We start from the raw sequence: 64,473 nt of genomic DNA on the forward strand, positions 1-64,473 counted from the left end.
GGGAGGGAGCACGGGGGGGGGGGGCTGAGGGCTGGTCCTGGCTGGCAGATGAACAGCTCAAGGGACAGGGCAGAGTCACCTGCAACCCCCAGGGGTTCTCTGAAAGGGCCTGCAAGTACTTGCCTGCCACAGTTCCCAGAGGGTGGGACCCAGTTCTCGAGGATTTCTTTAGCGGTTCTGGCAGGAATTCGGATACTCCACAGAGACACTGCCTCCCACCCTCACCCCTTTGTCTGTCAGGCTGTTGAAACACTGGGTGCCAGAGAACTGGCATTTCCCCAAGAGTCTGACGATGAGGGAGGAAAGGACTGAAGCCTGGTGCCAGGCAGAGGGGGAGTTTGTCTCTAAGAGAGATTTCACACAGTTCTGATAAACTGTTGGGCCACCTCGAAAGAGACTGGAGCCGAGACAAGGATGGTCAGAGATGAGCTGGACCACACCCCAATCAGGGCCACTTAGTTCCCGTCCTCCACTTCAACCTAAACCTCCCACCAGTATTCCAGAGACAGGCTTGGTCACCGGGCCTCTTTATTTGTTCCTCTTCCAGTGTGGCCTCGGGGATTAAATCTCCTTTAGCTGCTTTTCACTCTGCCTTGCCTTGGCAACTGAGGATGGTAGCTGAGCCTGTCTTTTTGGGCTGCTGAGGCTAATAACACACTTAAGTAAGGAAGTCCCAGACATACAAGGGCTCCACCCTCAGAGGGAGAGTCAGCCCGCCCAGCGTGGGAAGCTGACTTTCCTGGCCTCAAACAGCCTGTTCCTGAATTTCTGCCCGATGCTGAAGAGCAGAGAAAGACAAGCTTTTGTAGGGGAAACCGACAAACCAACCCTCAGTCTCTAGGAGCCAGTGTCTGTCACCAGTGTGAAAAAAAAATCGCAGGTGGCCTTTCCCCTCCCCCAGCAACAGGCCCCACGGCTCTGGCAGCAGCCACCTCTTAGGGTGTCAAAACTGGGCCAGATGCGCCTAGAAACAGGAGATGCTGTACCAGCTGGCTCTGCTCAGAGATGCCCGAGCCAGAGACGATGCTGAAGGGGGGTCGTCTGCTCCAGTGGCTCCGGGAGCACACATGGGGGACAGCTGGCCCTCTGAGCCACAAGGCAGAGCAGGCAGCGTGGGCACAGCTCTGCCCCCGACCACTTCAGAGGCCCCAGGACCCAGAGCTGGAGAAGGCTTGTGACAGCCAGGCCCTGGGTATCATCGCCCTAATAAGCGAGGCTCGGCCACCTGCCCTCAGAAAGCCAAGCAGACAGACACGTAATAATGAGCAGTGGGTTTGGGGAGCTGGGCTGGTCGGAAGAATGCCTGCTTTGCAAGCCTGAAGATCTGCGTGTCAAGGCAGTAGTGAAGGCCGCCTGGCAGGAAAGGCAGCGGTTGGAGGGACGCTCACCTCCAGGAGGGAGAGTCCACGCGCTCCTAATAGCTTATCAGACCACCCGACAGAGTGAGACTGGCATCCAGAAGACAGCGGCTCGGTGCTGGGCAGACCACACCTCGACATGGGCACTTACATGAGCATGTCCTTGGCCGTCTAGCTAAACTCTGATCTTCAAGTCCACGAGGTTGGGCTTGGGGCACACGGGGCTTGCTGTGTCTCTTTGTCCCTCTTCCCAACCTTCAATAAATCTTCTTTTTCTACTTTCTTTAATTTGTTTCTTTCAGCTGGCTTCTTGAGGAGGGGCGGCCAGCTCTAACTTGGGGGCGCAGGCTTTGACCCTCAAGTAGGATAACAAACACAGATATTGACAGAAGATATCTGGTTCCCTATTCTGTCCTCCACATTTTCACACATCCACCCCCATACACACGTCACGTACACACTAGTGAAAAGCGGAGATTTTCATGGTGGCCACAGTGGAGGGAGCCCGTGGTCTGGGTCCTGACATGAGGTTTCAGTTCAGGTGGCTTATTCTTCGTTGGTTTTTGCAGACCTGGGCACTGAGGGTTGGGCAAATTCTCTACACTGAGCTGCGTTCCCGGAAGTCTTTGTTTCTAACTTTGATAGAAGGCCTCGGTGAGTTGCTCAGGCTGGCCTCGAGTTAGTGATCCTCCTGCCTCAGTTTCCTGAGTAGCTGGCACCACCAGGCCAGGCTCCCTCCAGCCCTCTTGTCTGGGGGAGATCCAAGCCACAGAATGTGCTAACAAATAGACATGGAGTCTGGGGCTAGGTGGCGGAAGCAGGAAGCGTGGGATGCCTGTTATTGACCTCATCATAGGACGCGTCCCTCCATCGGCTGGTGTCCTCCTCCTAGCTGAGGCCAAGCCACCACAGACGGGCAGCTTCTCCACCAGGCTAGGGCAGGCCTGCTTGCACTCTGGTTACACATCACAGTCCCACTCCTACCCCAAGACAGCTCCTCCCACACTTCCAACATGTGGGCCTGCTGGATTGGCATTGTAGGCATGAGGTGGGGTTTTTATTCTACTCTCAGGCTAGCAGCTAGAGCCTAGCAGAGCCAGGTGAGTCAGGGGACCCTCTTGGACGGCCTGACCTTGTCATGCTGGCCGTGGACTTCACACACTACTGAAGCACACTGAAGCCTGCTGTGGCTTGTAAAACCTTGACTCTTCCCTCCCTGCCCTGGTTTTTGTCACCCTCGCCTCCCTGAGATAAACGGAAACAGTGATATCTCCCTAATGTATCCATTTCCATTGCTTCAAAACACTTTACAGAGCAGCCCAGAGTCCCACAGCTAGAAACAAGCCACCATTGAGTTTGCTCTCTGGGGGTCAGGGCCTGAGGCCCCCCATTGACTCTCCATGTCTCCAGAGTGGCTCATGTGTCCAGTCAGCAGGCATGGGACATAAGAGCAAAGGCTGTCTGCCTCTCCTGTTCCCCAGCAGGAGAGCCAACTCAGTGAGCGCGTTCTCACGGCGGGATCCAGGGAGAATAAGGTCACCTCAGTCCTCCACTGCGTCCCACTGGCTGGTGCCAGAGCCCAACGGGACTGCGCTAAGATGGCTGGAAGCTCCAGGAACTGGCGGGCCCAGAGGCGCCGCTGTGCACTCCTGAGCCACCTGGGCATGCTGGAGAGGACAGGTTCCAGGGGCCCCTGGCATAGCCTTCACATCCGCCATGTTCCAGTTCTAAGGCCGGCGACCATGTCCGACTCACAGTGTCCCCAGTTAACCCCTGTCAGTCATGTAGTTTTCAACCAGGCTGTTTGGCAACTGGCCACTCATTTCCCGCCTGTGGCCCAAGGTAAGTTCTTTTCTTAGAGATTCTGAACAACGCAAGCTCAAGACTAGGGAGGCGCTGGGCTGAGGGGTTGCATTTACTCTGGAAGCTGAGGAGAAAAAGCAACGACTTGGATGCAAACAGACCAGGGTTCTAATGTCTTTCTGCCACTCCAGCCAGGCCTCAGGCCTATGGCCCTGCTCATTTATCTCAGGCAACTCCTTATTTTATTAATTCCATTTTATCGTTTTTGTTTTTAAATTTTTTTATCTTATGGGTTTATATGTTTTGCTGGCATGTGTGTCTACATGCAACCAACATGCATGCAGTTGCATTGCCCAAGAAGGCCAGAAAAAGGCATCAGATTCTCTGACACTGGAGTTCCCGACAGTTGTTTGCTATCATGTGAGTGCTGGGAATTGAACCTGGGTTTTCTGAAAGAGCAGCCAATGTTCTTAACTGCTGAGCCACCTCTTCAACCCCCAACATTTATCATATTTCAGATGTCTCTATCCTTCTGGGTCTGATGATGTCAGCTACTTGGGAGACTGAAGTAAGATGATTCAAAGTTCAAGATCATCCTGAGCTACAAGGCTAGCCTGGACAACCATCTCAAAATAGAAACTGAAAAGAGGGCTGTGAATATATGTCAATGACATGCTATGTGGGACACAAACACACACACACACACACACGAGAGAGAGAGAGAGAGAGAGAGAGAGAGAGAGAAAGACAGACAGAGACAGAGAGACAGAGATAGAGTCAGAGACACACAGAGAGACAGAGAGAGAGGGCAGGAGGAAGGGAGGGCAGGAGGGAGGAAAACATGACAAAATGTGACCGAGGTTAATCTAAACAAGGGGACCTGGGTGCTGTGTTCACTGTGGCTCTTTGGGGTCTTTTAAGCCCTCTGAGGGGTTGTGGCCTGGCCGTGGACCCTTTTCCAGCACAAGGCTCCTCGAGGCCCAGTTCCATTTGAGTTCTCACTTCATGCTATTGTCTGTGAAAGCTTTGCTTCTCAGTGGTTTCCCTGAATTGGTTGGAGCCCCATGTCTGCCTGCCTGAAGGTTTCACAGCGACTTTCTGTAATGAACCAGATCTCTGTCCCAGTTTACCCAATTATATAGGATTGCCATTTCTCCCCTGTGTGATGGCCATGGACTGGCTGTCCTTGTCCGATCATTGTTCTCACTTCCCTTGGCCAAGTCTGGCTCACTGTGAACTCTTTCCTCCAAAAGATAGAGACCTGAGCAAGCAGGCCCCCCCGGGCCTTTCCTTAGGGAGCTTGGCCTAGCTTCCTTGGGCGTAGCTGCTTCGGTTCTCTCTTACCTGCCCTCCTCCAAGACCAGGTCCCCTCCCTGCTCCATTTTGTTAGGCATTTGAGAATCTAAACTGTCCCGCCTAAGTAGAAAAGATGTGAACAGTCTTTTGGTTTCATTTGGTGGTTTGTTCAGGGTTTCTCTGTGCAGCCCTGGCTGTCCTGGACTCTTTGTAGACCAGGCTGGCCTCGAACTCACAGGGATCTGCCTGCCTCTGCCTCCTGAGTGCTGGGGTTAAAGGCGTGCGCCACCAAGCCAGGCTGAGTAATCATTGCTTAGTGTTCCAGAACGCTGAAAATCTGGTGACCCCTCCTCCTCCTCAGTTCTGTACACCAACTCACACAAAGCTTGCAAACTGCAGTGAGATGTAACTTACAGAAAAGTAACGAAAGGCCACAGGATGTGTTTGCAGATAAAGGCACCCACTGCCAAGACTGATGAGGTGAGCTCCGTCCCAAGGACCCACATGGCCGGAGAGAGCTGCCTGTCACAAGTCCTCTGACCCCCACACATGTACCACGACACACGCGTGCCCACAAGGTGCACACGTCCACATCCACACAACATAAATGTACCCGCCAATCAATAGATGTAATTTTAATGTTTATTTACTCCATGTGTGAGTCTTCTGCCTGAGTCTGCGTGCCCTGTGCGTGCCTGGGGCCCACAATGGCCTCAGGAAGGCGTCAGCTCCTGTGGAGCTGGAGTTACAGATGGTTGTGAGATGCTGTGTGGGTGCTGGGGGCTGACCCCTGGTCCTCCACAAGAGCAGCACGTGCTCTTAGCCACTCCGGGCCCATACATAAATGTGCTTTTTACAAGAGAGAAGCAACATATCTGATATCATAAAATTGGGGAGCTAGACCCAAGAAGTCAGACCTCAGTGTTCCAGCTCAGGGGGCTGGGGCATTGGCAGCCCCACCCAGGTCCTCAAGCTGGAGCCCCATGGCCAGCACTCCATTTATCTTCCCAGGATGCTAGCCTTTGAACCACCCAGACTCCAGTCTCACCACCTCTCTTCTCCTGCGCCCGGATTTCCAGCTTTGAGCAGCTGGCTGGTCGTCAGCCTGGCGATATTCCTTCCTGCTCAGGAATTCCCAGCCTTGCAGAGCACAGAAGGGAACAACAGTCAGCGTTTGTCTAGTCACATTCTCGTCTGGATAGTTAAGATGTAAAGAGGGAAGCACGACAGACCAGGAGACAAACAGCCTGTGCTTTTCCCTTGGCTGGAGGGAGATGCCAGCTCTACACTCTTGGTAAAGGGACCTGGGATCCTTCCCACAGAGCAGCAGGAAGAAGGCTGGGCCTCATTCTACACTGGCACAGTTTAGTTTAGTTTAGGCTCTAGGACATGATTTCATTTGTCTTAGTGAAAGGCTTTTTCTCGAAACGCACATTTCATTTTCCATTATTTAACAGACACATGGTGCCCTCGCGTCCTTCTGAGTGAGTCCATTCAGTGTGCTTGCGTAGCCTGAGTCACGTGTGCACGTAACTCTCTGCGTGGTTCTTTCGACCCAGTGCTAATAAACATTCAAAAGCAGCATGTGTCTGGGTTGGGTTTGGTTCAGGGAAACTTTTAGTTTGGAGAATGAAAACCTCATGGATGAGGGTCCAGGAGGGAGGCCATGCATGCACAGCTGTGTGCTCCCACTTTGTCATCAACATCATCAGGGGATAGACTCACACATATGTATGTGTAGACTCACACACTCAGGAGCACACCCATACACACACATGCCATGGAAGGGCGGACCGCGGCTGGGGGTTAAGGGAGAGAAAAATCTAGGAGACTCCTCGGGGAGCAGGCTTTGTTGTGGGGACCGTGCAGTCCGGTACCTCCTGAAGAGGGCATTGAGCTTCCTGCCTGCCTTCAAGGAAGGAAAAGTTTTGTTAACAGCCCAGGGGTAGAGCGGGCTGGATGGTCAGGACTTGGAAAATTACTGAGGAAATACCAGCCGAAAGGGAGGGGCTGGGTAAAGCGAAGCAGCAGGATGGGGTGGATGTCCTCTAGGGGGCAGTAGAGGAGGGACTTGATCTGATAGAGGGGCAAATGCCTCTGTGGAAGAGCTCCTGCCGAACAGACTGGGTAGCTCGGAGGCCCCCGTGTCAGAGGCCTTGCTTTGGAAAGGATTCGGGAGAGCCGCTTCTCAGCCTCCTCTCCCTGCCGCCATGCTGCCCGGCCGAGGCTCCACCATCACGCGGCCAGGAGGGTCCGGGGACCCATGGAGGGTGCTCGCTCCTTCCCATCCACCTCCTGTCCATGTGCTGGTCTTGCAAACACTGCCTGAATTCTTCTTCTTCTACAGCCCTGCCACAGCTGTAGCCGAGGCCAGCACATAGCTTTCTCAGCCCTCACATCGCAGGCCCAGCGGCGTCTCCTTCAGAGTCGCTGAGGCCTGCAGCTCCCGCTGGAACAGTGCCGGAGGGGCTCTTCTTCCCAGCAATGATTGCGTCCTCTCTTTGCTCATCACCTGGCTGCAGCCCTTTGTTCACTGATCGCACTTTCAGATCCTAAGAGCAGAAGAGGCCACTGAGACTCAGCTTTCCAAACTCCGTGTGGCCGACAGCCTCACAGATAGCTTCACAGACAGCCTCACAGATAGCCTCACAGCCCTGTGGGGCCTGCAACGGGAGAGAAGCCCTGGAAGTGAGAAGGAGGATCCACTCTCATTTCTGACCTGACAGTGTGCAGCGGACAGCAAGAAAGACAGTAGAGCATTTGTGCAGAGGCAGGCCTGGTCTGGGCTCCGGAAGTCCAGCGAAGGCAGCGTGTTTGACGTCTCCATTTGTCTGGACACAGCGGGAAGTGTGCCATAATGAGCACCAGTGTGTCTCAGGACAGAAACAAGCTTGGACAGAGAATGTAGTAGGTCTAATAATGGTCTCCAAAGGCGTTCAGGCTCTCATCAGAGAGCACTGAAGATGTTGTATTGCCCAAAGAGAAACTTAAAGTTATAGGACTTTCAGGCAAGAGATGCAGTTCAGTTGGTAGGGAGCTCTCGACTGAGTACACAGGGTCCTGGGTTCAAGTCCCACGCCATGGAAGCCAAGCTCAGGAATGCTTGTCTGTCACCCCGGCACTCAGAAGTTGGAGGTGAGAGGACCAGATTCTAGGGTCACTATCAGGCATGTAGCAAGTTCAGATTGGCTACATAAGACTGTCCCAAAAGAGAGATGGGGGTGCTGGAGAAGACACAGTTCTGTTCCCAGGACCCACACAGTGGTTCACAAATACTTGTAACTCCGGTTCTTGGGGATCTGATACCCTCATCTGGTCTTACAGCCTTCTGTATTCACATGGTGCACATATGTGCATGCCTGCGCGTGTGCCCACGCACACACACACACACACACACACACACACACACACACGGGAGCACACCCATACACATACAATTTAAAAGTATAAATTTTTTTTTAAAGATCAGCAACCTTAACACTAGCATGTTATATTGGATTTTTCTGTGTGGGCTCAGCAGTGGGAAATGAACCCTAAACTAAAAACTGTGGAGGTCCCAGGGGGCAAAACCTAAAGTCTAAGAAGAGTGACCTTACTGATTTCCAATAGCCTGTGTCCCCGAAGAGCTAAAGAATAGTTATGAGAATGCAAAAATATTTAGCAACCAAGCTAAGATTCACAATCAATAAGCAGGAAGAGAGGGAAATCAATCATTTAAACTGAGCCAGTCCATGGATTAAGAGACAAAGATAGAAACAGGGTTCTGTAATGTCCAAAGTGCTCACAAAGCCAGAGCGGGGATGGAACAGAGACAGGGAAAAGGCAGAAAACCCAGGCAGGACCTGGGGAGATGGAAAGCACACTGGCTTGGGTGAGAAAATGCACAGGATGGATGAGAAGCAGACAGAGGAAAAAAAAAAAAAAAAAAGAAAACACAGAAAAAAATTAAATAATAGTGAAAGAATCAGACTAACTTTGTAACCTATGTTTCTTTAATTGCCTTATAACTTATGTTTTCAAGTTTTAGGCCCATAACATTAAAGCCTCTTAGTGCTTCTCCAGAGAGCCGAGGAATGTAAAAGTTCCTGACATTAGCCATCTGTGAGGGCAGAGATAAGGAAGAGAACAAGCAGAGATCTCTACTAAATGCAGAGAAAATCACCGGCTGGCGCCTGTGATATGAGCTCTGTTTGGAAACTGGGCCAAATGGCCCTTCTCCAGAATAGCTCCTGACCTTTGATCCAAAGCCTGTAACCCCCACTCCTTAGAACAGACATGGGATGAGTTAATCTCTCCCATCTTTAACTGTGGCTATATCTCATATGGCAGGAAATTCCAAACTGACTTGAAGATCAGATATTTACGACAGGGCTGACCGGATCTAAGGGTGCCCAGAATCAACCAATCATTTTAAAAGTTAAATACCTCATCCAATCATGAATTGCCAAGAAGGCAACCCCTAGAATTCCCCACACCTTGCCTGGTCTTTTAAAAACCTAAGGTCTTTGTCTCCCGGGGCCACTCCTTGCTGACCAGCAGGGGTGACCCCATTGCGTAATGGTCAAGATGAACCTCTTGTGATTTTGCATCGATGGATGATCAGTTTCCTGAGTTCTCTTCATACCTTCTTATATTTAGGCTCTTGCTGGGCCTAACAATAGAACACTGAAAAAAATGCCTTGGCTCAGCAGTTAAGAGCACATGTTTCTTTACAGAGAACCCGGGTTCGATTCCCAGCACCCACACTGTGGCTCACAGCCAACTGTAACCACAGTCCCAGGGGATTTGTAAATCCTGTGCACACCAAGCCCATGCATGATGCACGTACATACATGCAGGCAGAGCACTCATAGACATAAAATAATAAGACAAATCTTTAAAGAAGTGAAAGGCATACAGGGAGGTGGCTCAGCTGGTCCACGAGCTCGTTCTTTCAGACCAGCCAGGTTCCGTTCCCAGCACCCACGTGGTTGTTGCCAGCCTCCTGTGACTCCATTTCGGGGATCCAGCACCCTCTTCTGACCTCTGCTGGCTTTGTCCACAGTATATCTGTGTAAGTTCAGGCCAAACACACACACTGAAATTAAAATCACATACAAGCTATCAAATGCTTTCAACCTAGAATTGTCCACAGATGCAGAAGTGGAGAAGTAAGAAGTGCGTGAAAGAAGTAACCGGTTTTGAACTTTGATAAGAGCTGTAAAGTTAAAAGAAGAAATCAGGAGCTTTAATGGACGCCAAGTACAGAGACCACAGTGCTCGTCTCCTCTGGTGAGGGGGAGGTGTTCAAGGACATCCCGCCCCAAGAAAACAATGCACACCAAGGAAGGAAAGTAAAGATGACAACAGATTTCTCATGGAAAAGATTGTGAACTGTAAGAAAAGGAGCAACACCTTTAATAGACTGAAAGGACAAAAGAAATCTAGAAGTAACAGAGGTCTCAGAGAGCACGGGAACACGGCCTCCAAAGCTGTTTTTGTTTCTGTTTCTGCTGTGCTGTCTTGTGTTTGCTCCCAGAGGCTCCAGGGCCTGCCTGGTTGTTCCCTCTCATTGAAAGGAACAAAACTCCTCACAGCACAGCCCTGCAGACAAAGAGGCCAGCTTTGTCCCCAGAGTGCTCCAGGGCACCTTAGGTACCCTGGAGGTCTTTTGAGCTCTCTCCTCCACTTCCTTTTTTTTTTCCCCCTTCTGAAAGGCCCAGGGGCTGGGAGCATGCCCAGTCACACCGGTGGCCAGCACAGCCCACTGCTGCTTCACAGTTGTGGTGGTGGGAGCCGCCACCCTGGAGCTGGCAGGCATGCTTGGCTCTCAACACAATGATGCTCTGTTTTCACCAAAGATTCAGGGCCCTGAACTGGGCTGGCACCAGTGAACTTGGTACCCCTGCCCAAGTCACATGCCCTGTTTTTCAGCCTCCCGATGGACCGATGGACCACAAGGCTCTGAGGTGGCAGGCTTGGGGGGACTTGGAGACAGCCCCAAGTTTTGAATGCCAGGGGCTGGATTTGTATATTACACCAGATAGAGTCCAGAAGACTCCATGTAAGGACCTACAGAATCATAGGGGATTTATTGTAAGGGCCTATAGAGACAGTGTTTCACGCGCATGATCTTAGGCCTGAGAACAGCGCTTCAGAGAGGGTCAGGCCTGGAGACCACTCTGTGGAACAGAAGTTGGTGGCAGGTGATTGTGAGTCAGCACTTGTGAGTACGGAGACTTTGACAAGAGCAGTTTGTGCTTTCAACCACTGGGTCATTTCTCCAAGAAATGAGAATTCTTTTAAAGTAGTGCTGGCAGGAAGGATGGCTCATGGGTTAAGAGTAACACTACTAGCCAGGCCTGGAGGACATGCCTTTAATCCCAGCACTGTGGAGGTAAAGGCAGGAGGATCTCTATGAATTTGAGGCATGACCTCCCCCACCCCCCAAAAAAGAATTCATAACTGCCTGTCATTTATTCCAGCTCCAGGGAATCCAATGCCCTCTTCCAGATGCTTCTGGCATCTGCATTCGTGTGATTCTTACACACAGACCCATCATTAAAAATAAGTATTTTAAAAACTAACCTTAAAAGGCTGGGAGACAGCTTAGTGGATAAAGCGCCTGCCTCGTAAGCCATGTTTAAAAAAACAAATGCGGTGGCGTGGACTCACTTTTTAGCCCAGGCCTGGGGAGGTGGAGACAGACAGACAGATCCCTGAGACTCACTGGCATGGCCAGCCTAGCCCACCCGGTTAGTTCCAGGCCAGTGAAAGCTCCTACAGGAAAGAGCCCAGACTGCTCTGGCAGGGAATCCACGTTCAGGGTTAGCACCTTGCCACGCAGCCCTCAAAGCCAGGGACTTCAGCTATAGGGATCTGGCATCCTCTTCTGGCTTCTGGAGGCAACTACAGTTATGTGCTCCTACACACAACATGTTGGAGGTTGGCCTGAGGCATGGAACTAGCCCTCCAGATCCTGGCACACCTATCTTTGTTGTGCACACCTACCTGATTGGCTAATTAAGCAGCCTATTCCTGGGCAGGGAAGAATGGGGTAGGTGTGGCTAAGGTTCCTGGGCTTTGGGGCTGAAGACAGAATCACGGGAAACAGACAGGCGGGAAGAGAGAGGAAGGAGGACACCATGATGGGTTATCATAGAGAAGAAACCACGTGGGCCAAAAGAAAGAACTTCAGTAATGGCGGGGGAGAGGCCCAGATAAAAAATACAAGCAAGTACCATGGGATTATGGGTGGAAGGTTGACCAGATGAGGAGGATGAAGGCAGATGGCATTGGATGGGGGCTGGGAGATGATGGTGAGGATGCTGAGACAATGTGAGGAAAATATCTGCCTAGCCCAAGGTAAATAAGGCAACTATAAACCTAACAGGTGTCCCTGTCTTGTTATTTGTGATAGTGGTTAGATAATGACGCCATGATAATCTTAGGACTAATAATTATAACATTATATAGCCCAACACTCATTTTCTTTTTGCTACAACAAATATATCTAAAAATCAAGGTGGATAGTGCCTGAGGAATGGACACCTGAGGTTGAGGGGAGGTTGTCCTCCAACACACACACACACACACACACACACACACACACACACACACACACTCAGGGAGAGAGGGACCGTCAGTCACCTGTAGACTTTAGAACAGCATTTTAGACACACAGCACCAGCATGCTCTAGTTATTCCATCCAAGATGAACATCTTTACCAACCTCCCTTGAATGAAAAAGTAAAGAAAAACAGGTTTTTAAAACATTTTTACTATTTATTTATTTATTTATTTATTTATTTTTTGCATGTGTCTTGATAGCCTGGCTGGAGCACACTGAGGCAGGATTCGGGGAACGAGAGCATCGAATGATCTTGGTGGAGGCAGGGACGACGGGAGGAGAGTAGTCTGGGCACAGACACAGGCGGCACCGTTGGTTCTGGTGAAGAACGATCACAGAACCAGAGAGCACAGCCAGATTCTGGATTCTTCTAGGTCACGGCGGGGAGGGGAGGAGGCGGTGTGAGGCCGGGAGAGAGCAGCAGGCAGGATGCTGAGGTTCGCGGTCCAGACGCCGGGTGTCAGGGGGGCAGAAGCATCTCATCCGAGCAGCCTCAGATGTTCATGGTCAGGCTGATGAACTGGAAGCAGAGGGACATGAGGGCGTGCCCTCCCAGGCCGGTGTGGCACGGGAGCGCCCTCAGCTTGCTTACGTCACAAGAAGTCTGCTGGCCACCTTGCCTACAAATTTGGGCTTCTGTCTCAACATGAAACCATTTTTTTTTTTAAAAAAAAAAATATAAACCCATTTTTGGGCGTGTTGCATATGTCATTATCTTGTGTAAGTGTGCGTGTGCGCGAGTGTGCAGGGCAGGGTGCTGTCAGCCATCCTCCCCACCTTATGTTTTGAGCCCGGCTGTTTCCTGAACCCTCAGCTCACTAACTGCTGATGGGTGAGCTTCAGCCTCAGCCCGCAGTGCTGGGGATTAATGGATGCGTGCACCGAACCGGGCTTGATGTGGGGGGTGTCTGAACTGGGGCCTCAGGCTTGCACAGTGGGCAGATCTCCCAAGCCAGATAAACTGTTTCCAAAGGCTAAATGAACGTCCCCCAGGGCAGGTGGGACAGGGAATGAAAACGTGTTCTCTCCCTGTCGAGGGGAGAGACAGCCTCGCAGAGACACTGCGCACAGGGTGGTGAGGGCTGGGCTCGCTTTTCGGCAACCCTCTTTTTTGAGGAAGGTGACCCTCTTTCCAAGGAAGGTGGCCCTCTTTCTGAGAAAGGTGACCCTCTTTCTGAGGAAGGTGGCCCTGCGCAGTGGTGGAGCTGAGGGGAGGGAAGCAAGCTGCTGGCTTGGCTCTTCATGAGCCCGGCAGGAGCATCGGGAAGCTTCGTTCTCCCCTTCTGCCCTCCAGGCCTGCTCACGCTCACGGGGATGCTCTGCTTCCCCCATACCCCCTTTCTGGGGCGCAGCATGAGCAGACACCGGGGCAAGAAGATGTCACAGCTCCGAGGACTACAGCGCTGATTGTCCTGCTGCCAAGTGCACAGAACCGGCCGCCGTTACCTCCTGTGATTGCCCACTGTGAGTGCCTGCCCTGCCTGGGGCCAAGGGCTTTGGTGTGCTTGCACTCTGCTGGGCCCCGGCCAGGGTCTGCTTGCTCGTACCTCATTTATGTTGAGATGCATGAGGTCCTCACCCTTCATTCGGAGACACTGGAACACCCCTGGCGGGAGGGAGGAAGCATGGCAGTGAGGACAGGGCCCGGGCAGGCATGGGGCTCTGTGGACCCCTGGGAAGTCCGAGGGTAGCTGCCCCCTCTAGTGGGGATCAGGGTCCCCGTCTGGCATGGTGGAGGGCATTGGATGGGCTTCACATCCTGGCCTAAGTGACCTGAGAACGGCCCAGCTTCTTCACCCCAGGCTCCTGCCTCCAGGAGACAGAGCCAAACCGTGACGAGCCAGGGGAGGAGGGCTGCCCAGAGCAGGAGAGAGGAGGCCGACCACGGGCACAGGTGTCCACACTGGCAGCCCTGATGCACCTGCCCAAGTCCTAGATCTGCCATGTTTTCTGCACTTTGGTTCCTCTATACTCACAGGTGGGAACTGGACACTCTAAGCGGGGCACTCTGTGGCCCCAGGGGACCAAGGGCACTCTTGGGACCCTTAAATGCTCACGGCTCCCCTGCACACACTCAGCTCCCCTGCACACTCACGGCTCGCATTCTCTAGCCGAACCAGGCAGTTGAGGTAGTCATCAAAGTCCAGCTGGAGTCCGTCGTCTGCGTACCTGAGGACGAGCAGCTGCAGGAGGTGGCTGTCCAGCTGAAAGCCTGCGGGGAGACAGGAGACCAGGGCCTGCCATGGCGGAGCCCCAGGGGAGCCCACACCTCGGGGTTCACGGAAGCCAAGCAGCCAGCGTCCACAGCCCGAGTGCATGTGCTCACTTGGATGTCTACTCGAGAGTGTGGTGGAGGCCAGGGTCAAGGCAGCTGCCACTCCTCAGTAACCCCCTTGTTTTCCAAAACAAGGCCTCCCACTGGTCTGGAACTCGCCACGTAGGCCAGGCTGGCTGGCTAGCCAACTCCAGGAATCCTCCTGTCTCCACCTCCCAGTGCTGGGATTACAGGTACGTGCTACCACACCTAAACCCGGGTCCTTGTGCTAAAGTGCCCAGAGCTTCCTTTGCACCTTGAAGAGCTGCCCTCAGTGGGGGGGCTGTGCAGGGGCTCGAGCCTTACACCACATCGGAGAGAGGCTCTGTGCACACTGGAGGCCGGTGCAGCCCTGGAGATGGCCTGCCCACCCCAGGACATGGCTCCCATCCTCCGGCCTCATCTTCCTCATTCATCGGACACTTTGGGTGAGTCAGGATGTCTGACTCTGGGTCTGACTTTTATTGCTCTGCTCCCTGATGCATGGTTCAGGTCGTATTCTTTCCCCGAGTTAGCTCTGGGCGTGTGCCTGTCCACGTGTTCATGGCAGCATTTGGAGGTCCCCAGGGATCTCCTCACTTATTCTTCCAGGTGCCACAGAGGTGGAGGCTGGTCAGGCTGGCACTGTGCCTGGCCTCAGCCACTCCCAAACCCTGGCATCTGCATTCATGAGGCCAAAGCAGCGGCATAAGCCTCCCTCCCCCATATCAACTTAGGAGCTCAGAGCTTGGTCCTGGAGCTCCCCGATCAAGCTACTCCACCCTGGAAATGGGGCCACAAGACCCTAATAAAATCAGGCACCGTCTCATGTTTGTGACACATTTCGTTCTTCACTGGGCTATGCCTCCTGCAGACATGGGAAATCACGGGCGTGGTGGGCATCTCATAGCCACAGGCAGCCAGTTCCGGTTTTTCTTGTTGATTCTCTTCCCCACATCTTCTCCACCCCATTTCCCTTTGCACCTCCCCTGTCCCACCCAGACCCCTTCCCCCACTCCTGGGTGTCTGACCTCCCACCCAGCCTCATCTCCTCTTCTTCCTCTCTCATGGTCCTTCCAGCTTCTCAGGTGGGTGCCCCCACTTGCACGCAAAAAGGAACATGGCAGCTCGAGTACGCATCTGACGTGGTCCTTACCAGCAGCCTTCAGGGCGCTCCGAAGTTCATAGGAAGACATGGTGCCGGACCTGTCCACATCAAACTGGAGAAACAGGTCCTGGGGCCAGGGAGCAGAGTGGAGTCAGAGCCAGGGCCCAGTGACTGTTGGCAGCTGCCCACGATGACAGCAGCCTTCCAGATAGGCAAGGTTGGAGCAAGCCCTTCTCTTCTTTTCTCCCTCCTTCCTTCCCTCCCTCCTCCCTCCCTCCCTCCCTCCTTCCTTCCTTCTCTTTGACAGGGTCTGATGTAGCCCAGGCTAGCTTCCAACTCTCCCTGTAGCAGAAGGTGACCTTAAACTTCTGATCCTTTTGTCCCCACAAGGATCAGAATCCTTGGTCCTCGAGTGTGGTGGTTACAGACATATACCATCTTGCCTAGTTTCAGGCTGGGGATCAGACCCGGAGTTTCAGGCGTCCTGGGCAAACACCCTATCAACTTAGCTATACCCCAGCCCATGTGATGCTGAGGAGTTAGGGTCTCACGCTCTGGGCTCCCTTCCAGCCACAGGTCCTCCTTCGTCTCCTTTCCTTTTGGGTGGATGCACTGTGGTGCCCCTGCCAGCGTCAGGGTGCGCTGTGAGTCCTTGACATGAATCCACACACACACACACACCTCAAAACGCCACATTTAGCTTGTAGTTCTGGTCTCTGCCCCACTCTGCTGGGGGTCTGAGTGAGATCACATACCATCCAGTGCTTCAGCTTGTCCCAGAAAACCCGGAACTCTTCAAACTCCAGCTTTCCATTGCCACTAGTCTGGACATACGAGCTCAGGGCCTTTCAACTCAGGATTTTGTGGGAACCCAGCTCTGGGACCACAGGAGGAGGTCAGGGCTGTGTGCCCTGAGTAATAGATTTGGGGCCCTGGGGCAGTAACCTCAGTGACAGAAACAGGAACCTCTGAAGAAGGGAAATGGCAGATAAGATGGGGAGGGCGCCTGAATATTCACAACACGGGAAAGCAGACCCTTTTCCCTAGGGGGGAGCCCAGATCCATTCAGAAGCCCTCTCCTCACCGCGCTGTCCTGGCCCCCTTGTTCTGACCCAGCCCTAGCTAGGCTAACAAGGTCTCCCACTTTTCATGACTGTGGTGCCTATCCCAGGAGAGTGAGCACTCCCGACAGTGCTGCTCAGAGGGACCCCAGCAGCTGCTGGAAAGGATACGTCCATCAGAGAGATGATGTTCCTGCAGGACAGCAGGCTCAGCTTTTTGAACTTGAAGGCTGTTTCTGCAATTGCACGGGAGCCGTGTGGTCAGTGGCCCTGAGACAAGTCCATTCCCTTTTCCTAGGGTTCCAGTGCTGTAGGCAGGTCAGGCTTTCTGGGATCATGCTGTGGTCATTGTCTTAGGATGCTGAGAGTAGGGGCTGAGCTTCCAGAAGGAAGTTCAGTCTGTACAGAAAGCTTAGGGGTGGGGCTGTTCTCCCGAGTTTATGCTGGTACTAGGGAACCCAAGTTTCACCATTTGTCTGCTTCTTAAAGATTTCTTTTCTTTTAATTTGTGTGTATGTGGGTTTGTCTGTGGATGTGTGTACACAGGTGCCTGGAGGTGCCTGTGGAGGCCAGAAGATGGCGCGAGATGCTCTGGAGCTGACATCACAGGTGGTTGTGAGCCACCTGACTCGAGAGCTAGAATTTGAATTCAGGTCCTCTGGAAGAGCAGCGGGTGCTCTTAATCATGTAGTCGTCTCTCCAGCCCAACCTTCATCCTATTTATAATTGCAAATATTATTTACAAACTGTGCTGGGCAGTGGTGGTGCACGCCTTTAATCCCAGCACTCAGGAGGCAAAGACAGATCTCTGAGTCTGAGGCCAGCCTGGAATACAGAACGAGTTCCAGGACAGCCAGGGGTTACACAGAGAAAATCTGTCTCCAAAAACTATATATATATAACAAATCAAGAATATTAACCGAGGTAAACTTCAGCCACACGATATTCTGCTATTTCACAAGTGTACTTTAACACCAGCTTGGAGAGTTCAATGAGCAGGATTTGAAATTACTGAAAAGCAGAATGTGGCGGTGCACGCTTGTAATCTCACTATTAAGGAGGCAGAGGCAGGAGCATCATATCCAGTTTGGTCGGAGGTATAGCAGGTGTCATGCCAGCCAGAGCCTAAGTGAGACATAGTTTCAAACAAAACAGACAAATAAAACATACCCCCCAAATTGCTGAAGAGATTTGATATTCATGCGCAGGTGGTAAACCCTCAGACAGGCCTGCACCCCAGCGTTTGAGATTCAGAGCTGGAGAAGGGTAAATCTGAGTCCAGTCTAGGTGTTTAGACAGACCTTGTCTCAAAAAATAAAACCAAGGGCCGGAAAGACGGTTCAGTCAGTGAAGTGCTTGACTTGCAATCCAGAAGACCTGAGTTCAATCCTCCAGAGCCCCTTAAGACAGCCAGGAGCGCTGAACAGTGACCTCATCCCCCAGAGCCCCTTAAGACAGCCAGGAGCGCTGGACAGTGACCTCATCCCCCAGAGCCCCTTAAGCCAGCCAGGAGCGCTGGACAGTGACCTCATCCCCCAGAGCCCCTTAAGCCAGTCAGCAGCGCCGGCCTGGATGGTGACCTCAGCCCCTGGAGGTGGGGAGCACACGGCTCCCGTCAGTGAGAGGCTCTGTCCAGACACACAGAAAGGTGGATGGCCCAGGGAGCCATATCGGGTGGTCCTCTGGTTCCACTTGAAGCTGAACATCTGCACATGTGAAAACATGCACACACACGCATGTACACATGCACACATGTGCACACACACTGAACAGTATGCCGAGTGTAAGAATCCAGCAACAACCACACGGTGTACGATTCTCTGATATAAAGTGTCACTGAAGCAAGTCTGAGATAGAAAGTAGATGAGAGGCCACGAAGAGCTGGGGAGGATGAAACGGGGAGTGACTGCTACTGTGAAAACGAACGGACTTTGCACACACACGCACAGACACACATGCACCTATACACACACGAAAACAGAAACATGTACACACGAATGCACACACAGCACAGGTAACACATGTATAATATATACACACGTGTACATAACACAGACATATACACACAGCTCAGACTACACACACATATACATAACACAAACAGATACACACAGCACAGACAACACACAGTGCACATACGTGCACAGTCTCATCTGTGGAGCACAGGCCACACGCACAGTGACAGTGGTCACGTGAGGGTGATGTGGGATGGCTTTTGTCCTTGCCTCCAGCTTTTCTGTGGGAAGGCCTACGGGACACGTCGAAGCCCTCATCGGTTCGGGAAGTAAGCCATGGGAGCAGCTTGTGCAGCCTGGCACGCTCAGCCGTGGGGTGCGGGGTGGTGCCGAGGGGCAGAGCCCGACAGCGTGGTCCCTGCTTTCAGGGGTCCCGGCCCTGGTGGGAACAGCACTTACTCTTTTGCAGAACAGCATTTAAGACGCACTCGAGCTCCTGGGCAGTGACCTCCATGTCCTGTGGAGTGGAGACAGCTGCACTGTGGGCTCCTTGGCTGCTCTGAGTGTGGCCGACCCTGGGGACACTGTGCCAGGAGCTGCGTTCACCCTGAGGCAGCCGCAGCCCACAGGTTCCTTGGGAAGGGCCAACCAGGAGAGACAGCAACCTGGGAAGGCTCAGGAAGGCGGGGCAAGCTGCCTGCTCTCTGAGGATGCTTCGAAAAGCCTCGGAGAACTTACACAGCAGGCAGCAGGTCCACGTGCCTCCCCAAAGGGAGGAAGAGGAATTGTGAATCATCAATGTGAGACACCCACCAATACCAGCACCCACAAAGCACAAGCTGGTGAGAGAAACACACAGGCCTTACCAGAGCTGTGGAGGGAGCCTGCACGTCTAGGATGCCAAGGCATTCTGTATCTGTGTGTATGTGAGAGTTTGTCAGTGTGTCTGAGTGTGCCACTGTGTGAGTGTGTGTGAGTGTGTGTGTGTGTATGTGTGCATATGTATAGGTCAGAGGTCAACTTTGTGAGTTGGTTCTCTCCTTCCACCTTTACCTGGATTCTGAGGATCAATCTCAGGTCACCAGGCTTTCATGGCATGTGGCCACAGTCCTGTGCTGGTAACCCAGGCAGCCTCAGCCGGGTGGGGGTGGGGTAAGAGGGGACCTTGGCCACCGCTCCCTACCTCGCCAGCAATTTGACGGTACAGGGCCGGAAACTGCCGCTCCTCCTCCGTTTCCTCCTCCGGGGGGGTCGGCTTTGGAAGCTGAGAGGAGCAATGAGGTATGTCGAGGGCAGAGCAGGGAGAAAGTGGACACATGCCTTTCTCAGAGACAGCAGAGAAGAGCCCAGCACTGGGCCCAGAGCTGAGCCCCGTGCTGTCCCTGAAGGGGCAACAGGGGAGGCCCTGGTTCAATCCCACAGCACAGAACCTGCTGGCCAGCTACCACCTGCTCTGGAGCATCTCACGGAGGTGGGGTGAGGCGGAGGGGGCCTTCCCAGCCCCATGGCCAGAGCTGGCATGCCAGGCTTGTTTGGCATTTCCTGGTTTCTCAAAGCTTGGTGGATGGCTTGGTTTCATCTTGGGGATAGGGAGTTTCATACGGAGTGATTGCCAGAGTGGGAGTGCTGTCACTACAACATGGATGAGGAGCCCAGGGGGCCTGGCCTGGCTGGCAGCTCCACCCAGGGCTGCCGTGCTCTGGCCTCACCCCCCATCCATTATCTCTCCTGATAGAGGGTCAGCTCCCCCTGCCCCCAGAGCAGGCAGGGGGCTCGTGGTCATATAAACTGTGGCCCCGGGGGAAGCACAGAGCAGCAGGCCCTCCGCAACAGGTCTCTGCTGCCGAGGAAGCTCTGGCTGTTCCAGGAGCACCCAGCTGTCCTACCTCAGCCCCTCAGACAGTCAACATTCGTTCCACAGCGTTGGATTTCACAGTGATGTTTTGGTTCAGGCAGAGCGTATACCTGACTGTACCAGTTCCTCCACTAGCCTCTCCTGGTCTCCCTGTTAGACCCTTTCCTCTTTCCTGTTAGCCCCACTCCTACCTTCATGACACATACATGACACATAGACATGTGTAGATAGATCTTAGGCACCCGTTAAAGACATCACAGCTCCCCCACAGTGAATCCCGTGCTCCCCAAATCAACCTGCCTCCTTTTTCTTTCCTTCTCTTCTTCTCCTCTCCCTCCTCCTCTTCCTCCCTTCCCTCTTTATCTTTCTTTCTTTCTTTCTTTGTGTGTGTGTGTGTGTGTGTGTGTGTGTGTGTGTGTGTGTGTATTTTTTTGAGACAGGGTCTTATAAATCCCAGCAGGCCTTAAGTTCACCCGCAGACAGGGCTGGCCTTGCTTGAATCCCTAATCCTCCTGCCCCTACCTCCAAAGTGCTGGCATTCCAAGTGGGTTCCACCCTGGCTTTCTTCTTAAAGTAAATTTGAAGATACTTCCAATTAGCCTTCACAATTATCTGGGGTCTCTCGGGGGAGGGGGAGCCCAAAGAAAGATGGCCCCCAACAGAACTTTATTCCAAGCAGACAGCTGGCTTCTGCACACTCCCTTTGGCTGTGTGAGATGGGAAGCGAAGCCCCGGCCTCCAGGCTAGAATCAGCCAGGACGCTTGCCTGGCCAAAAGCAGTCGCGTCCTGAATTTGATCTTTAGGAGACCCTGCGGTTTGAAGAAGAGTCCTAGAACCTTTTGCTGAACCCCATCCCCCATCCTCCCACAGAGGACTCACCTCAGGAAGGTGGATGTCTGTGTTCTCGTCCAGGTCCCTGAAACGGCAGAAAGCACACAACCTCAGCCGTGTGGCAGGCGCGCATTGCACAGGACGAGAGAAAGGTTCCGGCCTGCTGGACCCTCTTGTTCTGTGTTGCCCATCCAACCTCTCCCTTGTCCTGACACTGCCACCCCTGCCTCTCAGCCTGGCCCCTCATTCCAGAAAGAGCAAGGCTGGCATGCGCCCAACCAAGGACAGTTTGCAGTCCTGAGCAACACGAAAGCAAGAGACTACAGCAGCATCCCCTGCTTTCCTGATGCAGGAGGTGATCTGTGGAATACCGGCGCCCCCAAAACCCTGTGCCCCCAGAGGAGGCATGCAGTCTCAGAGATGCTGCCCCGGCCTGCTCGGTGCCATTCCTTATTGAGCTGGGTCCTGAGCTGCACAGAAAGAGTAAAGCCAGCACAACAGCATTTCCCTCACTCTGCTTCCCAACTGCGTGAGCCCCTGCTGCCCCATCCCCCACCAACATGGACCGCACCTAGGAGGATGAGCTAACCACAAAACCTCAAATTGTTCTAGCCAGCGCATTTCCTCACAGTAACAGGAAAGGTATCCAAGACACGGTCCCCTCCCGCCTCATTCCCTGGACCCACATTATCCCTCCAGGAGATGCTGATGATCAGCGCCCTGCCTGAGAGCCACAGCAACAGACGCAGCCTTCCCCGTCTCCTCTGAGGAGCGCACACTGCTATCTTGGGCCCTGCTTCACAGTGGGGCCATCAGGGCTCGGTACTGAGTTCTCTGACAGGATAGAAAGCAGAGGCCTGGGGCTGGTGTCACCTGTACTGGCCACTCACAGGACGTAGCCATGCTGGACTTATGCTACGTGGGCGTGGATGCTGAGGAACCCAGCCTCGCCTTGTCTCAGCAGCCAGGGGAACCCTGGAGACAAGTGAAGACTTCATTGCTCCTGTTTGGCCAAGGAAAAGGATTGCACCTTCCCCGAGAACCCCAACCGCACTTTGGACCTGGGGCCTCTCATTGCACACTGCCAGGCCGGTTGTACCTCACTGCCCAGAGGGGAAGCTAGAGTGGGGAGCTCAAGCCGTCTCTGTTGACAGAGCCGTGTGTGCTGGTCTCTTCTTGGGCTGCATCTGGAATTCTCTAGATCAGAGGTTTTCAACCTCCCCAGTGCTGCAAAACCCTTCAATTCTGTTCCTGCCGTTGTGGTGGCCTCCAGCAAAAATTATCATTGTGGATACTTGGTAACTGTAAGTTTGCTGCTGTTATGGAGTGTAATGTATCTGTGTTGTCTGATAGGCTCGGAAAGAGTCCGAGAAAGGGGTCACGACCCACAGGTTGAGAACCACTGCTCCAGATGCTCTTCCCTAGACCAGGAAGTGAGTTCTTATATCTTGAACTCTTTCCCCTGTGCCGCACACACAGTCACAGATGCTGAGTGGCGGCAGCGGAGAATGTCAGCAACGGGAGGAGCTGATTTGAAAAGACCTCTTTTAAGACCAGGGCATGAGGCTGCAGTGTGAAGAGAGTCACACTCACTAGTGTGTGTTTGCACCACAGCTGAATGACTGTGACTCTGAAAACTTCCAGTAGTTGGCATCATGTGAGTGAATATGCCCAGCGCCCCTAAATGGACCCTGCACTCCAGAAGCTTCTGAGGGCCGTGTCTGAGAGATGAAGGGCTGTACCCAGTGGCCCAGCGAGCACACGGGGAGCGGACAGGCCGAGGCTGGGGAAAGGGGTCCGTGGAGCTACGGGTGCAAGCCACCTTGCTCCGCCTCACATCCTGAGGGTGATGGGTGGGGAGGATGGGGTCCCACTCTGGCAGACATCTCCCCAGCGTACAGCCCGCACCGAGAAAGGAGGGCTCTGCAGCCCCCACGCCTCACCGAGTGACAGTTCTCTTCTCAGAGAAGATTCTCAGGCAGAAGTTGGCCTCCTGGTGAGGCTCAAAGGTGCTGGGGATGAGGATGTAGTCTCCGGGGGGCAGCTGGAAGCGGCCGGAGACTTCCCTCAGGTTGATGAATGTCTTGCTCCGGGCCAGGGAGGCATGGTACTTGAAAAAGTCCCTACCCAGGTGTCCATCCTTGTCTGGGCACTGCAGGGAAAAGCAGGGACATCAGGGAGACGCAACTAGTTTTCAGCTGGAAAATTGACTTGAACAGGACACAGCCCAGGAGCAGTAGGGAGCTCAGAGCCCCGCAGGGTCCTGAGAACAGCGGGTTTCCCACCTGGTAAATGGCATAGCCAATGGTCAGCATGTTGGCCCCAAACCTCCTGAGCTTCCTGCGGTCCTTCTGCATCAGGGCTGCCAGGAAAGTGCAGCCCTCCTGGCCTTCATCCCTCTCCGTCAGGGACAGCTTTATCTGTGGGTTGGTCCAGAAGGTGTCTGCCATTCGAAAGAGGTAGGGTTACTACTGCTTCCTCAAAATACAAAGTTCTAGTCCAGATGACAAGGTGCATGCCGTGCCGGCACCTGAGTTCCAGTCCCCAGAACCTACCTGCCTCCTCCAACCCCACCTCCCCAACCAAAACAAACCAAAATAAACAATAAACAACCAAACAAAAGGCTCAGCAAGATGGTTCCATGGATAAAGGCATTTTCTGTCAAGGCCGATGACCTGGGACCCACAAGGTAGAGGCAGAAAGCCAGTTCTTAGAAGGTGTCCTCCAACCTCCCCTGGTGCATTTGCATGCGTGTGCATGTATGCACACTTGTACACATACACACACACACACACACACACTAACTGTGATAAGTGAAAAATCAAGGTGTAGTGGCATGATTTAGTGGTGGGGATATGGAGCCAGGCAGAACCCTGGTGCTCACTGGCCTGTATGGTGAGACCCTATCTCAAAAACAAGGTGATTGACATTTGAGGAGTGACCGCCACGTTTTTCTTTTGTCTCTACACTCATATGAACACACAAAAAAATTACAAAATCAAAATAAAATGTGGGGGCACACATAACACCAACACAAAGACAAAATTACAAGACCCACACCAGAAAGGACACAAACACTCTCCCCTGCACCTCCACAGATTGTTCCCGATCCTGGAAAGAAGGAGTCCTCCTCCCTGTTCCCATCAGCCCTCTGGCCCTACTTCCTTTCTCCTCAGCAATCCTCCAAGCCCCCGCCTCATGCTTCCCCCAACTTCTCCGCCATCACCCAGACAGCCCTCTGAGGCTGTGATGTCCACCCCGCTCCTCTGAGGTGCTGTTGGCCTGTGGATCCTCCCTCCCAACACCTGAGTGTGATTTTGTCTCCTGAACCTTAGCCAGGGCATTTCCCCGCCTGTCCCTCACCAGCTTTCTGCCTAAGGCTGGGCTGTGATCTCCCTGTCCATCCGCTGACTCTGATGTCCAGCTCCACACAGACTGCCCCTTTTCGTGTCGGAAAGACCGGATATGGGCCCGGGAGAGAGGAGGACAGAGAGGCGGCCTACCCAGGAAGTTGCGGCAGCCACCAGCTGTGGAGCCCCGGACCCAGCTTCCCTGGTGGATGGTCACCTCCCACCTGTGGAGGGAGTTGTCCTCCAGGGCATCAGGTGTGAGGTTGCAGACCTCTAGTTTGTCAAAATGGGTCTTGAAGTCCTCAAATGCCATCCTGAGATGGAAGGGGGGATGGGTGCGTCAGAGCATCATGGCGATGGCACCCGCTGTCTGTGCAGTCAACCCCCTGACCCCCCCAGGGGAGGGGAAGACCCAGGGGTCCCTCCCAGGAGGAAGGAGAGAGACAGAGAAAGGAAGGGGATGAGGAAGGTCAGGGAGAAGGCATGGCAGTTTTTGGCCCTGTGCACCCCGCTGGCAAACAGAACTGGGAAGGATAGCACCTACCAGAATTCCCCGTCGTCAAGGGCGGTGTGACCCAGGCGCTTCTGCTCCTCCAGGTTCACTGAGCGCCACTCGGGAGAGCTGCAAGAACAGAGCCACAGTTCAGCCTGGGCGCTCCACCTCCCCAGAGCCACACCAACCAGCTCACACACTGGCCCAGGGACATGAGGCCAGCTCACGGCTGGCCCCAGCGGGACGGTGCCCAGGAAGCACACTTCCAGGTGCTGTTGGTAGGCAGTCCCTTTGTAGGTCACAAGGAGCTGAACACAGCAGCCCAGCTGGTGGTCACAGCTCATGAACGTCCCTGACTCCCAGCCTGCCTGCGGCCTGGAGCAGGCCAAGCCCTTCTGGTTTATACATTGACACTTGGGTAGTGCTTCTAATGCTTGTGGTTGTGCTTTGAAATGCCAAGTGTCCTGTTTATGTCACCAGGAGCTGGGGAAGGGTCTGCTGTGGTGAGTTCCAAACTCAGGTCCCAAGCTGAAGGCTCAGGTAGGCCTAGAACTCACTCCTGGAAAGCACTATCAAGAAGAAATGCCGATGCCCTTGCTGGGCATTCCAGAGTCAGTTTGTGTGTGGGGATGTCCTCACTGCCTTCTAACACAGCAGTGTCCCTGGCCCTGGGTTCCAAGCCCCAGGGGTGCTGAACCTGTTTCCTCACGCGTACACAGATGGTGAGTTCGGTTTCTGACTACACAGGAAGAGCTCAGGAGCAGTGCGGCAGAAGTTGTGTGGATGTGTTCTCCATTATCTATCAATTTACTCTCCGCTACCTCTCACCTGCGCAATCAATATCATATTCATTAGACATCCGTCCATGCATTCACACATCCACCCGCCCATCCATCCATCATGCACACACCCATTAACCCATCTTCTCTGCCCATCTTCTCTGCATCTGCCATCGACACACCTGTTCTTCACACACCATGTCTGGCCACCTATCGATTTACCTACCTGTTACCTACCTTCTGCCCGCCAGCCCATCACTTCACATCTATAATCCATCCATCCATCCTCGCACCCATCCATTCATCATGTGTGCCACATCTATCATTTATGCGTTGATACAAGAACATATCCATCCACCCTTATCTGTCTGCCCATCATCTGTGCATTCATCCATCATCTACTCATTATCTACCCATCAGTTTATCTATCCATTCTTCCATCACCTATCCATCAATCCATTCAACATCTATTCATCCCTCCATGATCTACCATCCATCCTTCCGTCTGTCCTTCCTTCCATCTGTCCTTCCGTCCCTCCATCTGTCAGTCCATCCATCTCTCCATCCCTCCATCTCTCCCTCCCTCCCTCCCTCCCTCCCTCCCTCCATCCATCCATCCCTCTATCTATCTATCTATCTATCTATCTATCCATCTATCTATCATCTATCTATCGCTATAATCTATTGCTCTAATTATCCTGTAGATCTTAGAAACCCCAGAACACAATGTTCTTTCCTGATTAAGCTGAACACTTTTCTGTTTTCACTTGAGGGGTGCATTTTCTGGTTTCTCTGACCTGTCTGAGTGGCCAGTGTCAGTGTTCTTGAACTTGGAATCATCATGAAATAGAATGAGGTTGCCTGAGCATGCATGCTGCAATAGATCTGTAACAGAGGTACACACAGCATGGGATCCATCACACCACTAAGAATGATGTGGCAGTTCATATTTATTCTAGGCAGTATTTATTGTTAGAATCTTGCATGTGATACTGCATTTTCAGACCCCAGTTGATGGTGTTCAGCTGAAACTGTGGGTGGTGAAATTTCAGGTGAAGAGAGCTGCTGTCATTTAAACCCTTCACTTCCGTTGTGCTGCTGTGACTGTGAGACAGGTTCTTTCTGTGTTCACTTGGGCATCCGGGGAGGTCGGGGAAAGGCGGAAGAGAGAGCTGAGGGCCTTGGTTGTGTTCTCAGTGGGTCCTACCCAGTGATGGGCCCAATGTCCTGGATGGGAGCACAGGACACCCCTCTGGTTTCCCTGTCAGCCTTCTCAGCTCAGGTTGCACTCTGTGTGAGTCCCTCTCATTTGCGGTGGCAGAGGAAAGCCGATCTTGCCCTTCCCGTGCTGCCCAGCTTAGAACCCTTCCCAGCTGGGTCTGGGCGGGGCTGAGCTCAGCTGAGCTGGGCCGTGAGGGATCGGTGGGACAAGTGCAGGGGCGCGGGCCACCTGGTCACTGCCCAGGGCACAGGCGAGCACGGCCTGGAAGGCCGGCCTTTTCAGTTAGCACAGCCTGGCAACGGTCAACTGCCCGTGCTGCTGCCATTTCTCTGTTGGACCATGAGCTTCAGCCAGGGAGGACCTTAGTGTGACCTGGTAGGCAGCATTTCAGGGAGTCTGGCCTCAAAATACTCATGCATATCCTTAAAACTCTTACACACACACACACCCTCACACACTCATACCCTTACATACACACACACACACACACACACACACACACACACACACACCCACATACACACGCTCAGAACTGGAGTCTAAGTCCTTCCTGTTAGTGGCAGCATCAACAGCAAACATGATCATGTGACAGGGAAAGAGCCGTGTCCTGAGAGCTGTTTATCCAGGGTTACCTTGACTTGGGTGCCCCAAGTAAGGCCTGAAGGGAAGAAGCGGGACACAGAGGCAGGGTAGGGAGCTCTGGGCGAGCCAGTCCCTCACAGGTGTGCACAGGCAGCCTGGCTGCGTGTGCCCGGGGGCGGAGCCACTAACCTGTCACTCCAGCGCCCGTTCCACTCCACCTGGCCCCAAGGGTTCCGGACCCTGATGAGCTGGATTCGCTGGCCTTGGACGGTCACCTCAAAGGAAACAGCGGCAGATCAACACGCTGAGCCGAGGCTGCCGTTAGCTAGCTGCGCCCCAGGGCCCATCCGTGTGCACAGCCGACGTCAGCCAGGCTCTGGAGAAAAAACGCACGAGATGTGGAGTGAAACCTCGCTTCTTCCTTCGTGCCTGAGGCAGGGTCTCGCTGTTTCCTATAATTACGGTATCTCCAGCTCTGGCCAGACTCTCAGTGTTGGTGCCTGAGCCAGGAGGGGGTAGGGAAGGAGATCTGAGAAAGGTGGGAGAGCTTAGATCCCCAGCCGAGATCTCAGCTCCGTTCACTCCACAGGCTGGAAAGGGCTGTGGCATGGGAACAATTTAGACGGGCCGAGGTGGTGCTCAGTCAGCAGATGTGAATTCAGGAAGCCAGAGTTGGGTCCCAGCACCACTAAACTGTTTCCAACGCCTGGGTGCTAGAGGCAGGGGCATCAAAGCCAAGGCCCAAGTTCAAGGCCAGCCTAGGGTATATGAGAGTCTATCTCAAATGAAACAAAGTAAAACCAATGTCAGAGTTCAGGAGCTCACAGCTCCGTAATCAGACAAGCCAACACTTGGAGGACAACCCTCACTCGGAATGAGCGAGGGCCTTATCTGTGCACAGAATGCAAAAGAGCCAGGTGAGATGACACTGGGCCAGGAGATCTGCCTGAATTCTACTCGCCTACTCCAGTGAGCAGGTGTCTCGCAGGCGATGGGAACAGACACGCCAGTGACCAGCATCATGAAGGGAACAGTGACCTGAATCCTGACACCCAGAGCCCACCCCCACCTCAGACCTGAGCTGCAGCACGTTGGGGCGCTGACATTCCCTCTTCACTACTGAAACATTCAGAGAGAAGGGGTCATGGTGCCTTGTCAGCCATGTCCTCTACAGACGAGGCTGGACACCCATCCACAGAGGGCCCCGGGCAAAGCAGGCCTCGAGGTTGGCTGGACTTGAGGGGGTTGGTGATTCCAGCTTCTTTTGGTCTCTCTCGCCCCATTCTCTCCTCTCTTCTCCGAATGCCCAAGAGCCTCTCCCCTGAGACAGCCACTCCCTAGAGTGGAGGTGTTCTTGAGGGGCTTGGCTGTCTGAGGGCCAGTTCCACACTAGGCTGCAGCTATCACGGAGGGATTCAAGGTGGCCATGACACATTCCATGTGGCTGGACTGGGCCATGGGGTGGCCAGATATTCAAAAAGAGCCGGAATGTGCCTGTGACTTTTATGTGACAGACTAAGTTTTAACCAGAAGATGTAGCATGGGCTGGCATCTGCAGAGCGGGGCAGAGAAAGCACAGGGCAGAGGAAGAGAGCCCCTGCCCTGCTGCCTGCTGGGCCGGGCCGGGCCGGGCTCACAGGGGCCACGCGGCTGCGTTTCCGCCTCCCTCAGCCTCGGCCGCCGTGAGGCCACGCTTGTTCCTGCAGTCTGTGAGCTACATGAGACATAGCAGAGCGGCTTTCATAACCACACAGGCCAGTCCCAATCCGTTCACATAATAATCTCACATGTGTGTGTATATGTGTGCAGTTGCACATGTGTGTGTATATATGGGCATAGCTCCATAATGAACATGTACATATGTGCTCGGATACACAATCTATGTATTCATACTTATATAAAACGAGTATGCACGTGCGCATGAACATAGAAGCATGAATATGTGTGTGACTGTGCATAATTTACATGACATGTGCATATATAATGAATATGCACATCGTATGCATATATAACAACTATAACAAATATCCGTATGTGTACATACAGTGAACAAGCATGGATATATACGTAAATATGTTTATTAATTGTTCTCGTAACGGCTGTGCTTGTCTGCAGAACCCTGGCTGTATGTGACTGCTGTGGAATGTGGAATTGAGAAAGAATTTGTGTACAAGCACAAAATCCAAGGAAGACCAACGGCCAGCCCCAGAGGGTGAATTTGTTTGTGTGTGCATGTGTGCGTGGGCCGCCCGCCCCCCTCCTGGTCTCTGTCTGCGGCTTCTCCTCCCTGCCTGCCTGTGTCAGGGGCCGGTTCTGTCCCCACCTCCGTCCTCGCAGCAGGCCCTGCCCCTACCTGGTCCAGTCCAGTGACAGTGTAGGCATGGCCCTTAATGAGACCAAAAGGCGTGCGGGCCTCAGATTCCGAGGCGTTCAGGACCTAGAGAGAGGAAGAGCGGGTCAGGCCCACGTGGAGGCCAGCCTCCCCTGCCCCAGCACCGTACCTCGCTCGGCGCAGCCCAGCCCTCAGCTCCACCAGGGCAGCCATGTTGTAGGCCTTAGGAGTTGGGTGTGCAGGACCCCTAACAGGCTTTTCAGGGATACACAGTAAAACCAGTCTCTTCCGGGGCCAGGGAGGGCGGGCCCTCATGCCTCACACTGAGGCTACTTTTCTGACCCCAAACAGAAACTGGCTGTCCAGTCAGTTAGTGAAGGACACCCACAGTCCCACAGGAGAGGCCACCCCGGTGACACGAGATTTGGTCATGAACACAAACCTGCAGGAGAAGCAAATAATTGGGCACACACGTGTGCTTGCACACGCGCACGCACACACACACACACACACACACACACACACAAATAGATCTTTGCAGTTAATCCAAGAGGAAAGGGAAATGTTGAATGGATTTAAAAACAGAGGGTATAAAGTTCTATCTGGATATGTATTCTGTGGTAGAAGAGTTAGAAAAATGCCATTGGCTCTCTCTGGTGGATTTTCTTCCATGGTGCAGGATGTAAAAAGAACACATTTCAGAAGCGCACGCGGGCGGGCCCCGTCAGCAGGATGAAGCCTCCCATGGCGACGCACAGATGCCTGGTAGCCCTGGTGCTGAGGGAGGCCAGGGCCCTGGTGCCAGGGAAGCAGCCCTGGGCAGGATGGGGCACTGGGAGCTCACGGGTGCCCCAGTTGGCAGCAGGAGTGTTCGCCCTTTGCCATCCAGCAAGCGGTGGATAAAAGCTTGCATTTGCTGCGTGCTTGGGAGCGTCGCTTGCAGCCCAGCCCGGCCTTGAGTTAGACCTTTGAACTTGGGGCTCTCCTGCCACTGTCTCCTGAGTGTGGGGAGTTGCAGCTCTCCTTCGCCAGCCTGGCTTATGCAGTGCGGGGGATGGGCCCCAGGGCTTCCTGCATGCCAGACACGTGTTCCAGCACCTCGTGTTTCAGCTAAAGAGGACCGCCTTCCTTCCGTCTGTTGGCACTCACGTCTATGGAGCATCCCAGCAAGGACCCGCGCCTCAAGGCCTTCTCCAGAATCTCGTAGAGGTCCTCCGGCGCCTCTCGGGTCTGGAAGGTCTCGGCCACACCCCCGGTGAAGTCTTCCATGGCCTCGATGGTGCTGCCCCCCTTCAGCGCCTCGTAGCTCCCGTTAAGCCTACAAAGATGGAGGAGCAGGCCGGTTGAGGGAGTGGAGAGACAGGAAAAGGTGTGGGGTGTGCCCAGTGCCACAGGCCACTGCTGGGCTCTGCGAGGAAAGGCAGTGGCTGGTGGTGGGCCAAGCCTGGGCTAGCAAGCTGACGCCCAGAGGACACGGGGTCTAGAGACCACTCCTGCTGCCGTCCCCGCCAACAGCTTTCTACATGTTTAAACTGCTCAGTTTTCCTATTTGTTCTCCTGCTTCAGCCTCCAAAGGGCTGAGATTACTTTTTACCCCTTTTGTTTTTGAGACAGGCTCCTACTCTGTAGACCCGGCTGCCTCAAACTCATAGCAATCCTCCTGTCTCAGACTGCCCAATTCTGGGGCTGTAGGAGTAAGTTACAGTGCCCAGCTTCTCCTTGTGGTGGTGGGGGGACACACATAATCTTGTTAGATAGCCTTGCGTATCCTGAAACTCGCTCCGAAGACCAGGCTGGGCTCAAATTTATGGTGAGCCTCCTGCCTCAGTTTCCCCAGAGCTGGGGTTCTGGGCATTCATTACCAGGCACAACTTCTTGATTTTGTGTGTAAATGTGTGTGAGTGGGTGTGGATATATGCCCAGCTGAGTGTGCATGCTTGCGTCCCTGTGCACACACAGAGGCCAGGGAGGACATCCGGTGTCCCACTCCGTCACCCTCCTCCTTATTCCCTGGAGACAGGGTCTGTCACTGAACCCGAGCTAGGCTAGTGGCCGACAACCCCCAGGACTCCGCCTGTCTCTGCTCCCGACAGCACTGGGTTATAAGCATTCACAACCAAGCCTGGTCTTTAGTATTTGTGTGCACAGCCTGTGCTCATGCACACACACACATACACACACACACACACACACACACACACACACGTGCACTTCTCATCCCTAACTCAGGGACAGCGTCACGTTTGCCCTGCACCAGCAGACGCCACGGCCCTGGCGGGACAGCTTGCCCTCCAGCAGCTGGCAGCCGACTTCCCTGCCCTCCGTCTCGCCAATCACTCAGTCACTGTGCCGACCGCTGCCTCAGGCCTCCGGGGTTCATTGCCGTCTGAACCCCACGAGATGCAACCTTATCTACCAGGGTACAGCGCCCCAATCCCTCGAACACCCACTGCCCCCCCCACACTCAACGAGTTTCATCCCAGACATTTGTGATGTGACAGGCTGTGTTTCGAGGGTTGGGACTGGAGGTCTGAGTGAGGGAGCTGGGACCGTCTGGCTGGGGGTTAGAAAGGAACGAGCTCACTCCACTTATGAGACTTCCCTGGACTTGTTCAACCACAGAGACAGGAAATGGACAGTGCCAAGAGGAGGCTGGAAGGACAGGAGCTGGAGAGTCACTGGGTTTTAGTTTTGCAAGGTGATCCGTCCTGGGGATGGTGTCATGGTGGTCATGTGGCAGAGAAGCATGTTAATGTCCTGGAACTCTGCCCTCAAATGTTAAAATGGCGAGTTTCATGTCATGAGCATTTCATAACAACTTTTAAAGGAAGGAGGGGAAAGCTTGCAGGGGACAGAGGGTGTCTTTCCACTCGCGTGGGCGAAAGCCACAGACCCGAGCGGTGGCAAATCTTGGCATGAGAGCGGAAGAACATTGTCCCATGCAGGCACAGTTGGGCCTCTGTCCTCCTGGCACCTCTCCTTCCAGCGTTCCCAAGGGCAGACAGAGGAGACATGTGCCCACTGTGCCTGAAGCATGAAAATGGCCCAGCGGTCCTGACAGGCACCAAGCACCCCCGAGAGCAGGTGAGGCCGGGCCTCTGAGGGCAGGAGAACAGAGCCTCACTCACTTGGCATAGGCTTTCTCCAGCAGCGCGCTCCAGAACTCGTTGTGGTCAGCAGAGTGGAGGAAGACCAGGCGGTCCCGGAAGGTGGGCAGACGGTCATCAATCACCACGTCCAGCCACTCACTGTGCTGCCAGAACTAGTGCCCGGGGCAAGACGAGGTCGCAGGGTGAGTCACGCAGAGGTGGGCGCCCGTGGCAAGGGCTCACCCCTGAGAAAACTGCTCCAAGGAAAACCTCATCTGGTGCCACAGCAGGGCCACACGAATGTCATGGCAAGGCCACCTGCCTGTCACAGCAGGGCCACCTAGGGTTTGTCCACTGGGCCATATACTGGGCCTTCACCCACCATGAAAATCAGCTCCAGGCCTGTGTCCCCAGGGGAGTGGGCGAGGGAGCAGTCACAGTAGACACTGCTGTGCTCCGAGCTAACGCATCTATTCCACAGGTCACCGGTTGGGTGGGCAGGGGACGGTGGCCTCTGAGCTTAGCTCTGTTCCCAGCCAGCCCCGGCTCCACACACAGCCCCACCCAGTTCCGGCCTTTCACTGTCCCACATTTTCCAATCCACATGGTTCCCTCCTGTCTCCTAGATGGAGCCCAGACACGAATGTGTCCGGACTTGGTTTTCCTGTGTGCCATGATTGTGGAAGTGAGGGGCGTATGGGTAAGGCTTGGGTGTATGTGAGAACACGTATCTGTTGGCATGGGTACCTATACACAAGCATGTATTTGTGACCCTGAGTGCGTGTGCATGAGGTGTGTATTCCTGTCCTTGCACGTGTGAGTGTATACATTTAAACGTGCATTGTGTGGGTACTCTAGTTAGCGTCAGCTGTCATCTTGGGGTCATCTAAGGGCATCAGATTGATGAATTGCCCAGATTGGGCTGCTGTGGCCCTGTCTGAGCAATGGTCTTAACTGATGTGGAGAGCTCAGCTCGAGGTGGGCGCTGTCTGCAGCAGATAGTACTGGACTATGTAAGATGGTATGAGGTGGGCGTGGTGGTGCACACTTTAATCCCAGCACTCGGGAGGCGGAGGCAGGGGGATCTCTGCAAGTTCAAGGACAGCCTGGTCTACAGAGTGAGTCCAGGACAGCCAAGCCTACACAGAGAAACCCTGCCTTGAAAAACAAAAATAACAAAAGAGAGAGAGAGAGAGAGAGAGAGAGAGAGAGAGAGAGAGAAGCAAAGAAAAGAGAAGAGAAAAGAAATGAAAAGAAAAGAAAAGCAACGAAAAGAAAAGAGAAAGTTAGTATGAGCTAGGGAGAAAACCATGGTTTCTGCTTGCGTTCCTGCCCTCATTTTCCCTCAGTGATGAATTGTGATCAAAACTGGAAACCGAGTAAATCCTTTTCTTCACTGAGCTTCTTTCCATCAAAGTGTTTTATCACAGAGACAGAAAGAAACTAAAAGAATGGGTGAGTGCAGGTGTGAGTGTGTAGGTGTGGGCCAGAGTGTGAAGATGTGAGTATGTGGGTGAGTGTGCGTACACACACACACACACACACACACACACACACACACATGTGAGTGTATGCATATGTTAATTAGCCCATCCTGTGGTTGTGCTGTGTGTGAGTCCATAGGTGTGATGATGCAAGAATATGCATTGCCTGTGTGCTTAGAAGAATGTGTGAGCTTGCACAGGCATGTGGGTGCATGTGTGTTTATGAGTACAGGTATGTGTGCACACGTGTGTGAGTGTACACACATACATTGCGCTGATCCGTGTGTTAAGCGTGTGTTTACCTAGGTGAGGAGATAGGCAGAGGAAGCAGAGGACAACAGGAAACAGACCCGAGATAAGCTTCAGCACAGCTCAGGCTGTTTCTCACTTTAGTGTTTGAATTCCCACCTGCGCTTCCTCGGTCAGGGAGCCGCTTTGCTTATGAGAAGGGCTGTGGCTCCCCCATGGTTCCCTGAGGATCCCAGACACTCCTCTCCTGCTGCCTCTGGAAGCCCTCAGGAGACTCCCGGGGGCTTGGCACGATGGCTCACGCACACTGCCACACAGCTTCCTGGGCTGCCCACAGTACACAGCATCTCCGGGGCCTCCTCCCCCCACAAGCAAACCCAAGGGTCCAGGCCTTCCTTACCTGGAAGTGAAATATCCCGGCATAGCCAGAGCCGAATCCTTGGTCCTGTGGGACCACCCTGGCCAGCGCTTTCTGATTGAGGGTTAGGGAGGCAATGGCTGCCAGGAGCCAGCAGTCTCCTGCAGAGTGAGGGTCACATAAGCATCACGCTTTCTCAGCCACTGGTTCCCAGCAGTCAAGAAAAAGCAATTCCAGAGGGCTGTGGAGACACTTCTCTGCTTTGCTGAAAGCAGCGGAGGGCCAGCAAACACCTCTGAGTCCTTGCCTGCAGCCTGCTCTCTTGCCCTCCTCTGTGGTTGGCTCCTGGACACTGTGGCAGTATTGCTGTGTGGTTTGAGATGCAGAGGACTCTCCTCTTCATAAGTCAGAGGATCGGGCTATGTGACATGTTAACGGTAGCTCTGTGGCACTGGCTGGGAAAAGCTCTTGGAAGCAACCCACTGGTACTGTTCAGACCTGGGCTACTGCCTCTCCGAGATTCGGCTGTAAGCAGCAACAGCTCCAAGTAGCTCCATTTCCCTCCTTTCTTCCTCCCTCCCTCCCTCCTTTCCTTCTTTCATTCTTTTTTATCCTCCCTGGTCTTTTATAACAGGGTTTCATCCAATAGACCAGGCTGACATGGACCTCAGTCTGTACCAACACATCTGTCCATCTTCCATTTATACATCTGTCTATCATCCATCCATGCATGCATCTTTGTGTATCATCTATGCATCTATCACTCATCCATCCATCCATCATTCATCTACCTATCCATCCATCATTCATCTACCTATCCATCCATCTATCCATCCCTCACTAATCTACCCACACACCATTCTTCTTTTCATCCATTCATTGACCATCTATGTGTCATCTATCTATCAATTCTACTATCTATCATCTGTCAATCATATATCATCTCTGTCCATCTGTTTAGTGTGATCTGTTGACTTTTGTATGGTTTATCTATCTTTCTATCATCTATATGTATTTTAAAGAATATATATCTATTAGCTACTATCTATCTATCACCTATTTATTTGCTATCTAGTTTTCATCATCTATTACATATGACTTTGATAGTCTATTTATATATTATCTTCTTTAATCTATCATATGCATATTTATATTCTATCATCTATCTCTTATCTGTCTATCATCTATTTATCATCTACCTATCATCTATCTATCTCTCATCTATCTATCAGCCATCTATCTATCTATCTATCTATCTATCTATCTATCTCTTATGTATCTCTCATCTATCTCTTTCTCAGTCTAGTTAACAGTCACCACTGTGGGCAGCTGGCTTGAGGATCTGTGTGGAGACAGCTCAGGTTCTCTCTGAGGTTCAGATAATCTGTTCTAGCACCAGGACCACAGTGTCTTCCTGGGCTCTGGCTCAGTCCTCACACTGTGCTTCCTTCTTCAGCAGACTCTACAATGCCTTGTTTTTCTCAGATTCGGTGAGAGCAAGCCTTGTCCAGTTTTGCCCTAACTCCTGCCACTGCTGTGCCGTCCACCGGGTCCCTTGTAGGAGGAAGGCGGTGTGAGCATGAAAGCTGCTGTGGGTGCTGGCTAGACGCATGGTCTCTGTAAGCAGTGATTTCTCAGTCTGGCTGCCCATTTGTCTCTCGTGACCTTGGACGTGCTGCTTGTTCCCTTGCCTCAGTTCCTCACAGGAAGCGTTGGCAAGGTGGCTGGGACAAAGAACAGAAGTGTGCAGTCTTAGGGAAGTACGCAGCGGCGACCTGCTCGCGGTGCAGGCGTTAGTGAGCATTAGAACCGTGAGCCAGCACTGGGGAGTCTCTGAGTCAGGTGCTGCTTCTGGGGTGGGGTCAGCTCTGGGGAACTTCTGGACGGCGCAGAGCCCAAACACAATGTTACAAGAAAAGTGGGCTGCCGGGCCAGGGAAGCATCCGGACTCCGAGCAGGGAAGGCACCAGCCACCTGGAGAGGGAGCAGCCCTGTGCTCTGCCCAGCCCTGTGCCCTGATCCTCACATGCCTGTATGACATTGAGGGTGGGAGCCTGGCACCCCCTCTCCTCCCTACTTACCCAGCTCCCCCTGGCAGATGTCAGTCCTGGTGGCCCCTCCGAGAATGAATTCTGGGTTTTCCACAATTTCCTGGAGGAACAAGAGCATCTTAGGGCCGTCCAAAGCAGGACGGCCACCAGAGACACGGCAGCCCCACCCCTCAGGGAGGAAGAGTCTCACTGCGGAAGGCCAGGAGGAGGCTACAGCTGCCAGGGCTGTATTCGCTGACGTCCTGGCCTCAGCCTGGTCCACCCACAGCTCAGTGCAGCACCTTCCTCTATAGAAACTCACACCATATTGACTGAGGACTGACGGGGGTGGGGGGTGGGGGGTGTCAGCCACATGCCAAGCCTCCCACCTCAGTCCTTGACCCTGACACAGACTGCTTCTATGTAGTCCTTACTGTGAGACCTGCCGGCCTCGGGCTTCGAACTCTGTTGCATGTAATGAGCATGGGGTCCAGCATCTCAGGCCAGCATTCCCTGGCCCCACCCAGCTGCTTCTTTTCCCTAATAGATTGTCTATATCCGTATCGCATCCACAGGGGTTCACACGTCATCCATAATTTTATCTGCACTATGTACATTTTATTATGTTTTACCCCGTTATTAGGCATTTATGTGATTGTGTGCTGTATTACTATAAACACTAACATGTAGAAACAATATTGAAGGTTCTATATAAAAGATTAAAAAGTAAAAGCAATTGTATAAAACCTGTGGGTTTTTTGAGACAAGGTCTCACTATGTAGCTTTAGCCGTCCTGGAACTTGGTGTGTAGATCAGGCCTTAAACTCATAGAGATCCTCCTGCCTCTGCCTCCCAAATGCTAGAATTAAAGGCATGAACCACCAGGTCCATCTAAAACCCATACTTATGAGAAAGGGTTTACAATTCCATAGGAATGACGTCATATGACATGAAGCATGAGGGTGTGGTCACTTGGTTACTCTGCAACAGTGTAACAGTGTTCTAAGGGGCCCGGCTCAGCAGAGGTAAGAAAGAGTTCCCCCATGAGCCTTTTCTACTCCCTGCGCCTGCACTGAGGTTGGAACGCATGCTAAGGAAGAGTCCAAATCTACACCCATTTTATTTCATGTTTTATTTTGAGATCGGTTTCACTAGGTTGCCCAAGCTCGCCTCACACTGGCTTTTGGGACCCTTCTGTCTGAGTCTGCTTAGAGCTGGGATCATCTCACTCCTTCAATCATGGGTGTCACCTACCTTGTAGGCTGCTGTCCTTGGGCAGGGCCACATCACTGCGACTTCCTGACCATCCTGCTTGTTCTTTCCTTCTTATGAACCCCAGGCCCTGTGAGTCTGAATCTCTGTGTGTGTGTCTCTCTCTCTCTCTGTCTCTCTCTTTCTTTGAGACAATGCTTCACTGCATAGCCTAGCCTGGCCTCGAATTTGTGATCCTCCTACTTTCATTCTCTTCTGCCCTTCTGAGCATCAGGCTTTGTCCCTGACACTTCAGCCCAGCACAAGTGAGAGAGAGAATCTTCGAGAGATCATCAGTCTCTCAGGGTAGGGCGGGACCAGAAGCCTCACCTTATGCCTTGGGAAGGTTAGGGTGAGCAGAGACCCACAGGGAGAGTTCGTGTGGGAGGGATTCCCAAGGAGGCACAGAAGAGGGAAGAGCATAGCTTAGAAGGATGCTCAGGACACAAGAGAGGAAGCAGGATTGGTGAAGCTAAAACTGAGGCGGGGCCAGCACTGGGACAGAAAGCATCAGGAGTCTCTAACTGGATATTTGGGGTGGCACCAGCTGCGGCTCCTCCTAGCAGTCTGAGTTGTTTTCTTCATCACTGGGCTTGGTCACAGCGAGATGATGGGAGTGGGGCTAAGGGTGTCCTGGGCAGGGATGAAGAGCTGGCAGCGTCCCATGGGGCCCCAAGGATATGGCGGTCTGGGAGTGCAGGCTCCCAGGCTGTGTGCCTTTGTTTGTCTCTGAAGCGCCCATGTGACCTTAGGGAGAGGGTTTCAGGGACAGGCTGTGCTCTTGGCTGTGCCAGAAGCCCAGTCCTGGCAGAAGAAGGCCAGGGCAGCCAGTTTCTCCCAGAGACCCCGCACAACCTTTTATACCGTCCTCAGCCCTCGGCCTCAGAGTCTGTCCATTTCCTGGCCTGTCCGCCATGCCCGGGGCAGACGGTGTGCCTCAGGGTGGCTGTGTGGCTCTCTGTGTAGCAAGGCGCAACTGTGGCCCTTTCCCAAGCAGAGGTCGGCTTCCCACCAGCCTGGCAGCAGCCCATGCTGGGTGTGTTTCTCCTGCCCTTCCCCCACTCTCCTTCGCTCAGGGCTTCTAGCCTGGGCCACCTGAGGGTATGCCACCACCTCTGGTGTCACCTTGGCTTTGTGTCCCTTTCCTCAAACACAGGTGTGTTTGACAAGAAGGAGAGTCACTCCGCCCACAGCCCACAAAGTGGCCTGGCATTTGCTATTGAGACGTGTGCTGTATGAGATCCGTACCAGGCTGCTCTGGAGGTGGAGGCAGCTCAGGGCCTCTCTGTCCCCCTGCCCCACATCTGGCTGCACACTTCCACATCAGCCGGACAAGACACAAGTCAGGGCTCACCACACCTATAGGGCCGGATGCAAAGGACAAGCTCCCCGACTAGGAAGCAGATGTTTGGGGAACAACCTGCAGCTAAGGGGCAACCCTGGCCACACACACAGGAGAGGCAGATCCAGTTCCAAAAGCAGCCACCAGAGAAGCTGTGGCCAGGAGACCGGAGAGCCATGAACAGAGGCTCAGCCCCTGCCTCGCCAGGGAAGGCAGAGGGACCCAAATTCAGGGCACCTGCACAAGGGGCATGTGACAGACTCCAAGAAGGACTGTAGACAGGGTTTCCTGGTGCTGGGCAGCCCTGTGTGGGTACACATGACAGGTAGGGCTGCGGGCTGGGCTCACTGTCTCTGGATCTTGGCAGTGTCTCCTCTTCAGGAGAGACAGAGGCCCGCAGGCTCTAAAGGAGCAGTGTTAGTGGGGGTGCAAGGCTGGGATTCTCCACACACTTGGATGTTAGTGTAGGCGGGGCCTCCTGAGCAGACAGAGAGCAGTGGTTCTCAAGCTTTCTGTCTTTCTTTTTTCTTTTCTTTTCTTTCTTTCTTTCTTTCTTTCTTTCTTTCTTTCTTTCTTTCTTTCCTTTCTTTTTAAGATTTATTTATTATGTATACAGTGTTCTGCCTGTGTCTGTGCCTGCATACCAGAAGAGGGCACCAAATCTCACTATAGATGGTTGTGAGCCAACGTGTGGTCGCTGGAGCTTGAACTCAGGACCTCTGGAAGAACAGACAATGCCCTTAGCCTCCGAGCCATCTCTCCAGCCCTGTTTCTCAATCTTCCTGATGTGCAGCCCTTTAATGCAGTTCCCCATGCTGTGGTGACCCCAACCATAAAGTTCTTTTCATTGCTGCTTCATAACTGCAGTTTTCTACTGTTAGGAATTGTGATGTAGAGATCCGTGTTTTCCAGTGGTCTTAGGCGAGCCCTGGGAAAGGGTTTTTGGCCCCAGCTGTGGGGTCTCAACCCACAGGCTGAGGACTGCTGGAGTTGAGCATAGCCACAGCGGGATGTAGAGGACGTGGCTGGCCTGAAGTCATGAGCCAGTCCCAGAGGAGGGGGTGGCCTCGGCAGGGAGGAGAGAGGATGGACTATGAAGAGGAGCAAGAGCCAGGGCTGATGGCGGAGGAGCAGCGGGGCCAGCGTCTGGGAACGCCCAGAGCCCTGGTGCCCGCTCAGCCCACACAGCAAGCCTTCTGCTGCACCCAGGAACCCTGACTCCCACACAGCAGACACGAGAGTGTCTAGGCTACAGCACATTTGTGCATGCACTTACAGAGAGATTCACATGCACAGGGCACACGCAAATATGCATGTGTGTGCACAGACACGTGTGCATGCACACAGACGCAGAGCTACACATGCACACCACACACAAATGCACACATGCACCGCATGCACAGGGGCATGCACAGCACACTTACGAATACACGCTTGTGTGTACAAGATACACACACACACACACACACACGTGCTGAGAGTGTGCTATTGAGGCCTGTGGCTCCCAGAAGCTCCTAGAGCATGGCTTCCAACCTTTCCTAACCAGATAACACAGGAGATACGAGTGTGCGTGGCACCTTGAGAGGGAAGGAAACGCTGCCCAGGGCCAGAAATGACCAGGCCAAGCTGCAAGTCTCCTGAGAGGAGACACGAACAATTTCCCAAGATCTTGATGACCAGCAGTGCCCGGGACTGGTGGACCGAGCTTGCCGGCGAAGCAGCACTCCCCTGGGTGAAACGCAGCCCCAGCCTGGGCAGCTGCTGGCCACGGGTACACACACACACACACACACACACACACACACACACACACACACACAGGCAGCCTGGGCAGCTGCCACATATCCATTTGTTCTTGTCCTGAGGGCTGGAAACCAGCCCAAGAGACCCAAGGGTGACCAAAGCGCCACCAGAGGCCACTCCAATGCCTTGAGACCTGTGCTTTTCCACATCGGAGATATCCGTTTTCTTACACAGCAGAGAACATTCTACTCTTCCACCCTCGTGTCCCACCGTTACTCCGTCACTGCCATCGGCCACATGCTGAGAGTCAAACTAGCTTCAAGTGCCAGAGAGAGAGCCTGGAAACCACCACCGTGCTCTACCAGGAGGGCAGAATGCTCTTCCTGCCCCACCTAAGACATCCATGTGTGCACACAACACAATCTGAAACAAACCTGTGCGTGTGCACACACCCTTAAAAACTGTGCATTGTTCAGGACTGGAAGTAGCAGTAAGTGCTGGTCAGTTTTTGTCAACTTGGCACAACCTAGGGTCACAGTGGAGGGGACCCTCAGCTGAGGAACTGCCTCCATCCGGCTGGCCTGCGGGCGAGGCTGTGGGGCATCTTCATGATTGCCGTTGACATGGAAGGGCCCGGCCCAGTGTGGCAGGGTCACGCGTGGCAAGCTGTCTTGGCTTGTGTAGGGAAGCAGCAGTTCTAGCCACGGGCAGCAGGCCGCTCAGCAGTTCCCCACGGTCCCCGCTTCAGCTCCTGTCTCCAGGCTCCTGCCTCGAGTCCCTGCTCTGGCGTCCTTTTAGGATGGACTATAAGGAGTTGCCAGGCAAAATGACCCTTCCTCCCGCGTTGCTTCTGGTCATGGCCTTTATAAAGAAAGGCACGCCAGGAAAACCTCACGGCTTCACAGATGCCCCGAGGAGCCTGCGTGTCTTGTGTGGGTGTTTTCTAAGTTAGACAGGACGTATACTTTGCACACTCGTATGACTTTAAAGATGGGTGACGGGAGGAGGCAGCTATAGTAAGCAGATCTGAAGGCCGGTGAGACGGCACAGAAGTTAAAATCACCGGCCCAGGACCTGGGCTTGCCCCCAGATGCCACAAGGCAGCAAGAGAAAAGAGACTTCAGAGTTGCCCTCTGACTTCCACGCCTGTGCTACGGCGTGTTCCAGCCCACACGCGTGCTCATACAGGAAATGAGGGACGAAGAGAAGGCTCAGCAGGGAGAGGCGCTTGCAGCCAAGGCTGATAGCCCAAGTTTGATCCCCGGGACCCAGACAGTGGAAGGAGAAGACCTGTTCCTGCAAGGTGTCTTCTGACCATCACATGACCACCACAGCTCTCACATGTGCACATACATGAACACATGTAATAAAACGTCAACAGGCAAATGCACTTTAGAGACGAGATTCTGAGCTACCAGTGAAGGAGACGCACACAGCAACACTAACGGTGAAGAAATGTCAGATACGAAGGGCTCCAGTGTGCTGGTCCGGCCCCACCTCAGCCATCCCAAACGAAGAGCCACGCCTCAGGAGCAGCAGCCGGCCTGCCCTCCCTGCACACACCCTCCTCCCACCTGAGGCGCAGCGCCTCAGCGCACAGGGAGCGCCCTGCCTTACCAGGTGCTGCAAATATTGACCTTCATGCCGAGCCCCAGCTGGCGCCTCTCAGAGACATCCGAGGTGGGGTGGCACCCGCCCAGTGACTTTACTCTCTGCGTGCTCTGCTTTGGAAAGGTGGCCCTGCTTCACCCAGGGCCCGGGCATCACACGCTGGCTGAGGAATTCTGCCAACGTCCACGTATCTCACAGTGGCCCTTCAGCCCTGGGCCGAAGGCCTCAGAACAGGCAGGGCTGGCGCCTCCTGGTATAGCACGCAGCTCTCACGGACCCTCCCCTGCCATCCTGGCTAGTTTAACTTTGTGTTCTGATGGAGCAAGTGGCCAGAGGTTTGTCCTTGAGTGACACCTCTCCTGCTCACAAGTCATGAATGAGACCCTGTCTATGTCCCCAAACTCAGTGGGCCTCAGAGCTGGAGGCCAGATGCCCTGGGGGCCAGATGAAGGTGTCTCTAGCCAGCACGTTACCAGGGAGCTTCCCACAAAAGACAGAAAACAGGCTTACATGTGATGGCCCTTCCCCTGCACCCCCTTCAGAGCTCGCTCTCTCTCTCCCTCCCCCATCTCTGTCCCTCCCTCTCCTCTCTCTGTTTCTCTTCCTCCTCCTCATCCTACTCACCCCCGGCCGTTTCCACACAAAGGGGACCTGGGGCCTCTCACTGTAGAAGAGGGAGCCATTGGTGGCTGGGAAGTCGGGATCCTCAAACAAGGAGCCAGACTGCAGGCAGCCTTGCCGCAGCTGCTCGAAGCTCTGGCCCGAGGAGTGGATGGTCCTGGCATCCCTGGGGACTGGGTGCGGCTGGGGCCTCAGGGAGCGATGCAGGTAAGGCATGACTGTTTCTCCAAGGCCTGCTAGAGTGATGTGAGAGGCAGGGCGAGAGCAGCCAGCAACAAGGAACGAGCAGAAGCCCTGGCCCTGGCCCACACCTGCTCGCTGGGCATGTCCCTGTGAGAGAGAGAGGGCCCTCCCGAATGGCAAACACTGAGTGAGACCTCTGCCCATCCAGGGCTCTGGGGAACCATAGGCATCTCCGTAGAGTGGCTAAGTCTGAGCAGAGGGAAGAGGTGGCTCTGTCTGACACCCTGGGGGGTCCCTGAAGGACAGGCAGGGTGGCTTCAGAGGGACGGAGAGAGAGCAAGGAGGTGGTTGTGGGCTCTGGAGTCAGAGCAGAGGGAGGCCGAGCCTTGTGGCTGGAGGGAGCAGGGTAAGCTGCAGTGCGCCGCTGAGGACAGAGCTTCCCCTCAGCGCCCAGCACTCTCTTCTGACAGACCTTTAGGTCCATGGGCCGCGCCGTCTGCGTTCCAGCCACTCACTTGACTGGGACAGTTGCACAAGCAGCTGTGTGGACACAAAGATGAGGTTACATCTCTGTCAAGCCCTCCCTTCCAGGCTGGGGAACTGGCACCTGTTGGAAAGCACTCGCCACACTTTCCTGAGTTTGAGCCTCCGGGATGGACGTGAAAAAGCTAGGCATAGTGGCATCCACCTGGAATCTCAGCACTGAGAAAGCGGAGCAGGTGGATCTCTTGCTGCTAGCTCTAGGCAACTAGAGACGCTGCCTCAAAAGAGCAAGGCAGCCGGGCATGGTGGTGCACACCTTTAATCCCAGCACTCGGGGCAAAGGCAGTCGGATCTCTGTGAGTTCCAGGCCAGCCTGCTCTACAAAGTGAGTTTCAGGACAGCCAAGGCTATTACACAGAGAAAGCTTGTCTCCAAAAAAACAAAAACAAAAACAAACAAACAAAAAGAACAAGAGGGCTGGAGAGATGGCTTAGCAGGTAAGAGCACTGGCTAATCTTCCAGAGGACCCTAGTTCAATCTCCCACACTGCAGCTCACAGCCACCTATAATTCCAGCTCTAGGGGATGCAATGCTCTCTCCTGGCTTCATAAGCTCTGCACACGTGTGTACACATACATGCAAGCAAAATGCCCGCACACATAAAGCAATGATAACAACAAAGTGTATGGCATTGAAGGAAGGACACCTGAAGTTGACCTTTCACACACACACACACACACACACACACACACACACACACCAGGGAGTGCTGTTGGAACTAGACCTGAAATGAAGCCCTGCTCTGGGCTGCAGTCTTCCACAGCGGCAGGTGGGGCCCTGGTGACCAAGGGACCAGGTGATTGGCACAGCACCCTGGCTGCTAAGAACGCAGGCAGAAAGCAGCCCGTCGCTCAGGCAGCTTCATCCAGAGGGAGGCCAGGCTGCCATGTCCTCCCTGCGCTGGGGGGCTTGGTACCTGGGGGCAGACGCCTCCCACGGAGACCCAGAAGTATGTCTCCAGAGATGTCCAGGACCCTGACAAACTTTCCTGCTTCTCACAGCTGCCTCAGCCTGCCCAGCCCGGGAAGAAGTTTCATGGCCCAGGAGAAGCCCCTGGTGACAGGTGACAGGCTGCACGCCGTCCCCCTTCACAGAGCAGGAGGCTCATCATCAGGGACTGCAGCTCTCATCTCTATCTCAAACTTGTGTCTCGAACTTGTCTGCACCTGACAGCAGTCACCAGGGTTACGTTGCTGCCTGGAGCTGGCGAGGGTGACGGGAGACTGTGCTCCCCATGCCCTGGACTCGCTGAGCATGGATGGACTCAGAGGTGTGGGGTAGCAAAGGGCACAGCGAGGGGGAGATTATTACATCAGGGCAGGGTCACCTTTGCTCTTTCAAACAAAACAAGCCTTTGCCGTGTGTGTGTGTGTGTGTGGTGCTTGGGTGCGCACAGGACAAGTTGTGGGGCTCAGTTCTTCCTTTCTACCACATGGATCGCAGGGCCTGAGTCAGGTTGTAAGACTTGGCTCCAAGCGCTTTGTGCGCTGAGCCGCCTTTGACTGGGTGAGCCTAACAGCCACAGCCTGTGTGGACACGCGTGTCCATCGCTCAGCAGGGGGGAAGCCCACCCCCCCCCCGCTCCACACGCTCCTCTCTCTCCTCTCCTTTGCTTCCAAGTCTTTGTGTGAGTGGGGGTGCTTGTGTGTGGGAGGGAGTACATGTGTGTGGAGGGGTGTGTGTACACACCTGAGGTCAAGGGTGGCTGCTCAGCGAGTTCCAGAGATACGCCTGTCTTGGTTTCCCTAGTGCTGGGATTACACGCCTGCCCCGCCATGCCTGCCCCTCCTCACTGAGGTCCTTAAGCTTGCCAGGCCCGAGCTGCTGCTCTAACCACTGTGTGGGCCACGCAGCACCCCTCCCTAGCCACACCACAGGACCACGGGCCCCCGACCGTACGGGAGGCCCCTGTGACTCATCTCTGATGGGCACAGTGGTCATCGTGCTTACGCCTCACATGACTGTCCACAGTGTGACATCAAGGTGCCTCAGTGGCCAGCACTTCCTGGCAGTCCCTCCAGCAGTAGCCTTTGGGCCACTTTTTCTTCTCACAGGATTTGCTCTGTAGCCCAGCCTGGCCTTGAACATTGAGGTGGCGCTCCTGGCTCGGCCTCCCTCCGCCTTGCCCCTCCCTTCCTTGTCTGTGGTGGAAAGACGCTGGTATTTGTGTTTCCAGCCCTCTTTGCTATGTTTTCCGCATAAGAGCCGAGCATTAAGTAAATATTATTTCCACAGCTCGGTTTTCGCAAGAGACAGACGGCCAGACCCATAGGACAGCTCTGTACCATGCTGGGCCCTCTGGTGGGAAGAGGGTGATGACATTTTTCCACAGGAGGAGCCATGCCATATCTAAGGTCACAGCTGGGGCAGAAGCGCCCTCCCTTAGAGTTTTTCTAGTGCCTACGCCAAGGCAAACGTTCGGACCGGCAGCGCGACTGTGGGTGTGTGAGTGCGGATGAGCCAGAGGGAAGGACACACACACAAACCACACAGATAGACGCATGGGCACTTCCTGTCTGCTGTGGTGGCCTCATTCGGCTTCGGTGGAAATGGTACTTCCTGTGCTAACGGACCCACCAGGCACCCTGAGGGCATCCTCAGACTCTGCTTTAAACCTGAGGCTTGGTTTAGATGAAGGTGACTGCTGAGGAATTTTTGTGGACAGAGAGTTTCTGCAGTAGACCCCATTAAGCTGCCTGAGAATAGCTCAGTGGGAAGAGCACTTGCCCAGCATGCTCAGAGCCCTGAGTTCAGCCCCCAGTCGCCCATAAACCAGGCAGGGTGATGCATCTCTGTAATCCCAGCACTTGGGAAACGGAGACAGGAGGATGAGGAGTTCAAGTCATTCTCAGCTACGTAGAGAATCTGAGGCCAGCCTGAACCACGTGAGATGCTGGCTTAAAAAGAAAGCCACTAACGAGATTTTATTTCTTAATCAGTTTATATATTTTAATGGTATTTTCCTAAATTAATAAATCATTCTTTACTTTTATTTCTCAAGAGCATTTCCTGTCAGGATGTTGTCTGTGGTGGGAGCTGGGAAGCCAACACGGTACTTACCGAGTCTGCCAACACTGAGCAAAAACCCAGAACAAGCGGCAGAAGCAAGAGTACAACACAGCCGGACTCCTCAGCCACTGGCAGCATCTGTCCTTGTCATACATAAGCATGTATGCATGCATAAACAACACACACACACACAAGCCACACAGACGCACAAACTGAGAAAGGCATGCAGGTGTGCACAAGCCACGATTAGTGAGAACTGTGTAGTTTGGTTTCTTTTAAAAACAAAGATACTACGGGAATGTTTTCTTTTCAATCCCAGTTTGTGTGGGATATGGGGCTGCTTCACAGCGGCTGACTATGAATTGCCTCGTGCTTTGGCAGGGGTGTGGTTTTGCCAACCGCGGATGGTTTCTGCGAGTGTGTGACACTTGGAATTCTGGGGACTTTTCAGAGCATATATAAATGCTAGAATCCTGACAGGTGTGGCAGGTTGGTAGTCAGTTGTGGTTGTTTTCAATTTGTTGCAAGTAGTCGTGCACAAAGAAGCAACAAGAAGAAATTAAATATCCTGACAGCGAGGACCAGACTTTCCCCACGGAGCTCGACACCCTAATCAGCAGGAAGTAGTTATCAACAATGATGCCCCCTTTCCCCTCTATCCTTTTCTCTCCTAGCAAGTGTTAGGGTGTTGGAAGGGAGGAAGTAAAGGGGTGGAGAAGGTGGAAGAGAGAAAGGAACCCACAAAGTAGCAAAACCAGACGATCTCAGAAGTACATGCATGTACCAGTAATGTATACATGCTTGTGGGTAGAGACTACACACATGCACACACACAGACAAAAACACACACATACACACACAGCTTTATTTGAAGGGAAAAAAAGCCCATTTAATTCCCTTCTAGTGCAAGTCTCTCAGCTGCTGAGCTTGGGAGGCAGGAAGCTCCCACAATTGAGGGCAGGATGCATGTGCACCTGTGTGCTCTGAGAGCCAGCTTCAGAGTGAGACCCTGAGCTAAGAGAGCTGCCGTACCTGGCAGGCATGGCGTGGAGCAGGTGGCTGGCAGCCGAGAGGTGAGTAATGGAGAGCACAAGCCAGGGGCTGATGCTGCCCTGGATGTAAGGCTTAGAGACATTTCTGGTTGTCAAAGGTCTGGGAACACACCATGGAGGAATGGGCGAGACATTTGGAATGAGCGGGCTTGTGCTTGTGGGGTGAGGTGAAGCCCAGTGAAGCCAGCCATGGAGGGAGCCCAGCACCTCTGTTACACTCTTTCCTGGAGAGTGTAGGGCCAGGGGGCCAGGGGGACTGCAGGCCCCTCAGGAACCCTCAGAGCAGGTAGAGTCTGCCCAGCAAGCCTGGCTCAGGAGCCCTGCTGTCTGGCTTGCCAGCACAGGCTGCTCCAGCTGGAGTGAAACGGGGACACTGTTATCTGCGTTCATTGGGAAGGAGGCAAAGAAGAGGCAGTGATGGCGGGCATGACTCAGTGAGGGCTGGCTCCTGCTCAGAAAGCATCTTTAGCAAGGGCCACCACTCTCAGTACAGCTTGGCTCTGGCTTGTCCATGGCCTCCCCACACTTGACAGTTGGCTAGACTGCTCCAGAAGCTCACGTTGCCTCTGTTGGCTGGTTTCCGGAGACACGCAGGAACAGGCAGGTGATGAGTTACACGGGGCAAGAGGCAGAACGGTTGGTAGCACAGGACGCCATCACGGTGGGGAACGTCTCTTCCTTTGTGGCTGTGCTCTTCAGCTCGGGGTTCTGCAGACCCCGGGGGGCACAGGGTCTACGGAGGTGCCCTGCTCACAGGGCTGGCGACATCCTTGCCATCACCAGTCACCTCCGCCTCTGCCCTTCTCTCTCGGCAGAGAGCTGAGGCTGAAAGTTCCCTTCGCTTGCACGACCAGACTCTTCCAAAGCAATCCTGAAGGGTCCAGCTACTGGACATCTCATGGAGGACAGAAAGATGTTCAATGATAGGAAGAATCCAGTCCTCTGAGTTCAGAGAGGAAAGATCTTTCCATCACCGCATTCAGGAACTCAATGCTGTGTCCCCAGCCCAGGGCTCCCTGCAAAGCCCCAAAGCTTCAAAGGGGGCATTATCAGGGACATCTGCCCACAGCCGGCCTTTCCTGAGTCCTTGCTCCCTGCACCCCCTCCCCCGGGTGCTGCATTCTCTCCTTTAGTCCTCAGAGTGCAGACCTTCATGGCTGCAGTCCTGATGCCCTCCTGCAGTGGTCCCCAGCTGCGACATTCTTGTAGTTACTGAACGCCCAGTGGAGGTCAGCCCTCCGCTCAGGCACCAGTGAGCCCCATACTGTGCCTCTGTTTTCTTCCCAGCCAGGAACTGCTCTAGTCGTCCTCCCTTTCTGCCTTCACTTCTGGTGCCTCATCTGGGTGGGGGCAGGTTGTGCCAAGGCCAAGAGACTGCTTGAGGTTCTGGGCTGCTGTCACAGGCCATCCATGGTGGACTGCTCGGGGAGCCTCTGCCGGGCCTTCTGCCCTTGTGTTCTCAGCTGGTCCCCCACACTCCCACCCTCAGCCTCCACAACTATCCTCCACACTATTCCAGGGTGACACCCCTGTCCACAAGGCCAGACCATCTCATTTCACATATGGCTGTACCACTGTTGGCATTCCCCAGCCTAACCCAGATGAGCTGGAAGTTCCTAGAAGGTTCTACCTACTGGTGATGTCATCTACCACTTGCTGGACATCTCCCTGCAGGAGGGCCCCTTCCTGGCATATCCTGAGAGGCCTACAAGTGCACCATGGGGGTTTTCATCCCAAGGCCTAGATGGCATGCTCAGGCTGTCACAACCCGGCCAGCCCTGTGACTGTGGCCCCGGCTCCAGGGAACTGGGGTAAATGTGTAACTGGACTCAACGTCAGCCCATTTTGCATGGAGCTCATCTTTCACCAGGGTTTCCTGGAAGGGGCCCAGAGGAACATCGCCCTGGCCTTGGTCCATCTTGGCCAAGCCTGGATTCCCATGGCCCCCGACCTGGGTCCTCCCCCAGCCTCTGCACGGAGTAGCCTGGGAGTGGAGCCATCTCCACCCCTCAGGCATAAATAGGCCTGTTGGGCTCACCAGGGGATAGCTGTGCTTGTCTGCGCTGAGGCTGAAGGTAAGCGGAGCCCTCTCAGCTCCCTTCTGGTCCTTCATGGGGTCCTGCTGGGCAGTAGCTGAGGCGTGGGTGGGAGGAGGAGGAGGCAAGGTTGGACAGACACTGAAAAGGGCTGGCTGGCCCTGAAGTGAGGAGCTGGAAGTCTGTGGTGGCAGGTGCTTCAGGAGACACGACCACTGAGTGCTTCTCCTCTCCAGAAAGGCTAGATGTCCAGGTAGGCTGTCCTCTGTCGGTCATGGCTATGGGCTCATAGGGAATTGCTTCTCTGCAGTCAAGCAGGACAGCCAGGCCTCCTGCTTCTTGTGAGCCCAGCCGGGACTTGTGGGATCAGCGCTGGAGTGGCCAAGTCCACCGGCTACTCCAGCTCGAAGGGAGAACAAGGCTTCGTTGTCCAGGCTGCAAGCAGCAAGGAGGGGCAAGTCCCGGGGTCAGCTCAAGCAGCGCCTCCAGGCTCAATGCTGGGGTCTGTGTCCTGTGGCTCCTCACCACGTCTATAGAACCTCAACCAAACCCTCTCCAGACAAGCCTCCTCACGGCTCAAAGCTTCTCTGGGGTTGGGACTGGCTTAGGAGTGCTCAGTAACATGGAGTGCTTGATGTCAGGCTAAGCAAAAAGGTGCTGCTTTATTTTTAGTGTGTGGTGTGTGTGTGTGTGTGTGAATATTTATGTGCATGTATATGTGGTGTGAGTACATGTATGTGTATTTATGTGCGTGTGTATGTGGTGTGTGTGTGTGTGCATAGTGTATGTGTATATTATTATTTATTTATTTTAGTTTTTTGAGACATTGTTTCTCTGTGTAGTCCTGGCTGGCCTGGAACTCAGAGATCCGTCTGCCTCTGCCTCCTGAGTGCTGAAGTTAAAAGCGAGCACCACCAAAGCTGGAACATCATTATCATTATCATTATCATTATCATTATTATTATATTATTATTATTGGACATAGGGACACAGTATGTATCTCTGGCTATCCTGGAAATCACAAAATTGTGTCACCATGCCAAGCCCAATGTATGTGTATATTTGTGTGAACGTGGTGTGTATGTATGTATGTGTGGGGTGTGTCTGTCTGTACGTATGTGCGTATGTGAGTGTGTGTGTATGTATGTAGGGCATGTGTGCCTATTTCCATGTATGTACGTGTGTTTCTATGTATGTATGTGTATATGTGAGTGTGCATATGTGTGGTGTGGGGGACCTGCCTGTCCCAGGATGACCTTGGGGAGGTGGGCTAACCTGTGAACGAAAGCACGCCCATGGCCCTGAGGTTCCTGAGGGAGGTGGCCAGTGGAGCACATGGTAAACACACAACTGCAGGACACAGGGTGCTTCCGGTGGCCACTGGGACGGAGGAGGTGAGGGAGGAGGCTAGCAAGCCTGGGGCAGGTGCTGAGCGGAGAAGATGAGCTGGTGGCATAGGACAGCACTGAAGATGTACCCCGTTAGTGACAGGACAGGCAACCGATCCCCGAGAAGCCACAGGACACAGAGAAGCCGCCAGCTGGGAGGAACCAGAAGGGGCCTAGAACGCCTTCATTCTCTCCAGGACCTGATGCAATCTGACTTAGGATGAACTTGAACGGCAGCAGGCTACTGCTGAGCGCGAACAGCCAGTTCTGCCTGAGGACAGCGGTGACGTGTTTCCTGGGACAGTGCCCATCCACAGGCACAGCAATGTGGGAAGGCAGGCAGCATCCACCCACATGGCCCACCCTCCCACGTGGGCACCTGAGGAGGTCCTGACCCTCCTGTGCCTGGGTTTATAATAGCAGAGTGGGCAGGCTCAGTTCCTGCTCTGCACAGGAAGGTCCAGTGGGCACAGGCAGAGTTTCCTACTCTGCTTTTCAAAACTCTGAGACTTTCTTTGAGAGGGGTGGGTGGAGCCGGGCGTGGGTTCAGGGAGGGTGAGGTCCGGGGGTCAGAAGCCAAAGGTCATCTGACCAGGGGGATGACCAGACCAGGGCAAAGAACACCCTGCCTGCCTGTGGAAGAGACTGCATGTGCAGCCCCAGGAGGTGCCACGACCTAGGTGTGGAAGGCCAGAATGACCTCTTAGCTTTGCAAAACCAGGGGGCATTCTGAGATCATTAACTTAGAAAAAGAAAAGTTTGTTTTGGCTCCTAGTGCTGGAGTTACAGGCCAGACTCAGACAGGCCTGTCTTTCTGGACCTGCTGGGGTGTCAGGTAGCAACGGCGGAGGCATTTGGCCAAACAAGCTGCTCCCCAAGGAGCTAGAAAGCAGAACCAGAGGGGAAGTCATAGGCCCTGCAATGCACCCCAGCGACCCGGTCCTCCCCCTGGGCCCTGCCCCCTCAATACCACCCTCACCAGAACAATCCTGTGCATTAAGATTTTCACATCGGCATGGTTTGTTGAGCTCCATGGAAGATGGAAGGCAGAAGGTTGCGTGTGTGAGGGTGAAGCAGGGGAAACAAAGGCTCAAGGTGACCTCTAGTCAGGCCTGAAGCACGGAGGCCCAGCAGTGGTGGCCATGGTAATGGTGGCCATGGCCAGGTAAGCCACATGGCAGATGGTTCCTTCTATAAAAGCAAGTGCAGGTGGTCCACGTGGTCAGAACTGAATGGCAGATTCCACCTCTCCCCGCCAGGATCAGAGGAGGTTTGGCAGAGTCAGCGCAGGAACCTTCCTTGGAGACCCCAGACTAACTCCATGTACTCTCTGTGATAGCTGAGGCTGGACCAGGGCTTAGGGCCAAGGAAGAAGAGTGTCCAGCTCCATGGGCCAGTCCATCCCCTGGTTCACAGCTGAGCCGGGCCCCAAGCCCTGCGTGGCCCTCACTGGCCCTCACAGCCATTGGGGCAGCTGACAAATCAATCCCACAGACCGCCGAAGCCGGTCCTGGGTGGGCAGGCTGGGTGGGCAGGCTGGGTGGGCAGGCTGGGTGGGCAGGCCAGCCACTGCATAGAGGCAGGCCTGCCTGGAGCAGGACAGCTATGAAGGACCCGGGCTTGGGCGAGGCATTTGGCACCCAGTTCTGGCCGCAGGCTAAGGCCTCGTGCTCACCAAAATCAATCCTAGGGCACACCCATGTGGGTGTAAAGGCTCCCCAAAATCACTAAGTTCACACTTACTTCTCCAGGTGCGAACTCATAGCCATTGTTACCTGCATGCCTGGCTCTCTCAGGCCTGTGCCACAGCTTCATATGATAACAAGGGGACCTCCAGAAACCCAAGGTCAAGGCGTGGTCAGGGTTGAGTCCTCCTGAGTCCTCCCTGCCGTTGGTTTGCAGATTCCACCCTCTTCCTATGTCTCTTACAGTTGTCTGTGTTTCTGTCTCCTGATATCTTCATGTGTACATGCATGCGAGTGTGTTTGTGTGTATGTGTGTTCTCAAGTGTGCATGTGGGTGCATGTGCAAGTGTGCCCACGTGTATAGAGGCTGGATGAAAACCTTTGGTATCATCTCGAAATGGTGTCCATCTCCTTTGAGACAGTCTGTCATTGGCTTAGATCTCACCTATGTGGCTGGATTGATTAGCCAGGCCCACCAAACTCCAGGAATCTACCCATCTCCACAGCCTGAGCATGGAGACGAGCATGCGTGTGCCACCACAGCTAGTATCTTTACATGGCTCTGGAGCTCCTGCTCAGGTCCTCACACTCCCAATAGAATTACCAACTGACTAGTAACCCTGTCCCCAGCTGGCCTCTGTGTAAGAACACCAGCAGTTTGCATGGGGCCCACTGGGAGGGCCTCGTTTCCCTCAGTCTCCGAAAACAGTGACCTTTCGCCAAGTGTGGTGGAGAGGCCTGCAATCCCAGCTACTTAGAGCACTGACTTGGGAGGACCTCACACTCAAGGCTGCCTAGAATACAGAGCGACTTCAAGGTTAGCCAGGATGACTTCTGGAGACGTTGTCTTAGAGTCGTAGCTCATTCAGAACGTTTGCCTGCATGTGTGACAGCCTGGGCTGAACCTTAGCCCACTTATAAGCTAGCAGGGTAGGGTACACTTGCAATGCAAGCACCCAGGAGGCAGAGGCAGGAGGATCAGGACTTCAAAATCATCCTAATCTACACTCCATGAGCTCAACCAGCCAGGACCACATGAAACCCTTGTCTTAAGTAAAACAGTGCCTGGGGATGGAATGCGCCTACCTAGCACACTAGAGGCCCTGGATTCCACCCCCAAACAGTCCCTTTCCAGGGCCCTGGAGGTGGGAACATTAACACGTAAACCTGGGGAGCAATTCCGCGTGGGTCAGCCTAAGTTTCCCAGGGAGCTCTGACTACATTCCTTCTCAGCTACCCCAGCTGTGGCTGGATTCTTCTGGGCCATCTGTGACAGCCATGCTTTTGGTTTCCAGTGATTTACTAAGCATATAGCAAACAAAAGCAAAAACAAATAGCAAGCGATGGGTGGAAGCAAAAGACAGACAGTAAAACATCACCAAGAGCAGGCTCTCGGAGCACGCAGCAGAGACAACTGGGCAAACACTCTTGGGCCTGGAGCGAGGATGAGGAGTCAGCCCTCCTCCCAAAGCTCAGTGAGCTGGGACAGCGCATGGCAGTTTACCCATAGAATAAACATGGCGGCACACAGCCCCTGGATACCAGGACAACTGAAGGTCTGGCTTCCAGGCTCCAAATAACCACTGTCACCCTCACACAATGTCATTGCAGGGCACAGAGGCGAGCGCTCAGATCAATGATGACTCCCACAGGGATAGGCCCGAAGGCCACTGTCTTCTGCATCCTGACCTGGATCAGCCTGACAGCTGCGGACCGCGTGTACATCCACCCCTTCCATCTCCTCTACTACAGCAAGAGCAGCTGTGCCCAGCTGGAGAACCCTAGTGCAGAGACACCCCCAGAGCCGACCTTCGCGCCTGTCCCTATTCAGGCCAAGACCTCCCCTGTGGATGAGAAGACCCTTCTCGAGCAGCTTGTGCTGGAAACTGAGAGGCTGGATGACGAGGATCGGCAGCGGGCTGCCCAGGTCGCGATGATAGCCAACTTCATGGGCTTCCGCATGTACAAGCTGCTGAGCGAGGCCGGCGGCGTGGCCAGCGGGGCCGTCCTCTCCCCGCCAGCTCTCTTTGGCACCCTGGTCTCTTTCTACCTCGGATCCTTGGATCCCACCGCCAGCCAGCTGCAGGCGCTGCTGGGAGTTCCCGTGAAGGCGGGAGAATGCACCTCCCGGATGGATGGGCACAAGGTCCTCGCTGCTCTGCGGGCCATTCAGGGCCTGCTGGTCACCCAGGGCGGGAGCAGCAGCCAGGCACAGCTGCTTCAGACCATGGTGGTGGGGCTCTTCACAGCGCCGGGCCTGCGCCTGAAGCAGCCTTTCGTTCAGAGCCTGGCTCCCTTTGCCCCTGCCATCCTCCCACGCTCTCTGGACTTGTCCACTGACCCAGGTCTTGCTGCTGAGAAAATCAGGAGGTTCATGCAGGCTGTGACAGGGTGGAAGATGAACTTGGCACTGGACAGGGTCAGCACAGACAGCACCCTACTTTTCAACACCTACGTTCATTTCCAAGGTGAGGCAAACCCGTGGGTCTGCACGGGCCCTGGTTTGAACCATGGATGGCATCTGGGCTTCCAAGGTATGCCCATGGTCCACCTGTGAGGTAGGCAGGATGATAGGCCTCTGCCTCTGGATAACCAGTGAAGTCCTGGAGGCTGAGAAAGCAAACCTGGCTCACGAGGGCACAGCCTTGCCCTCCTACCCCACAGCCCTTTGGTGCTGGGTCATGCTCCTGTGTCTTGAGATGGCTGGCACTAGGACAGACAGCCCAGGTCAGGGTAGGGGTAAGGGTGGAGGGGCAGGCTGGGTTCAGGCAGTGCACATGCTGTGAAGATGCTCTTACTGCAGTGGCCTGAGCAGGACACTTATTTTCCTAGGGGGTTGGCCCTGTGGCCTGTGAGGGCACAGCAGGTGAGGAGAGCCACCCTGAGGTGTGCAGTGAATGGTACAGACAGGTACACTGCCCCGGGAACACACACCAGGGCACCAGATCTCCAAACTGATGGCCACTGGGGGGCGGGCAGGGATGGTGGCCAGAAGGAGGACAGGCCTGCATGCCAGTCGAGGGATCAGTGGTGACTTGGTCACTGTGACAACATCTTTGCAGTCTGTGAATTCAGATGGGAAAGACCTCGGCCTGCCTTTGAGACTGGGAAAGGGGCAGCCCTGAGGCTGGCGAAGGGATGCTATGCCCCGGATAGGTTGGAAAGGAACCTGGAACTGAGCTGCCACCTTCCCTGAGGAGCATGGGAACACTGTCATTGAGAAAGGACAAAAGTGTCAGTCATGGTTTGCCTTGGAGGAACAGCTGTTTTCACAAATGAGACTGCAGAGCCAGGGAGGGTACAGAGATAAAGGGAAGATAAAGGGAAGGAGGAGAGGAGGAAAAGGAAGAGTGGTGGGAGGAGGAAAGGGGAGGAGAAAAAGGAAGAGGAGGAAGAAGAGAAGAGAGGAAGGGAAGAATGAAAGGGAGGAGGAAACGGGAGGAGGAGAAAGAGAAGGCAGAAGAAGAAGAGGAGAAAGACAGAGGAAGAGGAGGAGAGGGAGAAGGAGAAAGAGGAAGGAAAAGAAGAAGAAAATGAATCGGTGCCAGCACTCAGAGTCCTGGCTACTCACCTGTACTCTATCCTGACCTTCCCTGCGCATCTGCCCAAGGCTGACCCTATTCCTCACGCCCGTGAGCTTGCAGACTCTCAAAAACTCCAGGTCCCCTCTGCAGTGGCCTTGGGACAGTTGGGTGTTTGTATCTAGGGAGGTCTTGAGGCCTTAGGCTCACGGTCTCCAGGGCTCTTTGCCCAGTACTTGATGTTCTGGCGCTTGAATGGCCCTGGCAGGTTCCATGACACCAGGGAACATGACCAGGGGAAGTTTACTCAGCCCAGAGTAGGGCTCCATGACTGGGGTCCAGGGACATGGGGAAGAATGGGGAAAGGACAGCCTCGGGTGCCAGCATCTCTCTAGAGCCATGTCCTGTTTCCCTTTTATCTTTCTGCTCGAGATAAAACTTCAGTGCTTTTTCCTCTAAACTGTTACGCCCTGCTGAGGTCCCTGGGGGTGAGGGGCCTCACATGTGTGATAGGGTCTCGCTCCGTAGCTCGGCCTTGAACTCTCAGCGTTCTAAGTGCTGGGATTCCCGGTGTGAGCCACTCTCAGGGCCTTTTGGGACCAGCGCGCCTGGTGCTCTCCATAGAGGGCTCTGAGTTCAAGACCATTCTACTTTTACGCAACCTGGGCCCAGGTGGAGCTAAACCATGTTCAACCCCTTCTGGAGCGACACTTGGGGAGTCGTGCCATCACACAGCCGGGCACGTCCTCTGCGGGCATCCTGTGCAAGGCCGGGCCTGTGCCTCCAACCCAGCCCTCCCTCTCTCCTTGAAGTGACTCCCAAATGCCCCTTTCGTGGTAAAGAGGAGGTCTGAGGCACATGTGAGGAAGGCAGGTGTAAGGAGAATCCAAAAGTGCCTGAGTGTGACGCTGGCTCAGCCCATGGCGTCCAGGTGGGGTGGCTCAGCTTGCAATGTGTGTCCCTTCCTCATCCTTCCCCAGTTCACTCCCGACCTCAGCCGTGGGGGGGAGATGGGGGTGATGTGAAAAGAGACACCCCCCCCCGCCCCAAGGCTCTGTGGTCATCACAGGGTCTTGGACCTGTCTTTGTGACGACAGATGCTGAACAATTTAGTCTTGGTCCAGAGCCTGGGCAGTGGCCATCAGCGTATTCCAGGAGGTGGGGGCCAAGGTCTCCTAGCAGGCCACAGGGGTGGGACTCGTCACTCTGGTTTGTGCAGCCCTGCTGAGTATTCAACAAGAGCAGGAGCCGTGAGAACCAGGGGCTCTGGGTGTCCTGCAGGCTCACGGGTGGCTACAAAGGACTCCAAGGTGAGACGCTGAGAGAGCGTCTCTGGAAGCTGCACTTCTCAGTTTCGCTGGAAGCTGACACTGCTCTAAAATATTTTTTTTTGTATGTGTGTGGTGTATGCATATGCATAAGGATGAAGTTGGGTGTCTTCAGTTGTTTTTCACCTTTTTTTTTTTTTTTTTTTTTTGAGACAGGGTTTCTTACCAACTTGGGGCTGTTTCTGATAGACCCCAGTGAGCCCCAGGGGTCCCTACATCTCCCATCCCCAGTGTTGGCGTCCTGGACTGTACGGCCATGCTAGACTGTTACAAGGGCTTGGGGGTCTAGGCAGAGCTCATCATGTTTATAGAGCAAGTACTTTATCCACGGAGCCATCCCCCAGACCACAAACTCGAAGAAGTGAGTTTGCAAAGCAGAACTGATATGGGTTAAGCTTCCTGAGTCGGGCAGGAGCAGACTGAGTCCCCGCAGGTGACAGATGTGAGACCTGTCTCCACAGTGGCACAGCATCTCCTGCTGCTGTTAGGGTCTCTGCAGGGAGCTCAGGTGGCTGGAATTTGCAAAAGGGTGTCAGAGGGTACCTGAGGGTGAACTTTCCAGGCCAGCGCAGCACAGCGGGGGGGGGGGGGGGTGACAGAAGAAGAAGCTGAGCCAGGAGCCAGGGTGGAAGGGCCCCTCCCAGCTTCCCCACTGACCCTCCTGAGCCCTCCTCCTGTCTCTGCTGCCTCCAGGGAAGATGAAGGGCTTCTCCCAGCTGGCCGGACTCCACGAGTTCCGGGTGGACAACAGCACCTCCGTGTCTGTCCCCATGCTCTCGGGCACCGGCAACTTCCAGCACTGGAGTGACTCGCAGAACAACTTCTCTGTGACGCGCGTGCCCCTGGGGGAGAGCGCCACCCTGTTGCTGATCCAGCCGCACTGCACCTCAGATCTAGACAGGGTGGAAGCCCTGGTCTTCCAGCATGACTTCCTGACTCGGATAAAGAACCCGCCTCCTCGGTAGGAAGTGTGTGGGGCCCTGGGGGGCAGAGCTGCATGAATGGCACCCACCGCATGCTCTGGTCAGCCTACCCAGGGTGTCCTGTTGCCACCCCTATCCCATCCCGCCATTGTGAGCAGCATGCCCGTGGCTCCAGCCTGCTGTCTGTGACCACCTCCCTCCACAGGAGGCCAATGAACCGGCCGGGCTGTTTAGGGTTACTATAGCTGCTTGGAGCACCATGACCAAAAAGCAAGTTGCGGGTGGGGAGGGTTTATTCGGCTTACACTTCCAGGTCATAGTCCATCACTGAAGGAAGTCAGGACAGGAGCTCAAGCAGGGCGGGAACCTGGAGGCAGGAGCTGACGCAGAGGCCGTGGAGGTGCTGCTCACTAGCTTGCTCCTCATGGCTTGTTCAGATGCTTTCTTATAGAGCCGAGGACCGCCAGCTCTGGTGGCACCACCCACAGTGAGCTGGGCCCTCCCCATCAATCACTAAGAAAATAACATACAGGCTTGCCTACAGCCTCATCTTAGAGAGGTGTTTTCTTAGTTAAGATTCCCTCCTCTCAGATGCCTCGTTTGTGTCAAGTTGACATAAAACTATTGAGCACAGGGTCCATTATCCTATCCGTATTTTGGTTTTCAGAGAGGGTCTAGAATTGTAGTAAATCTCCACCTCAGCTTCTCAAGTGCAAGGATAGGAATGAGGTGGCCTGTCTGGCTAACAGCCTGTTGCTTGCACGCATTTTTGGAAGGTTCTCCTTATGCAGCCTGAAAAGAAAGGGCGGCAGCTGCCCGTCAGCAAGCTCTCCCCAGTAGATGGTCCTCCCCCTGCCTCAGGAGGCTTTTGTTGTGTTTGTTTCTGAGAATTTCCTTGGGGTGAGAATGTCCTCTACTGTGTGACCCTTCCTGGGGAAACACAAGCAAACACTATTCGCCTTAGACAGGTCCCAATTTCAGGCCAAAGAAAGAATTCCTTGCAAGTGGAATTTGGTCCTACAGTGCATTCATTGTGGTTATCTTCATGAGTATGTGAGCACAACCAAGGGGCCCAGCCAACATGGGTGACCACCCCAAAAGCTGCATCACTGGGGCTCCCTGTGCCCAGCACTGGGGAGGAGCTGTGAGCCTTCAGCTTCCAGAGCATCTTTCTCCAGCTTTCTGAGTCTTCTGGCCCTCCTTCCAGGAGGGTGTGTTTGAGCTCAGGACAAAGCTCCCCAACACTGGCTGAGGGAGCACTCAGCCTCCCTCCCTGGGGGAGAGGGAGTGAGAACTCCCCCAGGTCCCTAAGACAGGCTCTCCACAGGGCCATCCGCCTGACCCTGCCCCAGCTGGAAATCCGGGGATCCTACAACCTGCAGGACCTGCTGGCCCAGGCCAAGCTGCCCACCCTTTTGGGGGCTGAAGCAAATCTGGGCAAGATTGGTGACAGCAACCCCAGAGTGGGAGAGGTGAGCGCTGCCCTGGCTGTGTCCCAGGGGACGGAGGGTGGGTGGTCACGTGGGGAAGCTGTGTGCGAGGCTGGCAGGCATTGCCGGTGCCCTTGCTTCCCAGGGACGTGGAAGGACAGTCCCCTTCCAGCTCTCTTGCTAACCCTAGCTCCAGGCCCACCTCTATCCGTTTGCCTCACATCTTCCAAGAAGCTGTAGCAGGTTAGCGTGTGGGATGCCCCAATGTAGCTTCTTTGGGGAACAGCTCAGTGGTAGAGAACTATGTAAACTGAGGATTGCCTGGGTACTATTGGCATTGCCAAGGTAAACAAGGGGGACTCACTGTGAAAGACATGGCCTGGCTGTGCCATTTGGCCAAATAATGGAGGGCTACATCCAGATGGCGGGTGGAGATGTGGACGCAGGGCACGCTGGACAGGAGCCCCTTTGGGTGCTGTGCTCAGCGCCCACCCAGAGGACAAGTATGTACACACCTGGCAGGCTGGGCAGCGTCCTCCCTCAGGGCAGCTGAGCGCAGCCCCTGGCCTGCCAGCCCTCCTGATGTGTCTCTGCTGTGCAGGTTCTCAACAGCGTCTTCCTTGAGCTCAAAGCCGGAGAGGAAGAGCAGCCGACAGCGCCCGCCCAGCAGCCTGGCTCACCTGAGGCGCTGGATGTAGCCCTGAGCAGCCCGTTCCTGTTCGCCATCCACGATCGGCACTCGGGCGCCCTGCACTTCCTGGGTAGGGTGGACAGCCCTCAGAGCGTGTGAGGCCCGGTGCCACGGGGGCCCTTGCGTGCAGCCGAGGCAAGGCCAGCGTCAGAGGGCCATCCTGGACAAGAACCAGTGCTGTCACCCCTCCATCGAGGCCGAGGCTGTCTCCTTGGAGACTGCACCGATAATAAACAGTGAGCACCAGAGCTGGCCTCCTGGGCTGTGGGTTTGTTTGGAAGCTGGGGTGAGAGCCAGCAGCTGGCACGCTGCACAGGACTGCCACTGTGCAAAGAATCTGGATCAAACAACTGTTTGTGAAACCAAAAAGCCTCCCCTTTTTTTCAAGAACAGAAATTGGGTTTTCACATTAAAATACCCATTGTCCCCTCACTTTGGGTTTGTACTTATTTCACTGAGTGTGGGACCGTGACCTTCACAGGCCCTACACTTCCTTAGTTTTCTTACCCATGGCACCATGTTTTCACATTTTGGAAAACTGAATTTATGCTATTGCAACAGCACTTTCCGCACTTTGCCAAGAACAGACTCTCAGTGCTGAGCTAAACACGGTACCAGCCACAGAGCAGATGTGCTTAGTGTGGCTGTGCAGTGCTCCCAAAGCTCTCGACAGTGCGCGAAGGAGGTCTCCCCGAGTGGCAGGGAGAGGACCGGGCAGAGGGCACCTCCTTCCCACGGGAGACACGGGGTTGCTCCTCACTGCTCTACCTGTCCCGAGATCAGACCCCCCCGGCTCTGCTGAGGAAGGAGCCAGGCGGGCTGCGGTGGAGTGTGTGTATGTGTGTGTGTGTGTGCGCGCGCGCACAAACAGGGAAGCAGTGAACAATGCAGCACGTTAGCCGCAGGAAAAGGGCAGGGAGCAGCAGTGCAGCCCACAGGGTGCAGACGGCGGGAATCCTGCCTGAGCACAGACTGGCCTCTGGCCTACGCAGTCTGACCTCCCAGCAGAGCTAGCTGCTCCTGAGCCAGGAGTCCTGCAAGGACAGGTGGACTGTGGACTGTGCTCCTGTGACCGGGGTCCATCCTGACAGAGCTACTGTGTCCTGAGTCTCAGCTTTCTTCAGCCCAGTCCTGTCCCCCACCCCCTGCACCCCGAAAGCTCTCTCTGGCTTCCCATACCATGATGGCCCTTTATCCTGTGGTGTGGCCGAGCTAACTACCCACCCCCTGCATGTGCCAGGCAGCACGGTGAGGGACCTATGCAGCATGCTTAACTAGAAGCCGGCTCCTCACTGTCCCTGGCCTAAGCACAACAGGAACTGCTAGGTGTAAATTTCCTCTCATCCTAAAAGGCCCTATTCCCAGAGGGAGGTGGAGTAAGTTTTCCATGGCTGTGACAAAATACCAGACAAAAGGAGCTTAAGGGTTTATTTTGCCTCGTGTCCGAGGCAAACACACAGGCACACATGGGACGCTGCTGCTGCCCGCTTTCACTGTGGGTCTTCCCACACCACCTACCCCAAGCTGGGAACCCTCTCACAGGTGTGCCCTGTTTGTTACTTGGACAGTTCCAAACCTCACCAGGCTGCCAAGACATCACAGGAACAGAGAGACAAGAAAGGTGAACTGTGTCCAGGCCAAGACTGGTCCCTTACGGAGCAAGAATCTGCACCCTGTGGGTTCTAGGCTGCTCCTTAAAGGGCTCCTCCCCCCTATCCTCCCCCAGGCTCTTCAGGTTCAGTTGTTCCCCACTCCCTGACACAGGAGCGATCATGGGGCCAGCATAAGGCTCAGAGATGCCAGGGCCCGCTCAGGCTGCCTGAGGTTCAGGCTCAGGTCCCAGTGTGCTGCTTCCTCCCCTCCACAGCCCACCACGCCGGGACCCTGGGCTGGCACAGCAGGTGACACTCCACAGCTATTTGCTTTAGCAGAGGGGCCTGTGCCTGGCCTGTGCCGTCCTGCTAACTGATCTTGTGTCAGTGCCCTGGTGGGAGCGCTGCCCTGTGACTGACAGGCTGCAAGCTGGACTGGAGGGCAGCCGAAGTCCCGCTGGTCACAGAGCCCTGCAGCCCCCAGGATGAGCAGCTCGTCCAGCTTAGGCAGCTCACTCCAACTCCACCCTCAGTGTTCCAGGGGCGGGAGCACAGTATAAAGCACAGGGTCCTCCCGACAGAGCACAGCCTGAGCCGCAGGTGGTAGTGAAGGGCCACAGGCCTCAGAGGGAGGCAGCGACACCCTGAGTCTGAGCTTCTGCCTGCAGAACAGAATCGTTTCTTCACCCTCAGCTGTCATATTTGTGACCACTGACAGCAGCTTGAGGAACGAATGTGTGCCCTTTGGTTGCACAGGAAGGAGACGGTGTGCTGCAGGTCCCTGAATGACAGGGACCTTCTCTTCACAGGTCTCTTCCATACCAGAAAGCAGCAACTACAATGGAGTCTGATTTTTAGTGTATGTGTTGAAGCTGGAAAAACATATCACTTAAACTTTAAACTTAACTGAATAAAACTGAATCGGGAGGGAAACTAAGGGAAAGTAATAAGGGAGCTGTTTGGAGAGCCAGACACAAGTCTGAAACTGTTAGCTTCTGCCTGAACATCCTGTTCTCGAGCACAGAAACATGACAGGAAGGCCGGAATGCAATGGTCCAGAGTCAGAGCCAACAGGGTAAGACATCAGGCCTCAGGGCCCACTATGGGCCTCTGGCTCTCTGGGCAGAGGCCGGTGTGTACGTGTGACTACACGGGCTGGCAATTTGGGTTCAGAGCTATTCTGCCTGGACCTAAATCCCACCTGTCAGCCCCCTATGTGTAGAGCGTGAATAGCACTGTGGAGCTGAGGACTGTGCTCTCTCCTTTCGGGGTCACATGGCTCAGCCATCACAGACAAGGACAGGCCTCCTTGGCCTGAAAGCATGTGTTTAAGATGTGGCATTGACCTCTTGTAGCTACAGACAGGAACGAAGCCCAGTTCCTTGG

The 64,473-nt window shown here is 54.2% G+C and overlaps 2 protein-coding genes across 4 annotated transcripts; one reads left to right on the forward strand and one right to left on the reverse strand.

Annotated features, from left to right (window-relative positions):
• Window positions 1-12,255: 12,255 nt before the first annotated feature.
• Capn9 (calpain 9) lies at window positions 12,256-43,924 on the reverse strand. The gene is made up of 20 exons (XM_021648792.2): window positions 43,710-43,924; window positions 37,190-37,259; window positions 35,151-35,269; window positions 33,057-33,190; window positions 31,078-31,246; window positions 29,950-30,033; window positions 27,786-27,871; window positions 25,065-25,142; window positions 24,674-24,834; window positions 23,456-23,613; window positions 23,114-23,322; window positions 21,219-21,255; window positions 19,667-19,747; window positions 18,943-19,000; window positions 16,700-16,764; window positions 16,223-16,291; window positions 15,516-15,594; window positions 14,162-14,278; window positions 13,614-13,672; window positions 12,256-12,586 (listed from the first exon to the last, which is right to left on the reverse strand). Exons 1-20 carry the CDS (start codon window positions 43,920-43,922, stop codon window positions 12,560-12,562), a joined length of 2,073 nt encoding a protein of 690 aa, XP_021504467.2. The 5' UTR covers window positions 43,923-43,924; the 3' UTR covers window positions 12,256-12,559.
• Window positions 43,925-50,413: 6,489 nt separating this feature from the next.
• On the forward strand, window positions 50,414-61,927 carry Agt (angiotensinogen). 3 transcript variants are annotated; one of them, XM_060391806.1, is made up of 5 exons: window positions 50,414-50,568; window positions 55,214-56,136; window positions 59,145-59,412; window positions 60,702-60,846; window positions 61,406-61,927. In XM_060391806.1, the coding sequence occupies exons 2-5, from the start codon at window positions 55,239-55,241 to the stop codon at window positions 61,592-61,594; spliced, it is 1,500 nt and encodes a 499-aa protein (XP_060247789.1). In that variant the 5' UTR covers window positions 50,414-50,568; window positions 55,214-55,238; the 3' UTR covers window positions 61,595-61,927. The 3 variants fall into 3 exon arrangements, with proteins under 3 accessions (XP_060247789.1, XP_060247788.1, XP_021504293.2); XM_060391805.1 differs by lacking the exon at window positions 50,414-50,568 and adding an exon at window positions 50,905-51,031; XM_021648618.2 differs by lacking the exon at window positions 50,414-50,568 and adding an exon at window positions 51,007-51,031 and having other exon boundaries at window positions 55,214-56,070.
• The last annotated feature ends 2,546 nt before the right edge of the window (window positions 61,928-64,473 follow it).

This window comes from Meriones unguiculatus, chromosome 10 (assembly GCF_030254825.1).
Source record: "Meriones unguiculatus strain TT.TT164.6M chromosome 10, Bangor_MerUng_6.1, whole genome shotgun sequence".
In the NCBI taxonomy this organism is placed as follows: domain Eukaryota; kingdom Metazoa; phylum Chordata; class Mammalia; order Rodentia; family Muridae; genus Meriones; species Meriones unguiculatus.

What these genes read in the sequence shown, in the direction of transcription:
- Agt (XM_060391805.1), top strand. An exon ending in ATGGCATCTGGGCTTCCAAG is followed by an intron (nt 56,137 to 59,144) that starts GTATGCCCATGG and finishes TGCTGCCTCCAG; the next exon opens with GGAAGATGAAGGGCTTCTCC. An exon ending in ATAAAGAACCCGCCTCCTCG is followed by an intron (nt 59,413 to 60,701) that starts GTAGGAAGTGTG and finishes GGCTCTCCACAG; the next exon opens with GGCCATCCGCCTGACCCTGC.
- Capn9 (XM_021648792.2), bottom strand. Translation starts at nt 43,922, where the DNA reads ATGCCTTACCTGCATCGCTCCCTGAGGCCCCAGCCGCACCCAGTCCCC. An exon ending in CAGACATCCACCTTCCTGAG is followed by an intron (nt 19,748 to 21,218) that starts GTGAGTCCTCTG and finishes TGCTCCTCTCAG; the next exon opens with CTTCCAAAGCCGACCCCCCC. An exon ending in TGCATCTCAACATAAATGAG is followed by an intron (nt 12,587 to 13,613) that starts GTACGAGCAAGC and finishes CTCTGCTTCCAG; the next exon opens with TTCATCAGCCTGACCATGAA.